General features: G+C 33.5%; 3 protein-coding genes and 1 long non-coding RNA gene across 4 annotated transcripts; 3 read left to right on the top strand and 1 right to left on the bottom strand.

Annotated features, from left to right (window-relative positions):
* Positions 1-23672: 23672 nt before the first annotated feature.
* Positions 23673-25412, bottom strand: LOC144561467 (uncharacterized). Its single transcript, XR_013513842.1, has 4 exons — positions 25034-25412; positions 24282-24435; positions 23964-24140; positions 23673-23877 (listed from the first exon to the last, which is right to left on the bottom strand). It is a non-coding gene; the product is annotated as an uncharacterized LOC144561467 (long non-coding RNA).
* A 35-nt stretch (positions 25413-25447) lies between these two features.
* On the top strand, positions 25448-33228 carry LOC144562449 (uncharacterized). Its single transcript, XM_078311678.1, has 9 exons — positions 25448-25580; positions 26412-26473; positions 27578-30449; positions 30576-30961; positions 31321-31566; positions 32062-32129; positions 32293-32379; positions 32567-32649; positions 32829-33228. Exons 5-9 carry the CDS (start codon positions 31417-31419, stop codon positions 33008-33010), a joined length of 570 nt encoding a protein of 189 aa, XP_078167804.1. The 5' UTR covers positions 25448-25580; positions 26412-26473; positions 27578-30449; positions 30576-30961; positions 31321-31416; the 3' UTR covers positions 33011-33228.
* A 13857-nt stretch (positions 33229-47085) lies between these two features.
* Positions 47086-51306, top strand: LOC144562447 (uncharacterized). The gene is made up of 11 exons (XM_078311676.1): positions 47086-47403; positions 47614-47790; positions 48029-48127; positions 48357-48461; positions 48548-48634; positions 48769-48903; positions 49008-49043; positions 49464-49523; positions 49600-49656; positions 50782-50809; positions 50916-51306. The coding sequence occupies exons 1-11, from the start codon at positions 47230-47232 to the stop codon at positions 50918-50920; spliced, it is 963 nt and encodes a 320-aa protein (XP_078167802.1). The 5' UTR covers positions 47086-47229; the 3' UTR covers positions 50921-51306.
* A 14557-nt stretch (positions 51307-65863) lies between these two features.
* LOC144562448 (uncharacterized) lies at positions 65864-68754 on the top strand. Its single transcript, XM_078311677.1, has 9 exons — positions 65864-65987; positions 66212-66388; positions 66627-66725; positions 66954-67058; positions 67145-67231; positions 67365-67499; positions 68070-68129; positions 68206-68290; positions 68417-68754. Exons 1-9 carry the CDS (start codon positions 65928-65930, stop codon positions 68473-68475), a joined length of 867 nt encoding a protein of 288 aa, XP_078167803.1. The 5' UTR covers positions 65864-65927; the 3' UTR covers positions 68476-68754.
* The last annotated feature ends 3335 nt before the right edge of the window (positions 68755-72089 follow it).

The raw sequence follows: 72089 nt of genomic DNA, 5'->3' as shown, positions 1-72089 counted from the left end.
ATCCCGGCTTTCTTGCTTACTGAAACGGAGGGTGAAGATGATGAGCCCAGTTCTAATGGCTTCCCGCCCCCCGACAGTGATGTTGACAGCTCTGATCGCGACGGCTCTATCTGCTCCGACTTGGCCGCATGTCACCTTCTCGCAGATGAGTCGGACGAGGCGAGTTACAATGGAGACTCTGAAGATGACGACTTCACTGAATAGCCCAGCCCGCTTATATATTTTTGCTTACAACATTGCCACCATAAGTAGTCATAGCAAGTCGTTTTGACCACCATCTTTTGTCGTTTCATGAATGTGTTAACATTTATCTTGCATTTGTCTGCACGAAGTGTACGCGGAACATATTTTAAATCCAATGCTGCCCGATTTAATTATTATAACTTGTTATCTTTTGTTGAACTCGTCATGACGCTCACACTCCGGCGTTCTAATGTACTCAAACCCTTTCACATCGTCACAACATCATACGGCAACGTGGGGCCCACCAGTGCCAGTAATTTTTTGCTATAAATACACCCACAAACATCATACAGAGGGCCGACCAGAAACAATACAAACATGCCTCCCAGATATTTCAAGCGTATCGCTTACAAAGGCAAAAAACCCCGTCTCGTCAAAGGTGAACCCAGTAACCCACCCGTACCAGAACAAGTAAACCCCATGCGCACGTTCACCCCGGAGGAATGCCACCACCTCGCCCGGCGATTCTCCACCTCGGAAATCTACTGGTTAATGCACAATAACGAGACCAAAGTTGGCGACTTCGTTGACCGGGTCTTAGCGGAAGAAGCTGCCAGACCTCCCACACCTAGAAAAACCTTCGATGACCACCATTTCAACGATCTTCTCCGAGATGACTATCAACCGCCGACCGACGATGAGACGGACGACGAAACCGTCTCTATTCGCCACTGCATCACATGCAACAATTTCGGCCACAAGGATGATATGGTCAGGTGCCGCAAGTGCGGGTATTGGTACCACACTTGGTGTGCCGATGAGCCCGAACGAGACGGTCGCAAAGATCCATACTTCAGTTTCTGGCTCTGCCCACAATGCAAACCTGACCCTAAAATAGACCCCGGCTATAAGTTCACTTACAGGTCCAAGGCCGCCATCGAACAGGATGACCATTACGAAGACACAGACTCCGAGATGGAACCTGACTACAAGATCCCGGCTTAACAAGATGTGCCCTCCCCGCCTAAGCGTCCCACACCGACACCAGAAATATTTCGTCGCAATCCCTTCTAGTTTCCCACTTTAGTTTTCCTTATTTTGCATTAATGTTTCAATGACTGTTTTCCGATAAGTTTTATTATTTTCACCTATGAATTGGTATTGTTTCGCATTATTTACATTTCCAGTCAACTCGCTATTGATCCCGCACATATCCACGCAATTTCACCAGACGACATTTGATCGACTTACTGACCAAGTACCTATATTCTCGATAAATTAATATAAAATAACCAAACGACGTAAACGACATGTATTGCAGAATTTTATGTTGTTCGTTTCGCCAAAAAAAAAAAAAAAAAAAATGGATGAATGAATGCACAAAGGGGCTCGACGTAACGACCGATACCCATAGTGCTAGCAAACAACTATATATAACAAGCCACACAGGGTGGAATGAGACCCTCTCATTCTCCTCTATCAAATATCTAATCTTAAAAACATGAACAACGATCCAACTCCATCACAAGCGAGACACATGAAAATAGCCAGCGACATGCATCGCCCACAAGAGAAGGTCGACTTTTGCCCGAAGTGCCAAAAATTCGGCAAGCGACACCAGATGTTCACATGCATAGAGTGTATAGAAGCATTTCACCCACCCTGCATCTCAGACTATCCGCCAAAAACACACGAAGACTGGAGGTTTAAGTATTTTACATGTCCAGCGTGCGCTATCGAGAAATACAGACGAGAAACATACCTAAAGAAGCGCCCGCAACTGTGGTATTCTGACTCCGACTAAAGGACACACACAACGGTCTCGCAAGAAAATGAACAACAGCCTCGCTTAATTATAATATCGCATGTAACATCGTAAAATCTATTATAAATCATGTCATGAGATGTATTGGAAACTTATTATAAATTATGCTATCTTATGATCCACTTTTCCTGATGAATTGCAAAGTACTTAGTGTCCCACAGGTATACAACGCCGATACAGATGACATTTTCAAGCCAAAATGCTTCTCACTCGGATGCTCCTTGCTCGAATGCATCTCGGCTTAGGGGGCTAATGATAGGCCCATGTAAACAAGGCCTTAGAAGAATGGATTTGGGTCATGAATAACCCGGTCTCGGATCCCGGAATGGGCCAAGCCGGGACTAAGAATAAGATCCTCATCCCCAGTCAAGCCTGCTCGGCATAACCAAGGCCCGAGGCCTATCCAGGGCGATCCCGAACAAAGCGAGACGAGCCCAAAGTTGACCCGGTCGGAAGGCCTCCTCGGCGGGATCAACCTATGGGCGTCCGCAGGGACGCCACGAAAGACAATATGCGGACTCTGACAATTCTGACAGCACGGAATGATTGTCAGAGAATAATCTATATAAGCCCCAAATCCCGGGGTATTAAGGGCTGGACCTTTGGACAATTAAAGGTACCAACAGGTTAGAGTACGAGTACCTCCATAATTACCTTAAGTTCCCATTGCGAGACTCGAACCAGGCTCTTCGGAGTTGGGACGAGTCGAGCCACCGAAGCCACCAAAACCTTACGGTCTTGTTCTCCGGGACTTGATCCGTATCATACATACTTCCAAAATGACGAAAGGAAGTCATAACATCTGATGTCAGTTCGCTGTGGACGCTAACTTTGTGACCCTTTCGTGTAAGCTGCCTGTGGATGCAATTGTATTTCGAATTTCGAAAATAGCACCTCGGCACCTTACTATGGTAATGGCAGATCTACGTGGAGTGAATGAATTCAACTGAACCTGTTTATTTTTAAAATTTATGTGCTTTATACGTAACTTTTTATATAATTTGAAGTAAAATATAATGTGTATTGTAAGAGAGGAGGGCTTAAATGCTCTATTGCATTATGCTCTAATTGTATCCTCAACATTTTTATTTTCAATTTTAAAGTTCGAACAAATGATCTGAAATGCTCAACATGATTTTCACATTAAAATATAATTGGAGACAAAATTTCATATTTTTTTTATTTTTTTTACTGTTTTTAAAAATAAGTACAAATCATTGTTTTTAAATGGTTCACAATTTTCCGAGAAACAAAGATTTTGTATCTATCTTAAAAACTAGTAAATTTTTTTCAAAAAATATAAAATTTTCTCTCTAAGAACATTTTAATGTGGATATCACGTTGAGCAATTTAGATCTTTTGTTTAAACTTTGAAATTGAAGATAAAGATGTTGGGATACAATTGAAGCATAAAGCAATGGGGGTATTTGAGCCCTCATTGTAAAATTAATTTTCATATTTAGTATAATTTTTTTATCTAATTGGCTTTCAATGTGTATTGGATCATCATAGTTTGAAAATCTTGCTCCTTTCTTATACCGTTATACGGTTACATCTCACATTTTGTCTCTTTTATTTTAGCATAAGATATAAAGATGAGGGTTTTCAATATTTTTATTTGTGTCTTCGTCATATTTTTAAAATTATTGAATAATAAAATGTTTAAAACTCACATGTAAAATTAAGCAGATATGATTTATATTATTATTTAAAATAAGTAAATATAGAAGTTTATTATTTTATTTAATTTTTATATAAATTAATAAGCTGAATATTACTTCTAGAAATTATCCATATAAGTGAATATTTGAAAATTACTAATATCAATCAAAACAAAATAAAAATATTATATTCTGGGTGGATTTAAAGGGGACTCAGAGCCTCAGAGGTGGCTAAGCCCACTGTAACTCAAAAAAGTTGTAAATTTCATGTATATTGTTTTGCTATTTTTAATAAAATTCTATAGTTTGTCTCCTCAGTATTATATTTGTTTAATTAAAGCAATAAATATGTCTTATTCTAAAATAATCTTGCTAAATATTATATTTTATTAAATTCAACCCCGTTGTAGTAAATTTTTGGTTCCGTCCTTGCTCATATCCAAAATCTAGTTTTATTTTGCCATTTGAAAATTAAAATTTAAGTTATTAAAGTTACAAAAATAGATATATTGGAACCCTCTTCAATATAAAATTCATATTTTTAACTCTTCTGGTAACTTGCATCAAAATTTAAATATACCATCCATTATGCATCAATAATATCTTAACTAATTATGTTAATTTCTTCTGGAAAGCTCACAGAGATATCTGGAACTTTCAACGTTTGAATTTTCTCCAATTCAAAATGTAAAATGTCCAAAATATTATCTAAAGTAAGAGCTTCATTTATCCTCATCGATTTTTGCTCCAATAAACTTCATTTTCATCATTTCTGCACGAGATCCGAGAAACTATGGCAATACCCCATTATTGCTCAAATAGCCTAAATAAAGATGTGATGTGCTCACCACAACTCCAAAAGACAATCGGATTGACTTTGAACTACAAATTTAAACCGTTGAAATCCATGTGCTGATGTACTTCGCGAGTGATGCATGTAAATGCAAAAAAAATTAAAGTTTTGAATTTATTTAGCATATGGTCAAGTAGTCAAAACAATGAATATTTTATAAGTTATTTTTTAAATTGTTTTATGTATTCATTTTTTATTATTTTTTTGACCACTTGACCATGTACTAAATGAATTCGAAAATTTAAAATTTTTGTATGTACATACATCACTCATGAATTACATGGATTTCAACGATTTGGATTCATAGTTCGAAGTCAATCTGATAGTCTTTTCAAGGTGTGTTCACCAACCCCTCTTGGTGAGCACATCACACTCTAATTTTGCTCATTTGATCTATTTTTCAAATAAAATTCCAATATATTTATATATTCATTCTACACTCATCAAATATAATCTTATATAAAGTAAAATAAATTGAGAATCAGTTTTTGATCTAGTGACTAAGGCACATGACTCTCATCCAGACACTCATCAAATCTAATCTTATTTTTGATATTAAGTTTTTGGTTTGAAGGAAGTTAATAGGCTAAACTCCCACCTTTCACTTAAAAAAAAAATTAATCAGTCAGAAGAGGGAATGAGGGAAACATTGAATTACAATCACCAACTTTGAATAGTCAAGAATAATTCTTCAAAGAGGGGCATGAGTTGAAAACTCACAAAGTAGAAAAATCTTCTATAATATAAACAGAAGTTTGAAAAAAGATAATAGGCTAGACCTTCAGCTTTCACATAAAAAAAAAAATCAGTCAAAGAGGGAAATATTGAATTACAATCACCAAGTTTGAATAGTCAAGAATAATTCTTCCAGATCCTCTTGTAAATTAAGCAGTGGTTGTGCAGCATTTGAGATCCTGTTCAGAAATAATTTGCACCACAAAAAAACACATGATGTAAATCTTATATTACTCAACCGTGAGACCTTATCCTTAATCAATAACAAGTTTGTGATCAAAAGTTTTTTTTTTTCTCAACCTCTATTTGAACATTTTTCTCAAAACCAAAAATATTCAAGATTGCTAATTAATGTTGGGCTTGGAGTAATGATGCGCAATTAGTTAGAGCATCTACATCCCTGAAACTATTAGAGTTTCTAATCTGACGTGGCAGTTTCTAATCCAGTTTTAGAGATGTGGAAGAGTTTCTTATTTAGAAACTATGCAGGAAAGTTTCTTATTAAGAAACTGTTTATAAACTCTATGTTGGCCAAATGATTGGCTCAAATTGTTTCTCATTTTTTAATTTGTTGCTGACGTGGCTTAATAGAAACTCTAAAATTAGTTTCATGGATGTGAGAGTTAGAAACTTTAAAGACCATAATTTCTAAAAAATAGTTAACAGTTATTTAGAAATCTTTTTGAATTTTAGGGATGTAGATGCTCTTAGTTTATATCTCGATCTTTTAGTTTGACAAAATATCATTATCAAATTATTTATTGTGAAATATGACTCAGATATTATGTTAGTTTATTTCTTTGTATGAGTTTGACAATGAAAGAGAAAAGGGAGGTAGCACAATTGGCTAGAAAAAAGTTCTAGAGTTGTTGTATTTTAAAGGTCGAGAGTTCGATTTCCCCTCACAACTTCGCAGCTTCTGCGAAAATTTTCAAAAAAGAAAAAAAAAGAAAAAAAAAAAGAGTTTGACAATGAAAGTTTCATTATCATGTTATTTATTGTGAAATAAGACTAGACTTATACTTAAGATAAGGGGAAATTTGTTAGTTGCCACTTCAAAACTTTCAAATTTAAAAAATGCTATCCCAAACTTTCAATTTGTAGAAATGCCACTCTAAACTTCATTAATTTCTAATTTTTCCACTCCAAATAATTAATGACGAAAATACCCTTCTCCTGCCATGGCAATACGATAAACTTATAAATAATAATCGAATTGCAGACTATCAGGTGCAGAATTTCTCCTGCCATGGCAGGAATGACTATTATTTGATTCAATTGCAGCTTTGCACACGTAATTATAGCGCAGAGGGTCAATATTATTTGTCCTTTGATGTTTGTGCAGAACGTATTTGAACGGTTAAGATTTTTCGAAAGCGCGCAAAAGTTGAGGTGTCTCAAAGGATTTGAATTCGGTGTTTGCGGTGTGCCACAGTGAATCAAGCGCATCGGCCTCCGGCTACGGGGTTTATAAACACAGGAGAAGAAGAGGAGAAGGGTATTTTCGTCATTAACTATTTAGAGTGGTAAAATTAAAAATTAATAAAGTTTAGAGTGACATTTTTACAATTTCAAAGTTTGGAATGACATTTTTCAAATTTGAAAGTTTTGGAGTGACAAATAACCAATTTTCCCTTGAGATAAAGATGAGAATTAAGTCTTCCACCTTTAAATATTTACTAGTAATCGTGCCCATGCACAGTAACGGGAGCAAATTATGTAGTAGAAAACATTAAGCTCCTTAATAAAGAGGAGAGATAATTTAAATCAAATTTGTAGAGAAAAATAGTTAAATAGGTAAGAATTTTGGCACCAACAGAACCCAACTGGGTTCGAATCCCGCCTTCAGCAGAAAAAAAAAGAAAAAGGGTGCGCGGTGCACAGGCTTGGGTCTCAGGTGCCGTGCGTGGTTCAGAGGCGCGGTCCACGGGTGCGGCGCGCGGTCTACGGGCACTGGGATCATATGCGGCGCGATCAATGCATACTTAAGTGTTGAAGCTCATAATTTGGAAAATTCATCTATGTGCGATCTGAAAATTCAACGGCTGAGCATCATTCCGAAAAAAAAAGTAAATCAAGACCATTGCAGGATCTAGACATTAAGCTCTTTAATAAGGAGGAGAGATAAAGAACTTTTTTGTTTAACTACAACCTCTCACATAGATAGCACTGTCTTTAACCGCTGGACAATACAGATTCTTATGACTAAGAGAAAATTATCAAAATTCAGCATAACTTACCTTATTAATTCCTGTGATAAATAATCTTAATAAAAAATTAGCTATTAACTAGAAATGCATGAATAACCTAAGATGTCTGGATTTACCATTTTGACTTAACTTTGACATTTTTTTTTAAAGAAGCGGGTATAGATCAGTCGATTTTTATTACTAAATAAAAACCATATTACATTATTTGTGGATTTGGTATCAAAACTAGTACGAACAACAACATAGAAAAAAAGCATACGAACAAACAACACTGATAGGCATCAAGTGGATATCAGCAAGCATAAAAATAAGATATGAAAATTAAGCTAAGATAATGAAAAAGCTCTCGCACTAAGAAATAATCCAGCAATAAGCAAAAGACCCTACACTAAGAAAAACACAAAAAACTACATTCTTGAAGCTTCTTGTGCCACCATCCCCAAGTTTCATCATCCCGAATATGATCTATCCCAAGCATAGGGATTATATCCCTTCTAGTCTTCATATATAGGAACAGTAAACAAATCTCCTGATAGACATCTTAGTAGTCGCTACCAAGTTTTCAAAAACAAAAATCTCCTGATAGGCCCTTAACATAAGAAGGTAACATACACATTAGTTCTTCTAGAACATTATACTTAAATTTGACATATGTAATCATATATCACTTATATTAGTTGAGTTGCTTAATTCTTAAAATAAATTTTTTGAATTCGTCATCCTCCAATTTAATACATGACAAAACTTAAGATTGTACTCCACAACGATATTTTTTAAATAAAATAAAGCAAATGTGTGCTTGCATCTAACTTCAGATTACTTGTTTTAGAATAAAAAAAAATGAAGAGGGTGGGGGGAAATCTTGATTTGAAATGCAACGGAGGGGGTACTCTCACCCGTTTTCTTCCATTTTCTTTCCGTCTATTTGCACTCCACAACAGCTTGTGAAATTAATACAGTCTAATACGCTGAGGTATGTGATTGTAATGGTTCGAAGAAGATAGAATTTTTTTGACTTTTTGTATAATAAGAAATCATTTTATCCAACACCTAAAGAAAATTAATTATCAAATTAAAAAATATTTACTGGATTATAGCTCTACAAAATGTAACCATATTTTATTAGCTAAAAGGTAATAAAAAAAAAGGCAACTAGCAAAACTTGGAAGGCTAAGGAAATTAATTTGAAGGACTTCTGCTACAGCTCAAGGCTTAACGTTGCTGTTGGGTTGTTTTATTTTTGAAACCACAATAATTTATTGAAAAAGTTTTATTAATAAAATATTTTTATGAACATAATTGACGCATCTTCCACCCAACTTAAACTCCTAACGTCGCTATTGGTTTGAAGGAATTATTGGACCCTTGTATGTTATAATAATTTATCATATCCAGACCAAGAAAAACTCATCCAAAACATTAGAATGATCAAGATAAAAAGAGCCTAGAATAAGTAATGTAAACTTTTAAAAGAACGAAGCTAAAATGGCTTTGTTGAAATAAGAAACATGAATAATAATTCAAATAGTATTCAAATAACAAGCAATCATGACGATTTTTTTTTTAAAAAAAAAAAATCGAATTCAATTGATGGACAAAATATGGCAAATGACTTATAGACTTTCTTTATCTCATAAATAAGAAATTGAAGATATCTCATATGATATTAAAAAAATAAGGTCAACGCATGTAACATATACTTTTCTGCACGCATAAGATATATGAATACATAACAAAATAAGTTGGGAGAAATGGGGTTATGGTGAATAATTTTCATTGGTAATTTTCTATTAATTGTTCTTTAATGAAATTTATAAATTGTGTATATATATTGCGCCAGCCAAGTCTCAATGAATGCTAATTGGCCTATTGTATTGTAGCAACCGAATTCTCCTTGAATTTGATAAAAAATAATTGTTAAATTTATTCAGGGTCGGTGCACTTTCTCTTAAAAGAGATCCTTGAAACAGGCGACAAGATATATAAAGCATCTAGAGCTTGATTAAAGTATTCAAAGAAAAGCATCAAAGCTGGAGGCCTACAATTAGTAGTGACATTTTCCCATTATAAAAAGAGAAAAGCATCAGAGCTGGAGGCCTACAATTAGTAGTGACATTTTTCCAACGAATTGGAGACTGTGAATTGATGGCGTTGTTTTAAATGGCTAATAACTAATAAGATATGGTTTGCATGTGCAGTTGTGCACTATGGCACATCTGGAAGCAGAGAAACGAGAGACATTTCAGAAATTATGTAATGCCTCCGGATAGGCTAATTGACCGAATTTTAAAAGAGGAGAGGCTGTGGAAGTTGTGCTGATGAATAGGTTAGGGGATCAGTTCTTGATGTAAGTCGCAACTGGTTTGATGAGTCTCATTACTCAGTTATGAGTATGTGACATATACTGGTTGTTTTTGTAAATATTTTCATATCAATAAAACTGACAGCCTCTGCTTGTTTCTCAAAAAAAAAAAAAAAAAAAAAAAAAAAAAAAAAAAAAAAACTAATAAGATATTATGTGAATGGTGCGATCAAAGTTGTAAAGTTCAACTTATCAAAACAAATAAATCCATAAGTTTAGTATAATATTTGGAGACTTAATTTTTTTTTTTTTCAAGAAAACACGCCATTGCAATATAAAACCAAGACAATGACTCTTTGTATTCGGAGACTCAATGACGAATGTGACAATTTAATTTGCGGAGAAATTTGGTGAATGTAAGCCAATTTTTTTTTTCTCTTTTTAGAATATAAAAATTAAATTATAAGAAAACATATGGATTTTTTTTTTTTCTATTTCATGGAAGGGATTAGACCATCAACACGGCCCCTGTATGGTATCTATACTGACCAAATTAATAGTTCGGTCTACCTAGTTTGTGTAAAATGTTGAAAATCAGGCCACAAAAACTCAAAAACTATTGAGGTCGAATTATTAATTCAGTCCCTTAGACGCTCTGAATCTTAAACTTAATGGTCGTTGTTGTGGAAATTAAAAGGAAGGAATCAGTTCCAATTCATTCATTTTTTTTCAATAATTTGTTTTTTGAACTTCTAGAAAGAAAAGGTTTTGAAGGGAGAAAATGGAAGTAGTAAATGATTAGGAAACATCGACACGACACAAAGTTAAAAGCAGTTGAGTCAGCTCTAGATATTATGCATTTATATATGTAATCTTGATAAGGATTATACTTGTGATAGTTTAATAAACAATAAATAGACAGATACGGATTGGTCTCAACAATCATTATGCTATTCATGATCTGATGTTGCTCAAATTTGCAAAGGGTTCTAGGTAGGGGTGAAAACGGTATGGATAATATTTGAACCGTATTAAAAAACTTAGATGTGGATATTTGATATATGAGTATCTATATGGATAAAGATACTGATATAGTTTTACATTTCAATTATCTGTATCCAAATAGTAGATATAAATTATATATTTTAATATATATTAAGAAAAAATTATGTTATTCATCATTATAATTAGATAAATATTATGAATTTTAATATTTTTAATATTATTTAATATTATTTTAATAAATATTCGATATGATCCGTATCTGTATCTATATTTATCTTCATTATAATTAGATAAATATTATGAATTTTAATATTTTTTAATATTATTTAATATTATTTTAATAAATATTCAATATGATCCGTATTTATCTGATACGTCTGATATCTGGAAAAAAAAAAGAAAAAAGAGATATGAATATATCACTATCCGCTGATCTGTAGGTAGCCACTCCGTTTTCACCCCTAGTTCTAGAACTGATGCTCGAGTTTGATTGGTTGTTTAAAGCTATATAATTATTTTCGTTACTATATGATGGATAGATATTCTAGAATAAAAATCCCTCAATGCAATAGTTCTAAAAAAATACATATGAAAAGATTACTTATGAATATCAATATATAATTAATTATGGATATTAATATATAATTAAGAGCATGACTTTTAATTTTTTTAGTTTGAAAAAGTTATACATCGGAAAAACATCGCTGGGGTAAAAAAATTAAAAAAACGCCTAACAGTGCATCAAGTCTAATTCTTAATTAATCCTGTAAATTATTTTAGCATTTATAGTAACTAATAATTATCTTTCACATTTCAAGAAGAAAACAATGTAAGTGTTTCTTAATTTAAACTATTTTTAACTAGAATAATTATTTCAATCTCATCATACCATTATCCGCATTGTACCCGCAGTAATAATAGAAGAAGGTTATACTATGATCCTCATTTCTCAGTGTCCTCTTTCGTCTTTGTGTCAACCTTCATAAGTATAAATACTTGAAACATAAGATATTAATACTTGCATGCGTAACTTGATATGATCATCCATTTTTCCAGTCCCCCTAATTGTTCATTCATCAACCTTCCTATAATGAAGTAGTAGGGACTCCGTACCCCGCATCAACCTTCCCTAATTGTCCCCGCGTCAACCTTCCTCCAACAAAAATAGTTGACCTTATAAGCATAAATACTTTAGTGCATATGTAAATACTTGGAATACTTGATATTAATACTTTCAAATGTAATCAAGCGACATGTAAAAAAATATTTTCAAGTATAGGTTTAAATACTTGCACGACAAGATATAAGTACTTGTATGACGACAAGTCCAAAAATACAACATCTTGGATTTAATTTGAAAGAGAAAATTATGTAGAAAATGTTCATGGTTTTAGATTCGCAAAATTTTTCACAAATCGTCAGAAATATAGACGATATTGAACAGAAAAAAAAAATATCTAAAAACATGTATGCCCCCATGTAGTTTGAGTGATTTTTTACAAATTTCTATAGTGCAGGTAATAAAAGAAATGATCATATACAACTTTATATTTATTAATTACTCCAGAAGATAACTAATACGAAATAACTCTCACTCACATCCTTACCTGATAAGTTAACAAATTTTTCTTCTTACCCTATCCTAATACAGTCTTATTCTTATCTATATAGTTTCATTGAATACGATACTGATCAAATAAAAGGGTATCAGTGATACCTGTCACACCTTTGCCTGCATAAACCCAACATGAGAATTTATTTTGCATCTTATGTTGCGTTGAATAATCATAATTGAGATCAATGCAAATATGCACGTCTCAATTTTAGGATGGATACTAATGAGTAATGATAAACGCGCAATAATATCTAATTAGGTGGACTGTACTCTTTTTCAAATGAATGATTCATTCAAGGGGAAAAAGCATGATAGAGCAATCAATCAGTCAGATGGTACGTTTGGATGCACTCTAGAATAGCTAAAATAGTATTGATTTGGTGCTATTTGGAATAGTGAAAATGTTATTTGAATTGAATATTTAGAATAGTGATGGAGGGATTGAACATTTGAGATAGCACCAATTGCTATTTCGACTGTTTGTAGAAATAGCGAGAATAGCGAGAACAACGCTATTCTCACTATTCCGAATAGCAATTTAGTATGTTTGGATGGATCGGAACAGCACTATTCTCGTTATTCTAAGTACATCCAAACGTACCAGCGGTGCTGAAATACGGAGTACGTATGTTTTTACAGCACAGAAAACCAACCAACAGTCCAACACCAATTGTTCCGTTGCTTTTCCGCTGCGGCCAACATAAAAATTAGAAATTATTCAATGTCTGGTACGAGCCATGTGGAAAAGCAGGACAGCAGGATTGCCATCCTCGTCAGAGTGCAATCTGGATATTTGTTTAAAAAAAAATAAGAAACATCAGAAAAGGTAGCAACAGATACCCGTATTAGTATAGTACGTAGCCGCACATGCATGTGACCTGGCTATGTATAATATGGGTTGCATACTTGCATTTATGTATCAGTATCACGATCACCTCAGTTAGTCAGTTGTTGTGTTCATTTCAACACCACAACAAACGAGTGGTCTTCAAACGGCCAATTGTTCTCTCAACTCTGAAAACGGGAATTGTCAATTGTGATGTTCACACACAAAAATTATACCGAAGGAAGGTATTAACATTTTTTTTTTTTTGAAAAATAGTGTTAGCTAGTACCACCATCTTGATTTCATTACGAAATCAAAATAGCACTTGTCTAGGTATTCAAAACGGAGACCTTAAAATAAGTACTTGTTGAGAATCATAAAAGCTAAACAATTACATCTTATCTAGAGATCAATATTTACATCTCATCTAGAGGTCAAACACTTACACCCCGGAAAAGAAGAAACAAACCACATCTTAACTTAAGGGCCGTTCTATGTCAAAGATACTCAAAACATAATCTTTAGTGCGGAATACAATACTTGATTTCATACCGTTTGTCATGGAATATCCAAAACCTTTGGTAGAGCAACAATTGTCTCCGTGAGCGCGAGACTAGACTCTAGAAGACAAGAATTTCCTCTCGCCATTTTGGTTGAATCGTGGATTAGATCTTCCAAAGCAACAAGATATAGTCCTTGAGAAATTCTCTCCAAATTTTCTAATGGATTTATCTTCTTAGTTCTTTGATGGTGGAAAAATGGAGAGGACACTCAAATTTTGTATATAATAACTTTTCTTCAGAAATCTTAGTTGTGTTAGTTATTTTGTGCCTTGGGGACCCAACCTTATGTAGGGTTACACATCTGGCACTGCGCGTGTAGTCTCATCAAAATCCGTGGGGCCACACAAAAGTCCAGACGCGTCCAATAATTGCTTTTCCTTCAGCTCAGATTTCCAAGCCTAAAAATCCTGAGTGCATCCGCACTCCTCTCGGATTTTTTTCTATGTTATTCTGAAGTTCGCAGAAATCGCCTAAGTATTGAGTGCGTTCACACAAGGGTTGAGTGCGTCCGCACTGTTGTCGGATTTTTTTTTCTGTGTAGTTCTAAAGTTGTCTGAAATCATCTAAGTACTGAGTGCGTCCGCACTCTGGGTCAGTGCATCCGCACTCTGGGTCCGTGCGTCCGCACTCTATGTCAGTGCATCTGCACTATGTGTCAGTGCGTCCGCACTAATCTCTGCAAAGCAGTTTTCGGAGTTTGCAAATCTCATAATCAATCTATCAATGATTTGATATTTGCCTAAATTGTTTTACACATTTATGGACCACATCCTATTGAATACATAGATTGTCTAATATCTTAATTCTATATTAGATCACTTTAATTGTGACAACCATATATGACAATATACAATTCATAATTATATTACATATATGCCCAACGTTGGATTATGGTCCAACAACACTGTCATGTTATCTGTTCACATACTACAATATAGCTATAACAAAATACAAGTAAACAACCAATCCTGCCAAAATAACAAGGATAAACAGATCCATCTCAAAGTAAAGCAACATAATAGTAAAGTCTAAATCACTCCATATGACTCCAAACAATGGAGTCAGCATCTTCCTCGTTAGCTTGCACGTCTCTAAACATTCCATCCACTCTTGTGGGTGCTTGAGTGGTAACATCTTCTGGAAGGTCTCCCTCTATAGTGGACATGGCAAGGAGTAGATCCACAACCTCCTCTATTGTCAACTGATCCAGAAGATCCTTGACGTACATTAGAGGGCAATATTAGAGAAAGTTAAAAAAAAATTATCATTTCTAGATTGGCATCAAAAGGAGGTCTTAGATATTATTTTGGTACCCAAGGCTATGGCAGAGGCTGAAGGAAGGTTTTAACATACTCATATATATTTGAGGAGGGTTAAATTGTCTCATATCTTTCATACTTTTTTGTACTTCACATCCATTATTTTTGTTTTCAAAGTCTTAATCGTCGATCCGAACCGATAAATATAATCTTCATGTTCAAATGTACCTAGAGACCAACTTTTATATTTTTTGAAAATTTTTTTTACTATTTTTTTTAAATAGGTTCAAAACTATTATCTCTGGACCATAATCACTATTTTCTTGACCACAATTATTATTTGTAGACCATAATCACTATTTTTTAATATGGGTACATAATCATTTAGATAGGGGTACACATTTTAACATGGCAGTTTAAGTTATGCGCATGCTGTTTTTGACTCTATTATGACGCAATGCTTGAATTAAAAACTACCTCAAAATGTGAACACCTTTAGATAGATTATGTATCAAATTTCGTTGAATATAATAATTGTTTGTTGACTATCAATTGCCATTATATCAAACTATTAATTGTCAAATTGTTAAAATAGATTACTGAGAATCTGAGATTTTTAAGTTGCACTAAATTTAATAAATCACATTCTGAGTAAGAAATTATGAATATTATAATTTTGATTCTTTTTTTCATTTAAATTTTTTTTATGTCAGTTATCATATTATCCGATAGATATTTTAATAAATCATATGATCGTAGCCTTTGATAATTAGTTCAATTTAATCATTGGGTGAATTTTTTTGAGCCCGGCTATGCCAAGCAGCCAACCCCGGCCCAAATTTGAGGTGCTACTTCCATTTGCAAATGGATCCTAATTAAGTTATCCATTTACAAAAAATAGATAATAAAGACACCAAGCAAGATTCAGCAATGTCATTAAAGGGGAAATTCTCATGACAAACATCATTTATTAACATTACAAAACCAGTAAAAATATCCCATCAAGTCACAGCTATCAATACTAAGGCTGCGGAGGACAACAAAACAGCCTTCTAATTAACATCCATGAAACAGTGTATTTTCTCTATACAAATTTATCAATGCAAGAGGCAGGGGCGGACCTAGAATTTTCGTCAGGGAGGGACAAAAAAATATCGAATCGGGTTTAAATAGCTTATTGGATTTAAACCCATTAACTAATTGGATACTCGATAAAAAAAAAACAATGTTTTGACTTATATTTTCCAATACCCCGACTTATACTTTCTAATCTTATAACTTATAATTAATATTACCAATCATAATTAAAGAAATTTATTTTAATTTTAACACTAAATTTAACTCGAATTACAAATCAAACATTCAGAGGGAGGCAAAAAAATTTCTAGTGAGAGGCAAAGTCGATTGAGTACCAATAAATCACCACTAAAACTCGAAATCCAGAGGGGGACGGCTGCCCCCCCTGTGCTACACTAGATCTGCCCATAGCAAGAGGTGAGAGTGTTCTCCGGTGCAGCTCCAATCACTGCATCTTTCTTCTCACTATTTTTGAATATCCTCATTGGTGGGGATGCTTCGAATACCGTATTGGGTTGCAATGAAGGTTCTCATCAGTGTTGAGCTTACCTTCATAGTCCTTCGAGAGTTTGCCACACCACGAAGCCCAGAATTCGACCAAAATTGGTAGGTCAGAGTCAAGAACAAGCAGTGGCGAGACTAGCACTGTACAGGGGTAGGCACTTGCCTACCCCTAAATTTTTTTTTTTGTTCATATTCTTTTGTTGGGTTTGTATACTCTTGAAAGATAATCTTATTGCCTACTCTTGGTCCGTAAATTCTATTATTTCCATATATAATATATTCAGCTCAGAGAGAGTATCAATCATAAAAAAAACATCCGCCTTTCTATTAGAATTTTGTTTACTTTTTCCTATAATTGTTTTACTTTTTCCTAAGATTGTTATTGTCTACTCTCTACTATTAAACTAGCTGACAAATAAGAATCTGTAATAAGATATAAATACAAATAAGAATCTGTAATTTAGAATATGTACCAATTTGTCATTTGTAATTTAGAAAGTGTTTTGAACCCGAACCCATTTAAAATAAAATGAATCTGATTTCTGCCTACCTCTAACTCAAATCTTGGTTTCGCCACTGAGGACAAGGAATTGCCATGTTGCTGTGGTTACATCAGGAACTGCACACAAAAGGAAGGATTTAATTTGCTTATCAGAACTTGTCAGAAAATATTTGCATGTCAAACTAAATCCAAGTAATATTAGAAAGTGGCATTTTACTTGTAATTGTTGCAAGAAACTGGCACATAGTGAAGATACTGGCAGGGTACATTGAGGTATATACATTCGACTTTTCTTAAAAATCATTTTTTTTTTTTTTTTACTTTTTGAGCCTTTTGATTTTCTCATGGTGATGCTCAAAGCCACTGCAATCTTTTACATGCGTTCTACTTTTTTCCTTTAACAAATTCTCAAAGAGCCGTTGGCTTTCGATGGTAATACCATCATACCATACAACTTGAATTCTATCAGGCTAATGCCAGTGAACTTCACACAAGCCTCTTTGTACTATCACAAAAAAAGGTTGGATATACAGAAGTGTATAAATTAGAAACAATGCACCTAAACCTAAACCTACATATGCAAAAACGATGATATTACAGTAAAGGATGCTCCGTGTACCCAGATCTCCATGCTATAGAATTACCATTTCTATATACTATATACTAATTCAATTCAACATGCCACCCGCTTATCGAACACTATATATGGAACCATACATTTGTTGCACAGATCTGTGAACTGAGATTTTCTAGAAGGAATGGTAGGGATGTTTCCTGAAAACCATTCACCCATACTGGTGGATCGCCACTTGGAACAATTGGATAAAGTTTGAGATGCTCAGCACATGGAGACAATGATCGCAGTAGGTGAGAATAGGGAAAGAAATATCAAGGCCTGGTTGCACTATGTGAAATACAGCAAAACAGCTAGAAAGCAGCAAGAAAACAACATAGGAAGATACAAAGACAATAAAAACATCTTTATCAAGTTTTGGAAAATTCAAAAAATATTTTTCTGATATTTCGGTGGAGGCACTGATGGCTGGTTCTACTAAATGTTTGGCTTTGCCACGGCAGTTGAGTTCTAGTGAAAATGAAGGCTTAGAGGATGTGAATGGCTATAAATGTTACATTGATGGCTCATGGATACAACAGTGGCAAGGTGGCATTGGTTTTGTGCTAATGCATGGTTCAAACCTATTGGCGTACTACTCTGCACACATGATAGCTTGTTGCGCTTTTCAAACTGAAGCTGTGGCTCTTCTGGAGGCTATCAAGTACGTTCAAGGGAGAGGACTGAGTTAGTGAACTTTCTATTCAGACAACAAGGCATTGGTAGAATTGGTCACTTCTCTCCAACCACCAACAGAGGCTGATTGGAGGGTGTATAAGGAGTGCTATGAGAGCTGGAAGTTGATCAAGCAAAACTCTTCTCTGAAGTGTTCTCATATACTAAGAAGTCAAAATGACGTGGCTGATTGCTTAGCAAAGAAGGGAAGGGAGCATGGGTGGAAAGATATGGGATACACCTTCCCTATGTTTTGATCAACCAGGACTGGTTCAATGATAGAACTGGAGCTAGAGAATGCAGTTTTATAACTCATGGTTTTGGTATTTTTTTCTTTAGGAAGCATTAAGCCTGATATTCTGTAATGCATGTGGTCTTTTGTACCTGCCTACGGGCTTTAAATCAAAAAAAAAAAGTTTTGTTACAGTTCAGATCAACCATACTTAAAAGCTGGGTCATGCCATCCGGGCTGGGCGACTTAGTGGGCCCCAGAGAGAATGCCGCACTCGCACCTGGTTCTTATTCCAATATTTTTACCGCAATCAAATCAAGTGATTAAATTTGTGAATTTTTAAGTTAATTTAATACATTCATTTTTTAATATTTTCTTCGCTTGATTTGATACTTAAATAACTCGAAAATATAATTTTTTTGCATGTACACACATCACTAATAAAGTAATTAAATCGGTTTGAATTAGTCGTTTGAAGTCTATTCAATCAATTTTGAAGTTAGTGTCATATGACACTGATGTTATACTAGATAGATTTATTAATGTTTGTTTAAATTATAGCAAAATAATTTTGAAAATTGAAAAAAATATTAGACTCATTTATTATTGTTTCTTATAGTTTGGTTGTGTAATATATTTTCATGTAATTCTAATACGAGGAGGGATCTAATTACATTTTTTTTTGGTACACCGGATTACACCCTACATTTTCAAAGTTCAAACAGTCGATTCAAACCATTCAACATGATGGATATATTAAAATGTGCTTGCTGATGAAATTTTACATATTTTGGAATTTTTTTTACTATTTATTAAGATGAGTATAAAAATTCAATAGTCTGAAATAACGATTTTGTAAAATACTTAATAAATAGTAAAAAAAAAATCAAATAAATGTAAAATTTGATCTGCAGGCACATTTTAATATATCCATCATATTGAACGGTTTGGATCGACTATGAAAACTTAAAAAAATTTAAAGTGTAATTATGTGTCACCAAGAATGGGTGTAAGTGGATCCCTCTTCTAATATTATTGATGTTTCAATCAAATATGTACGGTTACATTAATCATTGCAAATTTTATGTCAATTGATGAATGGTAGTTTAATTTGCATTAATTTTCATCATTATTTTATATTTATATGATGTATATAAAACATATAATATAAAAATATTTTCTTATAACAGATTTTCATGTACGGTCAATATGAACCGTACAATATGATTTTCATATAAATATATACTTGCAAATCAATTTTTATATTTTTTAAATTTGTTTATTATTTTCTTAGATAAGTAGAAAATCACTTAATCTGAACCATTCACATCAAGTGATTTTCTATCTATCAAAAAAGAATAGTAAATAAATTCTAAAATATATATAATTTCATTTGCAAGTACATATTCATATTGAAATCATGTTAAATAGTTTGTAATGAAAATGAAAATATTGATCTGTAGTACGAATCAATCCGCGCTATGAATAGGACAAAGTCTCACTCTTTTTAATATTTTAATTTCTAAATCTATAAACTAAAGAAAGAAAAATGAAAAATAAAGTTGTGCTTCTAGTTATTTGAGGTTGAATGAAATGATCGACACAAGATATTGATGTAACGTTAAAAAATGAATGCACTAAAATTAATTTATTAACCTTCTAATTTTGACTGCTTGACTTTATACTAAATTAATTCGAATGTTTAAAAATTTCATATGTTGATGCATCACACGTAAGGTAGCCGGATTTCAATAGTTCGAATTCATCATTTGAAATCGATTTTATGAGTTTTAGAGTTAAGCTCACCAAAACTTTGGTGAGCTTAAGAGCACCCTAGTTCTACTCTATATATATATCCATTCTTATATTATGCACGTAGTTGTCTTGATCCTCAAACGGCTGAGATTGAAAGATGAATTTTCAAATTGAATATCAACTATTCAATCACATAATCTGTCTTCTTTTGATTATATACATCTATTTTATGTGTAGAAGTTTAAATTTAGTTAAAAACATGCTCAACACACAAACTACTACATAGTTTATCACATTAAAATTGAATAAATCCTTAGCAATTCGTTTCCTTATTTTTCCTTACAGCTATCTTCTATTCTTCCAATTAAATTATTTTCTTGTTTCTCCATTTCCTCCATTTCATTTCCCTACCATCTATAAAAATTAATTAATCTGCGTATGCCACATTTTGTTAACTCTCAATGAAGGTTTTTACAATAATCATTTGTCATTAATATGTGTAGACTAACTTATATAGAAAGTTTTTTAAATGCCGAAAAATTAACTCACATAATGAACAAATAATATTTTAAAATACAATCCAATGTCTTTTATGAAATAATGATTAATACCACAATTTATCTAGACAATAATCATTATAATGAATATAAAAAAAATTAATAATAAGAATATCACAAGGTATTCTTTATGTGAAGTTATCCAGAGAAGAGTTTCAATATAACAAATTTAATGTACAATTTGTGTTAAAAAATTTCTAATATAAACAAAAGATGAATTTTGCTACAAAATGTCGTAACATTATGAGAATTTTTATTTTTAGAAATTATTATTAAATAATATAAGAATATAGATTCCGTACGTTAATTTTTTTATGGTTTAGCAGGCACTGAGTGGGTAACTCGGATTTAAATTTTGAAATTGAGTTAGTAATTTGGGTTCAAAGTTTAAGTCAGAATCACTAATTCGACTTCAAAGTTTTAATTCAAATCACTAACTCAGAGCCTTCTAGACCTTTTAAAATATGATGTACTCAATCAATTTTATTATATTATTTAATAATAATTTTTAAAATTCAAAATTCTCCCAAAATTTTTGTGCTATAAAATGTTCAAAGTTTACTTTGTCATTTATATTTGAAAATTTATAACTCAAATTGCACATGCATCTCTTCTATATAAATTACTTTTTTTTCATAAAAAATATCTTATGGTAATTTGTTTTAAATTTATTTTACTTGTGGTATCATAATATAAGAATGGAGATTTCATAAAGAAAAACTCGATTTTTATTTTTTTAAATTTTTGTTGACCACATGAGTCAATTTTTCTATGCTTAGAAATATTAATGACAGACCAAGCATTTAATTATTGTGAAAACCATCATTGAGAGGTCCAAAACGTGGCAGACCAGGATTTGGTTAGTTTTCATATATGGCAGGAAAATTCAGCCCACCGGTGGACAGAGGATTTGATTCCTTCATTTCTCCTCTATAGTTTCGACAATGAAAATGAAAACGATCATATTTTTCTGTATTTTGTTTAGGGCTATTATATTTCTGTGAATAGATAAATATCAGATCTTGTGCTGACAAAAACAATATATCTTTCTGATCTGAAGAGAAAATGAATAATATCTAGAACTTTCGTGTACAAAAATGATTTGTAGAGAAATTTCTATTGTTAAAATAATTTTCATGAAGAATATATATGTAGAGAAAATTATTATTTGAATCATTTAATTATATATTTTTTAAATCTGTTTCTTCACATATCATCTCCTCTAAATCGTTTAATGACCTGTCTCGCTTGTGGAGAAAATTAGATATTAAATTGCAATGATATTTCAAAAAAAAAAATCATGTTATATTTGATCTTTTTTTTTCCATTTGTTGTTGTTTATTTTATTGTTATTTATTATTTGGATTTCCATTTTTTTTTCAATTTGTCTTTTATTTTCATTTAATTTTTTATTTTGTGTGAATGCATGTCAAATAAAAAGTCTCTTCATATTCTATTCAATCTTATAATATGTCTCCGTTGCAACGCACGGGCATTATACTAGTATATATATATATAGAGAGAGAGATGGGCTATGGTGCATTGCAATGCATGAACCCCCTTATGCATTGCACTATAATCACGGATTTAAAGTCCAAACGACCGATCCGAACCGTTAGATGTTTAATCCATATTGAAATGTGCTTGGAGACCAAAATTTACATTTTTTGGAATTTTTTTACTATTTATTAAATATTTTTGAAAATTGCTGTTTTGCTGTGAACAGTAAAAAACAGTAAAATTTTCTGGACCATCAGATCAGCGACTTTCAAAATTGCTTAATAAATAGTAAAAAAATTCCAAAAAATGTAAAATTTGGTCCCCAAGCACATATTAATATGAAGAACAAGATGAACGGTTCGGATTGGTCGTTTGGACTTTAAATCCATGATTTATAGTGCAATGCATAAGAGGGTTCATGCATTGCAATGCACCATAGCCCATCTCTCTCTCTCTCTCTCTCTCTATATATATATATATATATATAGAGTTAGGCTGGGGTGCTATGGATAGCATAGTGGCCTCTATGCTACGGCTCAATATTCGAGTTTTCAAAATCCAAACGGTCGATCCGAACCGTTCATCTTATTCTCCATATTAATATCTGATTGGAGACCAAATTTTACATTTTTCTGAATTTTTTTACTATTTATTAAGTATTTTACAAAATTGTTGATCCAACGGTGGCTGCACAAAACAGTAAAACCGTTGGATTAGCGATTTTCAAAGTGGCTTAATAAATAGTAAAAAAATTCAGAAAAATGTAAAATTTGGTCTCCAAGCACATATTAATATGGAGAATAAGATGAACGGTTCGGATCGACCGTTTGGATTTTGAAAACTCGAATATTGAGCCGTAGCATAGAGGCCACTATGCTATCCATAGCACTCCAGCCTAACTCTATATATATATATATATGTTTGTTTGTTATTCATCGATCTATGCTTATGTGTTGCTATTTATTTAATTAGTGTCATGTGGTACAATGGTGCCTAGTAGTTGTACTGAGATGCAGTGCCCACTAATAGGACAAATAGAGCAGAGGAATTGTGTAAAACTGATACTGTTGGAAACAATATTTATGAATTGTGTGAATGTTTTGAGCTTTTATGATGATTTATCAGAATGTACCACCATAAAAAATTCATATTTATATGATGGGCAACATATCTACAAGCTAAATTTAATTTGAACAAAAATTAAATTACACACGTTGAACTTAAATAACAAGCAAGCAAATATAATTGTAAGCAACAAGCAAATGTAGCAGTGACAACAAGCATATACAACTGTAAGCAAGCAAATACACATGGTAAATAGTTACAAAAGTAATCCAAACATAAGATGAAACTAATAAGTAGATAAATATTAATTAAAAACTAGCCCTCTCGTTGTTTCTTTCCCTTAGCAAGATCTTCTAAGCGCTGCAGTTAAACACAAGTGGTTACAGTAAAAACATTACTGTTCAATTTTATGTCTATAAAAAATAATAAAGTGAAATAGAAAATACCTTAGGACATGATGTAATATTATGATCTCCTTTGTGTGGCAATAACTGCATTTTCTTCATTATTTAGCGAATGTCTCAACAATAGGTTTCAAACATGCTGGTCTTTTCTCTCTCATTGCATTGTGACATGGGAGGATCAAGATACATCAGACCATCCTTATCTATCTTCTTTCTCTCCTGACCAACATATTTTATATGCAAGGGAACAACAACGAAAATTCAGTATTGTCCTAACTGCTATCAGTGCTGATATCAAAATATCAGAAGTGCATGAGATCAAATTAATGAAGAGTAATAGCAAGATCAAATGAAATATACAATTTAATGGCCGCCTTGGTTGCAAATAGTTATCGTGTCATTGCCCCCGACTTGCGTAGCTATGGTGACACCGATGCACCAATCGACTCTGCTGCTTATACTATTTTCATATTATTGGTGATCTCATCGGGCTCTTTAAGAGGAACACATGCATCTAAAAATAATAAATAATCAATAGTGTCACAATCAAAACTAAACTCATTAGGGTTGCAACTCTAAACTTCTCAATGTTACTAGCACTATATGTGATACGACTTGTGACCCACTCCAGGGGGCTCAGTAGCAAGAAATTATAAATATTGCCAAATTTTTAGGAGGTGGCAAAGGGTGTTGATCTAGTCAGTTCAATAAAGATTTGTGTCATTTTTGTTAGGATGAGGGTAAAATAGTAGAATGAGATCATTTTTTATTTCAATTATTTGAGGTTATGGGGTTATTTTGGGTGTTAGATTGCTAAGGTTTTTTAGGTTTTAGGCTTTCGTTAATTTTAGATTTATTTATGTCTTGGTCAGGTGGCTATTGAAGTATTAATTTTGGTTTGGATCAGGTTCAGGTTATGGTTAGTAGTGTTTCAGTCTACTTCAGACTCCAATAGTGTAATTTCAGACAGTTTTTAATTAAAACTACATAATTCAAATCAAAATACTAAGCTAAATTAGTAAATTATGTTTTTATTTTTCTGAAATTATAAATTTCAATTCGTTGACCTAGGAGAGGGGGAGACAAAGAGAGAGAGAGAGAGAGGGGCTAACCAGTAGGGATGCTGTGCCGCTGTCAGGTTCGTCGTCTTCGTGCGCGAGTCTCAGGGAGGCGGGAGCATGCACGGAGAGATGGAGGGAAAACAGAGAGAGAGATTTGTCGACGAGAGTCAGTGCGAGATAGAGAGAGCGCCGTCGAGAGTAAGCGGGAGGCGAGAGACAGCGCAAGGGAGAGGAGGGTTTCGGTGCGGCGACTGAAATCACGAGGGAGAGAGAGACTTCTTCGCATTCGCTGGAGAGGAAAATAATAGACGGAATTTCAAAACGTTTAACATGGAGCTCCGTTAATTTTTGATCCAGCGCACTTTTATTGTCCGAATATCGATGCAGATCCAAAGGTTCAGATTTTGAATTACACTTAGGACCGTAATACGCGTCGTACCATAGACTCACTCGCGATGAGATCTATCACGCGCTGCTCTCTCTCTCTCTCACTCACTCAGCTTCTCTCTCAGACTCTCACCGGCGCTGCTTCTCCGTCGTGCCACCTATCCTCCGTCGCGCCGATTCCTCTTTTGGACCCTGCTCCTCTCCATTCCTGGTAAGCGCCTTCTTCCTCCCTCTCCCTCGTTCTCTCGTGCTCCTAGAGAGATTAAATTCGTCTTTATTCGATAAATTAAACAAGTTTTTCTTTGAGATCCAAAGTTGGTTTTATTGCTGGATTGAACTGAGTGGAATTAGGTAGTTCTTATTTGTTGATTTAGAGTACCTTTTGTCTTCTGTAGTGTAGTTAGGGTTTCAATGTGGTCTTGACATTTAACATTTGTGTGTTTTTCTGCAAATAAATAATAAACAAATGAAAGTCACAAATGAAATTATTCTGTGCATATTTTGAACTAATTAACCTTTGAGCTGTGATTGAGTTGCTATGATAAATTGCAATCCTTACCAGCGACTTTGATTTCGGCTTCATATTCAAGCAATGGAACTTTTTTTTATTAGAAATCTTGAACTTTGACTATGTTTTCTGATTTAGAGTTATGTAGAACTTATTTTATATGTTAATAGGAAATAGGTGACATATGGTTTCATTTGTCAACAAAATAAACATATAAATAACTGTCTATGCAAATGACTGTTCAAAGTGCCCAATTTGATAGCTCCAAACAGCAAAATGAGTCGATAAAACCCACAATAAATTCAAACTGTAATTGTTATTGGTCACACCTGGACCAGTTTGATAGAATATGGTGAACAATGCTTGACTGGTACGGACGGACTGGTACACCCCTGATTTATTAGAAATTACTCTACTTCTGGCTCTGTCTAGATCTGAAGGACAATAGAGTCTTTCATTTCTTCTTTAATATTATAATAGATTTTATTATCCACTTTATCCTATATACTTAATCCGTATACTTTCTTTTTTCAGGTGAGGATTCCATATCACCTTGTGGAGGCTAAGCTCTGCTCTCTTATTGGAAGCCGTGACAGGTTACCTTCTGGGAAGCAGATAATTGCCTTTACTTTGACATAATTAAGATTGATGTTTTCGTGCTTTCTGTCATTAAATACTATTATCTATATATAAGGTATACTTCTTAAAGAGTTAATGACAGAATCTAGCACTAGAAAAATGTGTGCTCCTATGATTCTATTTTTATTCAGTCCTAAAAAGCCAATAGAAAAATAAATGGATGCAAAAAGTAGATGTTCAATTCAGACGTCACTTGTTAGCTTCACATCCTTATCATTAATATGTAGGAATGAGAACATTCAATACTTGTAGAAATTGAAGCAGCTAGTACTGTTTATTGAGAAGAAACTAGAAAAAAGTATTTACCATAAAGGGGATCTAGTACTGTTTATTTTTCCATAATTGATCAATTGGTTGTAACAGTTGTCCTTGCCTTAATTTCTATTGAAAGTATATATTAACCCTAAAGGGAAAAGAACAAAAAAATTGCATACCCCTAGAATATATGTTGAAGTTGGGAAAAGCATGGTTGCTAAAGAGCTTGAGTTGGTGATTTCTACATTTGCATGGAACCACTGGTACTGTCAATATATATGTGCATAGAGGGTCTTTATCTGTAACTAGAGGGGTAATGGGTTCCATTTAGTTCTTTCTTCAATAGGATGTCTAATTCTCATTTTTTTGTGATCAATGTTTGGTGATCAAATAAGTAGTCCAAATAATTGATTGAAGATGCTTTAAATGTATTATCTTATATAGCTTTAACTATTTAATTTTGGCAATATGGTTTTATTTACATTTTGATTTTATGAGTCTGTAATTTCTTTCTCAGTTCAATCGATTTTTCCTACCTCACGATACAATTAGGATCTGATACTATTTAGCATCATCAACACTTTAAATTGGTAAGAAACTAAACTATGTGATATAGATTACACACTTTTTAGCATCATCAACACTTTAAATTGGTAAGAAACTAAACTATGTGATATAGATTACACATATCTCAACTCAGTGAAAGTCTTCTGGTGAGTTAGAAATGTTTCTTTTATTTACCCTACCATTTGACATGCAAAGATCTCATAAAGTTTAGTAATGTTATATTTTATTTAATTTTTTAGGTTTAACCAAACAACTATTGAAGCCGATGCCATTAGAGTTCAAGCTGACCTCACTTGAAATTATAAATTCTTCAATGTCAAAAAAGGGTTCTTCAAGCTCTCAACAAAAGATCAGTAAAATTTTATTATTGCTTAATATTTAATATCTCTATTTATAACTTTGATCAAGTTTCGCATTCTTTCTTCTCTTTCCATGATTTATTTAAGATCAATTCGATATGGTTTCTTTTCTAATTGATATATTACTTAACAATACTTCCACTTCAATATTATTTGTACATTTTGAGTGATATTTTTTTTCTGCACTTCTATCGCAAGATAATACTAATTGATATATTTTTTTATTTATTTCTTCAATTCTTAGTATGATTGTGTAAACTTATATAGATCATACAAATAAGGAAAATATAATCTCAAGTGAGATTTAACTATATATTTTAACTTTGTTTTTTTTTGTATAATTTGTTGAAATTTAACATTGCGACTGTTGTGGAAGTTGTAGGATCTGTGTTGTCTTGTGACAATACAGATTCTATCAACTTTGTGCGGTTCAAATATTCGAAAGTCGAGCTAATAAATTCGAAGCTTTTTGATGATGCGTCTCAAATCCATTCGCACATATAAGCTTTGTTACTTGACATAAATAAAGAAAATGTATTTCCTCGATCACCAAAATGTGTTGGGATGTGAATATATATTCAAGAAGTTGATGAGAAATTTTGTAAAAATTTCAATGAGAATAAATATTTCACAAATGATAAGGACGTAAAATACAATATTGTGACAATTGAAGCAATTAATGAAACTTTGGAGACTTATAGTCCACAACTTCCGTCAATTGCTTATTGAGGGCATGTATATGCCTTCAGTGAAGTGTATTCAACTTGTGTTGCAAATTAAAAAAAAAATTATATTACTTTTAGAAACTTCATAAAATAACAAAATATTTCCAAATGTAGCAGTTCAAATTCAATGCCAATATAAAGTTTAGTCGTTGCATTTTACATTCTATTTTACTGTCTTAATTTCATTATCCTAGAATGCAGTGTAAATTTGGAATTTATAAATTATTATTTTCTTTAAATAATTTTGATATTACTTTGCGGAGTATTATTAATACACAGGTTTCTTCGTGGCATACAAACTTATCAAAGTAATTCTCCGCACAAACCACTCTTTTTTTCTACAAAGATGCAAAATCGTTGTGAAATTAGCAAATTTCATCGAGAAAAATGGTAAGAGTAAAATTTTATTGGTGGTACTTTATTTTGTAGACATAATTTTCTAATTTTCAGATAGTTTAGAGCATGTCGAACACCGACTGCAGGATTGGGTGGATTTTGCATATTTTTTAACATGTATACGGAGTGCATTGAAAGCTTATATCATTGAAAGCTTACACAATTCTCACATACACTCCGTATACGTGTTAGAAAATCTGCAAAATTCACCCAATAGTGCAGTTGGTGTTTGGCATACTCTAACCATCTGAAAGTTAGAAGATTATGTCAACAATATAGATGCCTACGAAATAAAGTATCATCGATAAAATTTTACTCTTACCATTTTTTTCGATGAAATTTGCTAATTTCACGACGATTTTGCCATCTTTGTAGGAAAAATGAGTGCTTTATGCGGAGAAATTACCATGATAAGTTTGTATGCAATGAAGAAACCTATGTAAAATAATAATACTCTTGCAAAGTAGTATCAAAATGATTTAAAAAAAAAAATTTGTAAGATATAAATTTACACTGCATTCTAGGATAATGATATTAAAATAGTAAAGTGGAATGCAAAATGTAACGACTAAACTTTGTAGTGGCATTGAATTGGAACTGCTATATTCGGAAGTATTTTGTCATTTTATAGAGTTTCTAAAAGTAATATAATATTTTTTTTGACTTATAATACAAGCTGAATACACTTCGGTGAAGACATATACATACCCTCAATAAGCAAATTGACTATAAGTCCCTCCAAATTTTCATTAATTGCTTCAATCGTCACAATATTGTATTTTGCGTCCTCATCATTTGTGAAGTCTTTATTCTCAATGAAATTTTTATAAAATTTCTCATGAGCTTCTTGAATATATTTACATTCCAACACATTTTAGTGGTCGAGAGAATGCATTTTCTCTATTTATGTCAAGTAACAAAGTTTGTATGTGCGAATGAATTTTAGATACATTATCAGAAATCTTCGGATTAATTAGCTCGACTTTCGAATATTTGGACCACACAAAGTTGGTAGAATTTGTATTGTCGTAAAACAACACAGATTCTCCAACTTTCACAACAATCACAATACTAAATTTCTACAAATTATAAAAAATAATCAAAATTAAAATATATAGTTAAATCTCACTTGAGATTGTATTTTTCTTATTTGTATTATCTACATAAGTTTACACAATTATACTAATAATTGAAAAAATAAACAAAAATTACATCAATTAGCACTATCTTGCAGTAGAAATGCAGAAAAAAAATTAGAACTCAAAATGTACAAATAAAATTGATGCGGAAATATTGTTAAGTAGCATATCAATTAGAAAAGAATTCATATCGAATTGATTTTACATAAATCATGAAAAGAGGAAGAATTCTAAACTTGATCAAAGTTGTAAATAGAGGTATTAAATATTAAGCAATAGTAAAATTTCACTGACATTTTGTTGGAAACTTGAAGAACTTTTTTGACATTGAAGAATTTATAATTTTCAAGTGAGATACAATAGATATAAAGTGAGGGTCATAAATTGAAGAACCCTTTCTTGGATTTTTCCGAGTCAGGGAAGGTCATAAATTGTTTATCAATCATCAAATACCCCGGATAAACCGAGCTGGGTTTGGACTTCTCTTCTCAAGTGAGGGTCAATCAGAGCCTTCATGCCTTATTCTATTTAGCTGGGCAGGGTTTAAGTCAAACTCCCACCTCATTACTTTGAGCTGGTAAATAAAATCATGACTGTAAAGTGTAAACCTAATCCTAGGTTAGGTAGGCTCAAAAGGAAGACAAGATTTGAAGAAATGGCGGATTTGACGACAACTTGATGCACCTAATGGGATACTCCACTGCTCTGGTGCCCCACACTGCTCTGGTCTCCCACTATTAACAACTATTTTTTATTATTATAAAACCTGTTGCTTTTGCATATATAACAACTATTTTCTTTAAATTAATTTAATGCCACGATGAATGATTTCTATTTGGCTCAACAACTGCAGCTAGCTGAGGAGGCCTTCTTTAACTAACTGCCAAGTTTGCTTCTTGATTATGGTTTCTCATTGTCAGATGATTTTGGCGCACCTTCACCTGCCAGGAACCTTTATAACAAAGTTCCCTGTACATAAGCAGTGTAGTCCACTTTAATTAAGTGTATGTATGCTTTCTAGCTTCTTGCTTGCCACTTCTTCCTCAATTCTTTGTTAGTTTTGTTAATCATTTGGCCAAAATTGAAAATTGAATTGGTATGGTAGTGGTACCAACATTTTTTTTTCTCAATGGCACCTGACATAATCGGGAATATGAGGAAGGATTACTGCTTGCTATCCTGCTGGTTCCTTATCGTACCAGAAAGAAACCTGTCAGGCAATGCAAGTGCTGCCCATGACTGTATTTGTATCAGTACCAGTAATCCGTGCTGTAATCTGTAAGGTACAGGTGCTTGGTACAGCAATATTAATTCCTTCTTACAGTGTTTGTTGCCTCTTTGTGTTTTGTTTTCTTCTGCTCAGGCAGGCATACCAGAAAAAGGAAAGAAAGAGAGGCTGCTAAGCTTGTCAGGAAACAAATTAGTGACAATACAAGCTTCTAGAAGCAGATGATGATTGATGAGGATGCCGATGAAGCAACAAAATTTGAATTCAAGCTCAAACGAACTCATCAAAGAATTAGGAGAAGGTATCAATCATATCATCATTGTCGAGTACGAAGCGGTTCAGATCAGCAAGAAGAGCGAGGCTAGGCTGAAGAAGCCGGAGGTGATGATGAGGTATGATGAACGTTTCCATTTGTCTCATTGTTCTGGGTTTGGAAATTGGCTCCTTGACCTTTTAGCTTTCACAATGTACTGTATGAACTGCATTTTAATTGTTCCACCCCTGACCCCTCCACTAGTCCACTCTTTTAAGTTTTTAAAATCATGTTTATTTAGCTTTCTTTCATTTCTATCACATTGGCTGCTTTCTGTGAAAGAAACACCAAAATTTAGGTTTATGGGTAATCTATCTTTTCTGTATAGTATAATTTTGAAGAAAACTTATATGATCCAAGTGTTTAAACAACGAAGAAAATAAGTTTATTGGGCACATTCAAAAGCCTAGGATCTTGGTCGCCAGCTACATTTTTTACTTCAACATATTTCATTTGCTTATTGCTTTTACAATTTTCTGCTTATCTTTTCCTATTTCCAACTTCTCATAATTAATTAAGCTTAATTTGTTGCTGACAATTAAACTCAATTTTATGTTATGTAGGAATTGGAAATTGCAGGAAACAACAAGCTGTCGGAAGGAACACCAATGAAAATGATGAAGAATTGGAGGTGAATATATACTTTTTTTTTTTTCCCTATAGATTACAAGCCCAGATTTAGGGAAGAAAATGGTAACACTTGTGTTTCAAAAGGAATATTATGTGGAAGAATAAGGGTTTTGCATTCCTTTACTTCAGGAAAATTAGTTGATTTTTTAGTTCTTAAATTGTAGTCTGAAGAAGCTCTTAGGAGGGATCAAGAAGAAAGGGCACAGTTGGAAAAGAATATGCGAGATAAAGATGCTGCTAGCACGCGAAAGGTAATTTGTTAGGGCTTTTCTTTTCTGCTATTTCACTTTAAGCATCTACTACCTCCGTAAGGCATACCAATTGTTTCCAGCTGTTACCAGTTATGATACCACTAAATAAATGTTTATCGTTAAGATTCTTTTATAGGCTGAATAAAGCCATGACAATATTTTTATTGTTGTACTTTCTTAAAAGCAGATTTGTCCTATGTTTCATGAGGAAATTAAAGCAAGTCTCAAATTTGTCTCTAAAGATAGGAAGAAAGCTGCTGAGGACTATGAGTAAGATAACATCATGTTATCTGAATTCAAAAAAAAAAAACATCATGTTATCTTTGAGCTTTTGTCTATATTAACATTTCTGGGATCATAATACTGCCATACATATCCTGCAATTTAATCTCTAATTAATTTTTCCTATTGAAGTTACATATTTGAAGATCAGATCAATTTTGTTAAAGTGTCAGTTATGGATGGCATTGATGAGGAGCCAAATGAAATGAGGCTGAGGAGACCAAAACTATATCCAAAGGACTCCAAAGTAGGCATGAGTTTGCTGTGCACGATGACCTGGTGGGTGATGCAGCAAGGTGGAGGTAGGAGTGGAGGCGGGTGGTGGTGCGGAGAAATCGGTAGGATATGAATGCGCGACTCAAAAGGTGGAGGCCTAGCCTACCAACTTTTAAATTGTCCATAAAGGACCTCCATCCGGGTCTAGTTCTTCATGGCTAAAATAGTAACTTAAAATTTTTCCACTGCTACCCTCAATTATAGGCGTCATTTAAACTTTCTAAGAGTTAAAATAGTCATTACCCTTTTTTGAAAAAATTCTAGCAATTAAAGCGTTTGTGTATACAGTGTATACATTGTTACACTTAGGGGCACCTCTAATTGCTCAAAAACTGAAATTAAATTGCAATTGAAAGTAAAGAGATGAGTTTAGAGAAATTTGACACGCGGGGTGATAACGGAGTTCGGCAAAACAAAGGCCTACGTCTCCGGGGCTTCGCAACCTTGTGAGGTGCGCCTTCCTATTACCCAATACGAAAGGATTACAACTTGTGAACCGTTGAGCCCTTACACACCAAGCGGGAAGTCAAACGGCCAACTCAAAGAGGTGAGAACAAGGTCTCGATTTTCTAGGAACACAAGAGAAACACTCAATAGCTTACTCTAACCTAATCTATAGCTAGATTGGTGAAGTAGGTTGAGGTTGCTTGAGGGATTTTGAAGTTATAGGCTCTCACAACAATGGTGGATTCTAAGCTCTCAGAAAATCACTTTTGAAATAATTAGGGTCGGCTAAGGTGCTTTTGAAAGTGATCCCCTCAATCTATTTATAGTAGCAGCTCAAAAATGAGCTGTTTGATATAAAACGTTACCAACGTTTTATAAAACGTTACCAACGTTTTATTCAAATGCGATTTAGGGTTTTAATTCTCTGACAGCTTAGTAAAACGTTGCTCAACGTTTTATAAAACGTTACAACGTTTTATAAACGTTATAACGTTTTCTAAACGTTCCAACGTTTCTAGTTTATACTGAACACCTGTTCTTCAGTTGTTCTGAGCCTGTTAAACGTTACAACGTTTCATAACCGTTATAACGTTTGTAAAACGTTCTAACGTTATAACTTGGTTTTCTTTTGATATTTTTGAAGTTTCTGATCATTATAAAACGTTACCAACGTTTTGTAAACGTTCATAACGTTTTATCCCACTTTGATCAACCTCACACATACTTTATCAATCTTTTGAATTTACATTTTATATTCTTGATAAAAGTCTTCGTGATTTCTTCAGTCCAAGCATATTTCATCGCAGTTCTTTCTCTTCTTGGACCTATATGTTCTTAAAATAGAAGAAATCGTAAAATTCAATAATTGTATGTTTTTGCAAATTAGTCAAATAGACGTAAAAGATTATTGTACGAACAACAATCTCCACCTTTTGGCGATTTGCAAAAACATACAATGTGAGTAAGTGCATAAATCGAAAATTTTCAGAAATTAGTTAATCCAGTTTTGATTTTGCATTTCAATCCATTTGTACCAATTTCTCCCCCTTTTGGAAATCGACGAAAGGGTTGAAAATTAGCACTAATTTAAAGTGCTCCCCCTCAAATTATGCACTCCCCCTCAATTTAGTAATATAGCAACAATAATTTACAAACAAAAATAAAGTTGAGGGCATAACTTTTACATGCAAAACAATTCAATTTCAATTCACCATATCAAGTTGTATATATCCATGTGCATAGCTCATGCATATACAACATTTCAACTCATGCAATCCAAGTAATTCAATAAAACTTGTCAAGGCGCCAAGATATCCAATTTTTGCAATTTTGCAATGTAGCCCCTTACAAGTTAGCAATTCATACACCATTTTTAAGATATCAATATCTCATACATATCTACACCAAATTTCAAATACCACAATTCAATCAAATCATGCAATTCAATCAATTTAAACTAGTTGAAATTCACCAATTTAACAATTCAAAACATTTCAAAACAACAATTGAACTAACATAACAAAACAACAATTCAACTAACATAACCTAAATCAAAGCAATTCAAACAATTCAAATTAAACATGCAATCAACAAACAATTCATGCAAATAACACACAATTTAAGTTATCAAAAAAATACGATCTATTCGTCATTCATGGGGTCGTTTGGTTCTTCGGCCATTTCTTCTTGACTTTCAACTGGGAGGTCTTCTTCTTCATCATCCAGGTCTTCTTCTTCAACCAGACGCTCACGTGCTCGTGCCGGGCTTCCAGAGGGACCATATTGCTTGATAAAGCAATTGGAGAGGCTTGATTGTGCTTCATCAAGCGTATTGAGAGCTCGAGCATGTGCTTGCAGTTGTTGCCTTATCTTCATTTGCCCCTTTTCAAGCTTGTCGAACCTCCTATTCATGGCTTGATTATTCTGTTGAATCTCAAGACGTTGGTTGTGCATTTGTTGACAAAGCCACATCATTTGTGCTTCTTGACCTTCTGGAGGGACAAACGCACCAGCTTGTGGCACAAATTGTGGTTGAGGTGGAGGTTGAGCCGGTGCAACTTGTTCTTCCGGATCCCAGTATTGATTGGGTAGTGCCTCTTGATGGTTTATCCATTGGTTGATGGCTCTTGCATCGGGTTCATAGCGCCTCAGACCCGATTCTGAATGACCATAGACCCACCCGATTCTTGTCAGGTGGTCAACCAAATTTGTCGGGAAGGATACTTCTGCATCTTCAGGTAGTTGGATACCGTTGAGACGGATGATTTTGTGAATGAGGTGGGCATAAGGCAGAGAGTGGACCGAGGTTGTAAATGCACCATTAATGTGACGAAGAAAGAAGTAGGGTATATTAATCCTCTTTTCATCCATTTGAATGAGATGACGAAGAAAGTACATGGGTCCCCACTCAAGATTGGTTTTGATTGTGGCTTTGGGCATAAGGATGTTGTTGATGAAGAGAAAGAGCAATCGATGTAGAGATGGAAGGTGAGAAGCATAGATTTTAGCCCCGGATATGTAGTTGCGGTCAAACCATTTCTTATAGTCAAGTGAAGTTCCATCGGCATAAAGAGGCCAACTTCTCAAGGGGTAGGTTTCCTCCCCGTCATTCTCAACCCCAAGCCATTGTGCCACAGTATCCAGAGATAGGACAATTTCTTTCCCGCCTACCCAAGAGATGATCCTGAAGGGTTCATCACTAGTTTGGATGTTTGCATAGAACGTGCGGGTAAGAAGGTCATTGTAGGGTTCATAACAAGTGACAATAGGTTCCCATCCCCAATGATTCACATAAGCAATTATCTTGTCATCCTCGGGTTGGGAGAAGGTAACCGCGGCTTTGTTAAACCAGTAGCAATCGGTTATTTTCCTATTCATAAAAGAGCCCACATAATTCTCATAGGCCACAATATCCCGGAATAGGTATCTATTTGACCGGTGAATGTTCCAATTTGGTTCCAAATTTCCCCCACTTCCTTGACCAACCTCCGAGTCCACACGTCTTTTCTTACTACCCTTAGGCACTGCATCTTTCTTTGGAGCTATTAGATTAGGGTTAAAGAGAAAGTTTACCGATTGAGAGGTGAAGTGCTAAACCGAGAAGAGGAGAGCCCTAGAAGTGCAGTGGTGAAGCCGGATCGTCAATCCAACGGTCGGATCGCCGGATTTGCTCCTAGGGTTTTGGCTAGGGTTTTGGAGAGAGAGAGATTGAGAGAGGGAAAGGAGATTTGGAGAAGAGAATTGAGTAGTGAGAAGAGAGGAGAAGAGAAATCAAGAAGAATTTCTTGATTTGGTGAAGTAGATGGCTAGAATGGGTAGAGAGAGAGAGAGAGAGTCGGAGTAGAGGAAGAAGGAGAGGTTTGAAGGAAGAAAGAAAGAATAGAGAGGAAGGGACGGGTTTGGAGGCTTTAAAACCATTTTTCGCTATAAAACGTTACCAACGTTTATAAAACGTTACCAACGTTTATAAAACGTTACCAACGTTTGTTTAAAATACGTTGTTTTTACCTAAAACGTTATAACGTTTGTGTAACGTTTGTCCAACGTTTTTGTGAAGCTTTCGGACTTTTTGAAGTCTCATAAAACGTTACCAACGTTTGGAAAACGTTACAACGTTTTCACTTGTAATTTTTGCACTTTTGGTCCTTTGTCAGACAAACGTTGCAACGTTTGTATAAACGTTGTGACGTTTTGAAAGCGTTGGAACGTTTGTGCAACGTTTGTCCAACGTTTTTGTGAAGCTTTCGGACTTTTTGAAGTCTAATAAAACGTTACCAACGTTTTCAAAACGTTTACAACGTTTATATTGTAATTTGTCAATATTTTGGCTAAGTATTGGAAGTGAAAACGTTTATAACGTTTATAAAACGTTATGTAACGTTTTTATAATGCTTTCGGACTTTTTGAAGTTTCACAAAACGTTAGGAACGTTTTCAGAAACGTTATAACGTTTTGTTTCTTTAAAACACTCCTTAAATGACCTATTTTGATTGCAAATAATAATTTTGAAATAAGTTATGAATATGACTATTCTCTAAGTTCAAGCATGCCTAATTTAAATCTCAATTCATTGTGTTGTTGTGTATTTAGGGGTTTTGTGAATATATCGGCAATTTGTTCTTTGGTGTCGATATGTATGAGTTCAATTTCACCTTTTTCTATATGATCCCTAATAAAATGATGCCTTATCTCTATGTGCTTGGTTCTAGAATGAAGGACCGGATTTTTGGATATCATAATGGCACTAGTATTGTCACACATAATTGGTACGTTGCGGAAGCGAATTTCATAATCATTTAGGGATTGAATCATCCAAAGAATTTGTGTGCAACAACTACCGGCCGCTACATACTCGGCTTCCGTTGTGGAAAGGGCAACCGAGGTTTGTTTGCGACTTGACCAAGATACAAGTGAACCACCAAGAAATTGGCATGTACCACTTGTGCTTTTTCTATCCATACGGTCTCCGGCAAAATCGGCATCGGCATATCCTATCAAGTCTAAATCCGATTGTTTGCCATACCATAATCCCAAATTTAAACTACCCTTGACATATTTAAGAATTCTTTTAACGGCTTTCAAGTGCAATTCTTTGGGATTTGCTTGATACCTAGCACATAGACATACCGCAAACATTATATCGGGTCTACTAGCAGTTAAATAGAGTAGGCTACCTATCATAGCTCGGTATTGAGTGATGTCCACCGATGTGCCATTTGGATCCGAGTCAAGATTTGCATTCGTAGCCATTGGAGTTTTGCTTGTATTGCTTTCGGTCATCCCAAATTTCTTGATCAATTCCTTCGCATACTTGGTTTGGCTCACAAATGTGCCATCCATGAGTTGCTTGATTTGAAGCCCCAAGAAGAAGTTCAATTCACCCATCATGCTCATCTCAAATTCACTACTCATAAGAGAAGAAAATTCCTCGGCAAGTGCCGCATTAGGTGAACCAAAAATTATGTCATCTACATAGATTTGCACCACCAAAAGTGATCCATCTCTTTTCTTAGTGAAAAGAGTTGTATCATTATTGCCTCTAATGAATTCATTGTCAATTAGAAAGGAACTTAATCTACCATACCATGCCCTAGGGGCTTGTTTGAGTCCATAGAGAGCTTTGGTGAGTCTATATACATGATTAGGAAATGTTGGATCAACAAAGCCTTGAGGTTGATTAACATACACCTCCTCATCTATGAATCCATTCAAAAATGCACTTTTAACATCCATTTGAAATAGTTTGAAATTTTTGTTTGAGGCATATGCTAAAAGCATTCTAATGGATTCAAGACGAGCTACAGGTGCAAAGGTTTCTTCAAAGTCAATACCCTCTTGTTGTTTGTACCCTTGAGCTACCAACCTAGCTTTGTTGCGAATTACATTTCCATCTTCATCCTTTTTATTTCTAAAGACCCATTTGGTTCCAATAATCATTATATCATTTGGCTTAGGTACAAGTTCCCAAACTTTGTTCCTTTCAAATTGAGCAAGTTCATCTTGCATGGCACAAATCCAATTTGGGTCTATATTTGCATCTTTAAAATTTTTAGGTTCTATATGAGATACAAATGCACAATGACCAATCATTTGATTGAATTCGGATCTTGTTTTAACTCTTTCCCTAGGATCACCAATTACATTAGAAAGAGGATGAGAAGATACTTCCCTTAGGTCTTGAGGAATTTGATACTCAATTCGTGAAGATTGCATCTCTTCGGTTTGCATTCCTTCAACTATTGGATCCATCTCGACAATGTTGGTTGCATCCATTTCGGGTTGATCCTCAATTGTATCGGTTCTTGTCTCAATTTCATCTTGGTCAAGAATTGGCACTTCAACACCTACAATCTCAATACCTTTCTCGACCTTTTGATTAGCATTTTCATCAAATTTAACATGCACGGATTCAATTACAATTCTTTGAGATGGAATGTAAATTCTATAGGCTTTACTTGAATTTGAATATCCTACAAACATTCCCTCAATAGATTTAGAATCAAATTTAGTTACTTTAGGAGATTCATCAAGAACAAAGCATTTTGAACCAAATACTCTAAAATGAGATATCTTAGGCTTGTACCCTTTCCATAGCTCATAAGGTGTTTTATTCAATATGGTCCTTATGCTTACGCGATTTACCACGTAGCATGCCGTATTTACCGCTTCGGCCCACAAGTGTTTGGGTAAGGAGTATTCATTTAGCATGGTTCGGGCAAGCTCAACTAAGGTTCGGTTCTTCCTCTCAACTACCCCATTTTGTTGAGGTGTGCGAGGAGCCGAATACTCATGTTTGTATCCCCTTTTAGAGCAAAGTTGATCAAATTTTGCATTTTCAAATTCCCCCCCATGGTCGCTTCTAATCCTAATGATTTTTGACCCCTTTTCATTTTCAACACGTTTGCAAAATTCAATGAAGTTGCTAATTGCATCATCCTTGTGTTGTAGGAATAAAACCCAAGTAAAGCGACTATAGTCATCTACAATTACATATGCATATTTCTTTTTGGCCAAACTTGGTACACTAATTGGTCCGAATAAATCCATATGTAACAATTGCAAAGGTTGATCGGTTGAAACCATGTCTTTGGATTTAAAACTACTCTTGGTTTGTTTACCTTGAACACATGCATCACATAATCCTTCAAGTTCTAATTTATGTGTTGGTAAACCACGCACAAGGTCTAGTTTGATCAATTTCTTAATGGTATCTATTGAAACATGACCTAACCTACGATGCCATAACCATGATCCACTAGATACGGCACTTAGACAAGTTTCACCGGAATCAAAATGAGTAAAATACAAGTAATACACATTTTACTTTCGTTTACCCGAATAGATTAGAGCATCATCCGAAGATCTAACTAAGTGACAAGCATTAGCATCAAATTTGGCATAGTATCCCGAATCACATAACTTACTTACACTAAGTAAGTTATAGTCTAATCCATCAACTAGATATACATTGGATATGGTCAAGTGTTGGTTACCAATTGAGCCTATACCAATAATAGAGCTCTTCCTTTGATTGTTTCCAAAGGTAACCGTACCTCCATCATATGGTTCTAAGAATTTAAAGTTTGATTTGTCACCGGTCATATGGTGTGAGCATCCACTATCAATGATCCAAGCACTTTCCTTTTGAGATGAAATCAAACACACCTACAAAGTATATATTAGTTATTATTGAGTTAGTAACTAACATATACCTTGCTTTTAATCTCCCCCTTTGTATTTGGCAATTTTAAAACTTTTAGGGGAGATTAAGTGTGAACCTAAGATAGAATAGATTTAGGAACCCAAACAACATTATGTTTGTTGTTTACATTCCTAAATCCACATTCTAAGGAAGTGTGGCCAAATTTACAACAATAGTTGCATATTGTAGTCGATTGCTTAAGTGTAGTAGAACCTTGTTTGAGAATGGATTAGTACTTCACTTCACATACACTACTCTTATTACTATCATGTGACCTATTTGCAACTTTGAATGCAACACTTTTGATTTTGTTAGAATTAAATCTATTGTGATGTTGGGGAACATCTCTAGCTACACCATTTCTTTGAGTTTGGTTTTGTAAAGCATTTTTATTTTTAAGTTCATAAAACCATCCATCGTGTCCTTTGAAATAAGTTTTGTTTGACCCCTTTGGATTAAACATGTTCTTATCACTATTTTGAAAAGTATTTTTGTTCTTGAAATTTCTTTTATTATACTTATATCTAAATGCATAATTAGGTGACTTTTTATCTTGATTAGCATTTGAGGCATGAGAGGACTTCAATTTGGATGACTCCTTGTTCAAGGGAGTCAAACCATTTTTGGTAAAGAATTGATAATTTGAATATTGTTCACAATTAAACTTTAGCTTTTCATTTGGAATACTTGAAGTTTGAGAATGTTCCCCTTTTTCTTTAGGGCTTAGCATGTGATTAGATTTAAGTGAGGATTTACCCTTCTCAAATCCAAGACCAACTCTATCATTTTTATAATAGGATTGATCATTTATCAATTTGCTCACATAGTAGGGATCTAGACTAGTGACTTTTGATAATTCACTAGGAGATTTCAATGCCCGAATTTCGGTTTCCAAAGTTTGAACTTTAACTTTTAAAATGCCTATTTCACCTAAGTGAGATACTTTTAATTTTTTATTTTCAAGTTCTAGCATGTCATTTTTTGCAATTAATTTTTGGATAATACCTTCCTTCTCAACCAAGGTTCTATTTGACTCATCAAGGAGTGATTTCAACCTAGATTCATTATCATAGTGCATTAGAATTTCATTATTGAAAGTGCTTGCATCATTGGTATCTAACCGATTCATATTCAAGTCATTATTGGTCTCATTTGTGATGATACAATTTTCAATATCAATTTCACCACTATATTCTTCACCACCTTCATTTACAAATTCAAGTTCGGTCTCATAACCATCAAGACTAAGAGTTGAATGTACCTCACTAGCAAAGTTTGTTGAGGTGTTGACTCCTTCATCTCCCTTCTTGGCATTCCTTGATTTAACAAGCTCCATGAGAAAGTTGATGGTTGTTTCATCGGTGATGTTCTTGCTAGCTATAATTGAGTCTATGTCAATCTTTGAGGAATCTTCATCTACACTTGCCATCAATGCAAGGTTGATCTCATCTTCATTATCCGATTCCGTGTCGAATTGTTCCGTCTCACTATCCGAGAACAAGGCTTGCAAAGCTTTGGCCTTCTTCTTCTTATACCCGTCATACTTTTGTCTTGGTTTTCTATCTTGTTGTGTTTCGCCATCCGTGTTCTTCAATTGTGGAAATAGCTTGAAACATGTTTGAATGGAATGCCCTTCTCTATGGCATGCGAAACACATTACCCTTTTGTTCTTCTCTTCTCGTTCCTTGTTGTATTTTCTTTCAAAATCAAGCATTCCTTGAAACATCTTGGATAAGAGAAGAGCATCCTTGGATGTTTCATGATCAATTTTGTTGATAAATTGATCATTTGAGAGACGGGTGTTTGAGGAGCTTGGAAAGTTTCGGTTTTGTGCCGGAAAAGCTACGGTTTTGGACTTTGAGCTTTGCTTCAAATCACCGGATTGTCGAAGTTTTTCTTCAAAACTCCTAAAATGAGCATAAAGGTCATCCGGTGTGAATGTGTCGTGCGTGCCTTGGATTGCCTCTAGAGCACTCACCAACCCGGACCATTTATCCCTCATGAGCATCACCCTTAATAGCTTACCTACAAGTTTATTGTTAGAAAGTGGTTCTCCCAATTCGGTAAACTCATTTTGGATATGCATAAGTCTATTATACATATCCTCAATGCTTTCACCATCTTCAACCTTAAAGGTTTCAAATTTTGCTTCTAAACCGGTTATTTTGGTTCGTTTGATTTGGGTATTCCCTTCATACCGGTTTACAAGAGCATCCCACATTTCTTTCGCACTTGATGCACTACCAAAGAGTGAGGCTACCGATTCACTAACCAAATTGAATATGGCATTGGTTGCTAGATCATTGTCTTTCTTGGTTTGTTTGGAAACGATGGTCTCAATTTTGGCATCGGTTGAACCCTCGGTAGCTACACTTGTGTATGTTGGTGTATACCCTTGTTCAACCACATACCATACCTCAAGGATATTCAAGTAATTGATCATGGTTTTCTTCCAATGCATGAAATTTTTGGTAGTAGTACCAAAAATTAGGGGTTCTTTCACGGATCTATAAGGTGACATTTGTCAAGTTGATCTAATCTCCAATTAAGTGTGTCTTAATTCGAGTAACTTGCTCTGATACCACTTTGTTACACTTAGGGGCACCTCTAATTGCTCAAAAACTGAAATTAAATTGCAATTGAAAGTAAAGAGATGAGTTTAGAGAAATTTGACACGCGGGGTGATAACGGAGTTCGGCAAAACAAAGGCCTACGTCTCCGGGGCTTCGCAACCTTGTGAGGTGCGCCTTCCTATTACCCAATACGAAAGGATTACAACTTGTGAACCGTTGAGCCCTTACACACCAAGCGGGAAGTCAAACGGCCAACTCAAAGAGGTGAGAACAAGGTCTCGATTTTCTAGGAACACAAGAGAAACACTCAATAGCTTACTCTAACCTAATCTATAGCTAGATTGGTGAAGTAGGTTGAGGTTGCTTGAGGGATTTTGAAGTTATAGGCTCTCACAACAATGGTGGATTCTAAGCTCTCAGAAAATCACTTTTGAAATAATTAGGGTCGGTTAAGGTGCTTTTGAAAGTGATCCCCTCAATCTATTTATAGTAGCAGCTCAAAAATGAGCTGTTTGATATAAAACGTTACCAACGTTTTATAAAACGTTACCAACGTTTTATTCAAATGCGATTTAGGGTTTTAATTCTCTGACAGCTTAGTAAAACGTTGCTCAACGTTTTATAAAACGTTACAACGTTTTATAAACGTTATAACGTTTTCTAAACGTTCCAACGTTTTATAAACGTTATAACGTTTTCTAAACGTTCCAACGTTTCTAGTTTATACTGAACACCTGTTCTTCAGTTGTTCTGAGCCTGTTAAACGTTACAACGTTTCATAACCGTTATAACGTTTGTAAAACGTTACAACGTTTTATAAAACGTTCTAACGTTATAACTTGGTTTTCTTTTGATATTTTTGAAGCTTCTGATCATTATAAAACGTTACCAACGTTTTGTAAACGTTCATAACGTTTTATCCCACTTTGATCAACCTCACACATACTTTATCAATATTTTGAATTTACATTTTATATTCTTGATAAAAGTCTTCGTGATTTCTTCAGTCCAAGCATATTTCATCGCAGTTCTTTCTCTTCTTGGACCTATATGTTCTTAAAATAGAAGAAATCGTAAAATTCAATAATTGTATGTTTTTGCAAATTAGTCAAATAGACGTAAAAGATTATTGTACGAACAACATACATAACATGTATATATTTTTTCTTTTGAGCTCTTTAGCTAGAGGTTTTGTACTGGTAGCCAGGATTCTGTCTTTTTTGGAGGTACCACTTATATCTTAATATTTACGTGACAGCCCCTGAATCAGGTATATCGAAACCATTTTCAAAACCTGGGCACATCTTCTATGACAGTTCAATTATTTTATTAAATAAAACAAGATTAGAAAATGATGTTTTGAATAACATAAAAAAAGAAAAAAAGAAAAGAAAGGCTTTGTTGTAAAATAAACTGCTTGCTCTGATGCATCTGTAAAACAAGAGCAATTGACAACTAATTAATTTGTATAAGATAAAGTCTTGCGTATATAAAGCTTCTTGAGTATACTTTTTTGAAATTTTGTGTACTTCGTGTGTAGGAGCTTTAATTTGTTGTATATAGAAACTTTAGTTTATTTTGCTTTATTAACATTTAATGTAGAATGAATGTCAAAGTTCATTTTCTTGTATGTTGTGTATGTGGTACGAACAACTAAATTGCATTTAGAGAAAGATGCGTTTAATTTTCCTTTTCATTTATAAGGTTTATATATAGAGCACCACAAAAAAAAAAATCTGAATGTAACTTAATTTTATAACGGAATAATATGCAAATTCTGTAAACTGAATAAAAATAATAAGATAATTAAATATCTCTTTGACCATACATGTAGGCCTGCTAATGGGCCGGATCCAACCCAAAACCCAGCTCGGCTCAATTAACATTCATTAAAGGTCCGGCCCGAACTCGGCTCAAATATGAAGAAAATAGCCCGGCTCGACTCGGTCCATTTTCAGCTCGGCCCGAAACTCGGCTGAAATACAAAACTCGGATTTGGATCAAAAGCTGAAGTCACTGAACAGACCTTTGACTTTCGCTGAAATGCTGAAATACTTGGTTTACGAACATGCCACCTATATCAAATTATTACTAAACAATGATTCGAATTTTTTTATGGGATCAGAATTTCATTACATTTCATATAATTTTCTATATCATTTATAAATAATTTATATAAATAAAAAATAATGCTCCACGAGGTCAATAAAATTTGCCATAAATTGCTTTGTACTCGGATTGCATAAATTGCTTTTTTTAGCCCGAATGATTTGGTCCAAAACAAACATATCAAATTGATTTGTCACATCCTAAAACAAACATATCATCATTTGTTTTTAAAAGTTTCAAACATAAACCCAAGATCTTACGAACAGGTCCAATTCGAACTCGGATCAAATACTATAGAATTAAAAGCATCACATTCTCTAACCTAAGATGATCCAAAACAACAAATGACAACAAAATATTTGAAATCTTAAGCCAAAACAGAACATCAAATAGAATCAGACATTTAACTTTCTAAAGAACACGAACTTTTGCAAGTCAGTCCACAAAGCATAAAAAACTAAATCTGCTCGAACCGTCATCTTTTTCAATTGCCAGGTGATTTTCTTTTTCCAAATCAGCACTCCAAAAATATCATATCACTCGCTGATCCTGTTCCATTTTATAAAAGAGCAGGCTTTAACTTAAATTAATTTTTTTCTAACTAAATTAATATAATATATATAGTTGTATACCACAACATAAGGAATGCAATCTGAAAAAATATAAATAAAGTATTTACCTCAATTAAGAATGCGGCATGAATGGAAGGAATTGGTCCAAGTTGGAGCTCTTATCAATAGAGGCAAACCAATCCTTTGAGCAAATGAGTGCCTCAATTGTCTCTGGTGTCATAGAACTCCGCAAGTGATCTGTCAACCGACCCGCTGCACTAAAAGCTGACTCAGATGCAACAGTTGACACTTGAACCGCCAAGAAATCCCTTGCCATCTTTGCCAAAGTCGGATACAATTCTGAATTTTTTCTCCACCAGTGCAAAATATCAAATTCTTCATCTGACTCTACCACCACGGCATCTTCCAGATAATTATCCAACTCGGATTTCTTTTGTCGCGATCGACGATTTTGAGAACGAAATTCCTGAAAACTGATCTCAAGCTTCTTTTATTTCTCGTTTTGACGTTCCACTTGCGGTGACACACTAATTGTCGCTTGGCCAGTTTTGCTCTCATATTCCTGGTACCATTTTTTAAGCGACTTCTCCGCACATTCAACTTTTGCTTTGTACGCATCAGTGCCTTCTCCATATGCAATACCAAAACAAAATTCCACCCATTCAAACTTTTTCCGAGGATAAAAAACAGTAGCTAATGTTAGTATCCCATTCGGCTCTTCTCAATATTTCTTGAATTTCTTTTGCATCTCCGTTGATAAGCTTTGCAAAATGGAATTGTCATGCTCTTCCAACAAAGTGCTACGAATAGTCCACACCTCCTTTAAAAACTCATGTGAAGAAGGTTGCCTAAAGGTTGAAAACTTCTTTGTTGCATCCCGAAAAACTCGCAAAAACTTTTCCATCTCTACCGCCACATTCCAATCCTCCGAACTAGGAACAATCATTGCACTACCATCTCCATATCGTAGCAAGGCATCCTTGTACTTCAAAGCTTCAACGACCATATCATAGGTCGAATTCCATCGAGTTATGCAGTCCAAAGTCAACCCTCTTTTAGATGGTAACTGCATCGCATTTAAGATCTCATGGTACATGTATATAGATGTCATAGGAAGACTAAAGGAGGGGCAAAATAAGAAAATTAAGAATATTGTTAAACTTGAACGGGGAAATAAGAAATTTTAGAAACATTGCTGGGTATAACGACAATTTGGCTCTAGCGTTCAGGGCGCGAATGGAAAATACAGAATATATCACTGATCAGGAATCAGGAATCAGGACCTAAGGTTTGGGAATTGAAAAGAACGAAAACGGGGAGAGAGCGGTGCGTCGATCGATTAATCGATCGGTGCGAGTAGTATAGTAATTGTAGTACTCTATTGGGCGGAATGATGGCGACGAGCATCTCTCTTCCAACTAAGAGAGAACATGAGGGTGGGGGTGGGGAGGAGGAGGCGTGGAAGAAAACGAAGACGGAGGAGGCCTGTTCAGACGATGAATCCATGTCAGATTATCGTGCTGAGAAGGAGGACAAAGTCAGGGAATACCAGATTTTATTTTGGGTAAATACAGGCGCTCTATTGCCTTCTCTCCCCAATTACTTATTATTTAGGGAATTGGGGCAGCAATTTCCTTTGGGTAATTAATTGGAGAAATCCAATCCAATCCAACTATTTATTTATTTTATGTATTAGAGGAGTTGAACTATTTATTCATTTTATGTATTAGAGGAGGAGTTGAACTTCAGACGGAGACTTAATAAAAGAAGATAGCAATTAAAAGGGGATCGTGATCGTGCAGCAAGGATTTCCTCTGAGAAGGATTTTCTCGAGTTGTTATCTAATTTTGAGATGCAAAAGTTTTGGCAAATGGATTGGCATAAGGAGTGGCACATTCTCCCAAATTCAGGTGGTTTGTCAGACTACCAGCGCTTGGCTATCTACCACTCTGTAAGTACACAAATTTTCAAATTTCTTCTAGTTCTAACTACATATCATGTGTGTTTGCTACCTGGTTAAAAATACTAACGAGTTTCACCGAGTAACATACTATGATACCGAAACAGGAATTTCGACGGTACCAATGGAATTTTGTCTGTCCAGAAACCAATTTTTCCTCTGTTTGTTCCTCTTTGTATTCTGCTTAATTATTGATTGTGCTCATCGACTTCCCTCTTCATCAATGCAGGATGATGATTCATACTATGAATATGTTCATCATTGTTTTTTCTATGACGTTGACTATAAATATCAGCAGTTCACAGAAGAGCTAAATGAAACAATTCAGGTGAACTCTCATGCTTTTGCACATTTTGCTATTATTATGCGGCTTATGCCTTCTGACCATCATCGTTGTCACCATTACCATTATTGTCGTTAATGATGGTGGAGACTACTTAAGAAAAAGCAGAAGGGGTTATTATTAACAATTTAAAAGTAAAATGTAAAATTTTGGATGTGGACTTGCATCTATTATGTTGTTAATTTCTCGTAAATTTGTTTATTTCCTTGGTTAGTGGGACACTACTATGGCTGATGCACACGTAATAGCTGAAGGAATTTGGAAAAAACACCTGAAAGAAGTTGCTATTGATCTGAAACTTCTACATGAGAGTTATTGTGTAGGTTCCTTTTTCTTTATAGTTCTTCTTCAATCTTGCCGAAATTGTTTCATAGTTGTGCAAATAATGATTTGCTTTTGTCACAGACGGCTATTTTCCTGGGCAAGGTCAGACAAGAGGCAAAAGAGCTGATTCCATTATTTGTCGATCTCTATAAACGTGAGGTGGACGGGGTTTGTATTTTCCAGCCCTGTACTGAGGATTGTATTTATTTATTTACTTGCTTATTTTCGTATGCATGTATGATTTTTTGGTGCAAAAGACCTTTTAAGTTACTCCACTTGTTGTAAAACTTTCACATATATAGGAGGATTTTGTGCCAGCATTGAAGGCAATCAGTCAAGATAATGGGTTGAAGTGTTACCCCCTTTGCAAAGTCGTCATCGAAAAAACCCTCAAGGAAGAGGAGGGGAACTGGCGCTGGGGGTCCTTAAGGTTCAAGGTATATCAGTTCCTTTATATTTACCTGTTTTGCAAATTAATATCAAGGAGTTAGTTGACCTACTTAGCCTGACTATATATATTTTTCTATCCCGTGATCTCTAGTATGATGACATGAAGAAGAAATACATCGATATTCCTGTAAGTTGCTGCTGCACTAATACTACGATTGTCCTCCTTTTCAACAGTATTAATCCAATGCAATTAATGTAGTGACTTGTTAGCTTGGTATATCTAATAATTGTGGAACCCAGCTAACTTGCATTAAGAATTTAACCATCTAATCTAATAGGGGTAATAAAGTTTCAAACGTGATATAAGTGAAGTGTTTTCATGCGGTCATAGTTGAGTGTCAATCCAGATGTGGATGCATAGATAGGTAGATAATTGTCAACATGCATGGACCTACTAAAACAAATGCATGCTCAGCTGCCACACATCTGTTTATTGGGTTTTTTCTCGATCTAATAATTTAATAAGCTAAATATAAATATTTCTTCTTTATTTTATTTATTTTTCTTTTGGTTTTTGTCTTTTGTCGTGACAACACATCATGTGTAGAGAGGGGAAGCATCTCTAGATGATAACAGTCTGAAGGATCTCATCACCCGTTATTTTGAGGTAGAACAGTTTAAAATTTATTTCTTATTTCACATTTGACCAGTCTGTCTGATTTATAACAATCATTTGTTGTCAGGATCGTCCGATGCCTGGCAGAGATAACTATTTTGACTACGTCAAGCACAAGATTAGGAATTTTTTTCATAAACCATAATTAAAAAAAGGATTCTTAGGGAACCAATATGATTACCAGTTTTTTTTCAAAAACGATAAGAACCGTGGGAACGTCACGGTCTGGCATTTTTTTTTTTTAAAAAAACAGATTTTTTTTTCAGACCGTGGGGTTCCCACGGTCTCAATTTTTTTTTTTTTTTTTTTTTTTTATAAAACAGAATTTTTTTTAATTTTTTGTATTAAAATATTAGAAATGTTGAATATGTTTATTTGAAAATAGATGAAATACAATATAATTTGATTTATTAGAAATGCTGCAATAAATAACCCGGATCAATATTTTTCAGGTCGGATTTTTCGCGGCTGTAAAAAAAATTAATATATTTATTTATGTGTTATTAGAAAAAAAATAAAAATGCTTAGATTCTGAGTTATTGATCCCGGTTCAAAAGTCATTTCTAGGTAATTCAGAAAATATTGTGATCCCTCTAGGACATTTAATTTATAAAAAGTTATATCTATTTTTGAAAATAATAATAACTTTTAAGTTATTTAATAATTGTTATTCAAAAAGAATTCTCAAAATAGATATAACTTTTTATAAATTAAATGTCCTAGAGGGATCACAATATTTTCTGGATTACTTAGAAGTGGCTTTTGAACCGGGATCAATAACTCAGAATCTAAGCATTTTTATTTTTTTCTAATAACACATAAATAAATATATTAATTTTTCTTACAGTCGCGAAAAATCCGACCTGAAAAATATTGATCCGGGTTATTTATTGCAGTATTTCTAATAAATCAAATTATATTGTATTTCATCTATTTTCAAAGAAACATATTCAACATTTCTAATATTTTAATACAAAAAATTAAAAAAAATTCTGTTTTATAAAAAAAAAAAAAAAATTGAGACCGTGGGAACCTCATGGTCTGAAAATAAAATCTTTTTTTTTTAAAAAAAAAAAAAAAAAAAATTTTGGCAAGACCGTGAGAAGCACACGGTCTGGAAAAAAAAAAAAATGCCAGACCGTGACGTTCCCACGTTTCTTATGGTTTTTGAAAAAAAACTGGTAATCATATTGGTTCCCTAAGAATCCTTTTTTTAATTATGGTTTATGAAAAAAATTCCAAGATTAGGGTCGCTCGTGAGTTGGAAATTTTAGATGGTAGGTATATAGGTGTTGATATTAATAGTTTAAATAATATATACAAATATTTTCTTCTTTCATTGGTATCTTTCTAATCCCCTCTCTCTCTCACTCTGGTTTGCAGTATAGTTGGTGGTAGCCTGCCATGGCTGGTCAACTTGAGCAAACATGTTAACGTCGACACTTAACAAATGTCATGCTTCTTGAAAAAAGCATTATGGATTTCTAACTTCTAAGTCATGGTTATATGTTGTGTTACTGACACTTTTTTTTCTTTAAGCTATGGACACTAGATTAGTTTACCCGGCCTTATATATAGTTGGGGAGGCTGCATTTAGATTACAACACAATCTGAAATTTTCATATTGATGGACAATTCCACTCCTCAATATTATCATGTAGCTGCTATTTACTTTCCTTCTTTGTTAGCATTTAATATAATGCCATGGTTAATTAATATAATGCTCAATTTGATGGACAATTTCACTCAATATTATGTCATGGTTCATTATTGATTTCTTTTTTTATATGTATATTTATGAACCTGAATTAGTTTTTGGCTCTTCTTGGAGCATTGATTTTTTCTTTCTTTTACATTATCCAGATATTTCCTGATGATGTGTCATTGAATGAAATATTTGACATGCACCCGTATGTTCTTTCTAACAAGTGAAATTTGTGCAAGTACCGATCGAACTGGTTATGCATGTGTCTTAGCAAATTATTTGAGCATCTATCTAGCTTTATGGAAAGGAAAATTAATTAAACAGGTGTTATGATTAAAGTAAAATGTTAATTAATTTGTGTAAAAGCAAGTATAGAGGACCAGTTCACATCTAATGAAATTGAGATCTAGCTGCTATTAAACTCTACAGTTGTGTGCCTGGGTAGGTTATGTGCTTCTACTTTGTTATAAAGGAAATGCATGCCTTGGTGAATTTGTAAGGACGGATGCTGGATGCATACTGAATTGGAGCATAATAAATCTATTCACTCGAGGCTTCAAACGATGTATTGTACAATATATAAGATACATTAGTGGATTGAAATTTGGTGTGTATGTTAGCCAATTTCTTTCACTTTAGGAAAGCTCCTCTATAGAACTGGCAACAGGAAGGATCAATAGTAAAGGGGAAGGCACGTATGACCATATTAATGCAGCAAAAGCAAAAGGCATGCAGCATAGTGGCTAGTTGCACCGCTTCCTTCCTGCTGCTTCATACCGCTTGATCAGTGGTAACACACACAGCTCTTGTTCGTTGAGAAAGACGTAGTTGATCAGGTCCAGAGCATAAAAGGAATACACATTCGTACCGATCAATTGCTAGGAGCTAGGGGTGTCAATGGATACGATACAGGTAGGGTGGAATTATTTTCATCCCCATACTCACTAAGAATTGACCTTATTCGTACTCTACTCATGTCCGTTAAGAATTTTCCTTACCCTACCCTACCTATATCCGTTAAGATTAGCGGATAACGAAACAAATGTAAACGAATAATGAATAATACAAATACATTAGTTTTATTATTTTTACAAATAAACCATCAAAACTTATCATGTCATACATATGCAATTATAATTACTAATATAAAATTAAAATATAAATATGCAATTAATTATAAGTAATAGTTTTTTATTAAGCAAAAAAAATCACAAATATCTCTTCTAATAAATTCAATTATTTAACTAAATAATGAATTAACATTCAAATAAAAAAGTAAAATGTTTAGCATAATATTATTCTTATGATATAATTTATTTTATATAATTACCCGTTACACAACGGGTACGAAATAACATTTATTCGTACCCATATCCGTTTATCTAACGAAAAAAAAAACCTTACCCATACTCATACTCAATAAATTTGAAAAAAAAATCTTATCTATATCCGTCTTATTGAATACAATACAAGTAGAGTACACAGGTGTCATTGACATCTCTACTAGGAGCAGAAGCCAACATTAAATGCTGTACCTTTTCACATACTGGCACTACCTTTTTTGTCACTTTTCCAATCCGGCACTAATTAAAACGAGGGAAATCGAAGCAATACGTACGTCACTTTTTCCTATTACGAGAAATATGAAATCACTTCGTTTAGCCATAGGAACATAGCTTTACAATTAACATATAGAAATAATTACTAAATTGAACTCAGTAAAAAGAGTCCTGAATGGAAGGAAGCCATCGCTACATAGCCCAAGCCGCGTGTTACGAATTTAGACGAGAAATCGGGATATCTAAAATCGAATGCTTTCCATGCGGATGTAAACGATTTCCTTCCTATTCCCCTTTCTCTGCATGCATGCCACCAGAGGCAGAGTCAGACATTCCAACCCGACATTTTTATTTTTATCCCATTAAAAATTCATTTTAATAATAATAATCAAAGTTTAGCAACAATTTTAAAAATACCTCACCCGTGGAAATTTTTCACGGGCTAGAATTTTAATTCCCATTTTTTTTTTTTTTTAAAAAAAGAAAATTTGTTTTTATTTTTTATTTTTTGTATTGAAATATTAGAAATGTTGGATATATTTCTTTGAAAATAGATGGAATACAATATCATTTTATTTATTAGAAAGACTGTAACAAATAACCCGGATCAATATTTTTCAGGTCGGATTTTTCGCGGCTGTAAGAAAAATTAATATATTTCTGTATGTGTTATTGAAAAAAAAATAAAAATGCTTAGATTCTGAGTTATTGATCCCGGTTTAAAAGTCACTTCTATGTAATCTAGAAAATATTGTGATCCTTCTAGGACATTTAATTTATGGAAAGTTGTATCTATTTTTGAAAAAAAATAAAAACTTTAAGTTATTTAATAATTATTATTCAAAAAGAATTCTCAAAATAGATACAACTTTTTATAAATTAAATGTCCTAGAAGAATCACAATATTTTCTAGATTACATAGAAGTGACTTTTGAACCGGGATCAATAACTCAGAATCTAAGCATTTTTATTTTTTTCCAATAACACATACAGAAATATATTAATTTTTCTTACAGCCGCGAAAAATCCGACCTGAAAAATATTAATCCGGGTTATTTGTTACAGCCTTTCTAATAAATCAAATTATATTGTATTCCATCTATTTTCAAAGAAATATGTCCAACATTTCTAATATTTCAATACAAAAAATAAAAAATAAAAACAAATTTTGGTTTTATAAAAAAGAAAAAAAATGGGAATTAAAATTTTAGCCCGTGGAAAATTTCCACGGGTGAGGTATTTTTAAAATTGTTGCTCAACTTTGGTTATTATTATTAAAATAATTTTTTAATGGGGTAAAAATAAAAATGTCGGCATTCGAACTATAAGGATCAATCATATATAATTTTTCTACGTAATTGTATATAAATCATATATAAATATAAAAAAATTAAAAAAAAATGGAGATCAATTGACCCCATTCATTCTTCGTAGCTCTGCCATTAATGCCACCTCATGTCGCCCGGGAAGTGGAAATAGAATTAGCTGAGAAATGAGGGGACGGGTTTAATTCGGATGTGGGTTTGATGGGATGATTCGGATTGTGGATTGAACGGCAGGATAGGACGTTCTCTTCTCGGATTTTACTTTTTCATGCAATGATTCAGGGATGCTAATTATTATTTAAATTTTTTATCTATTTTTTATCTAGTATAAAATTTATTTATTTTTATTTTAAAATCTATAAGAGTTTACAATTTAAATGTACTGAATTATTTTTTTTCAAAAAAAAAAAAAAACAAATTTCGTATTACACTACTACATAAATGGCGACCATACACAGTTAAAAATCATAATGAAACACGTTTCTGCAACCGTGTCCACGCACATTATGTATGAAAGTGTCAATAGATTGTAAACGGGTGCGGAATAGTGTCTCTATAAACTTTACATACACGGTTACTACAGAAGAATCGTGTTAGATCTAAAAAAACAGAGGATTCAAATGCCTTCATTTTTTGTGCCTCCATCATGCCTCCATTTTTAAAAACTATAATAATTCAAAATTTAAAACTTAAAAGTCAAAATAAAACCGCTGGATATGATATACATCATTTTATCTATGCACATGTAAAAAATTATGACATTTCAATTTTATTTTGATTGTCATCAGGAGCTTGGAAAAAACTAATTTTTAGATTATAGATTTTAAATCTCACCAAAATAGTTTTCGAATTTTTAAATTGCATGAAGAATGGCTTAAGAATGTCTTCAATTTTATGCGTTGATAAATTAATTTATTTTTAATTGGAATTTGATGTTGTGAAAGATCATGGAAAAAAGAAAAAAAAAACCAACCAAATTTGAGATCTAGTAGAATGCACAAATACTTTTATATCTGGGTATGGCGAGGAATTAGGGTTTGGATCACGGGCAGGGTACGGGCGGGCCGGGCATACCCGGGGACGGGCACGGGTACGGCGGGTATACGGGTACCACGGGCCGGGCATCACGGTTTTTTTTTTCAAAAACCCTGTCTTGCCCGTCTTATACCCGTGCCCGTTGTACCCGCGGGGGGCCGGGCGGTCCGGTTTTTTTTTCTTTTTTTTTACGGTGTTGTACGAATATTATTACGTGTTTATAATTCGACTTTTAAAATCTGAATAGTTCAATATCAAATAGTGTATATAAATAAATAAAATTTGTAACTTATATATAAAAATTATTTGTGCGAAAAGTTTGTATATTTATTCGGCTAAGTACAAATCTATTTATTTATTTCTTTACACGTGTTTATAATTTATTTATATCTCGAAATTTTTAGTTTACATTTTAAATTGATAATATATTTTCTAAACGTTCATTTTAAATTGATAATATATTTTTTAAACGTTCATTTATTTTTAATAGGTTAAATAAAATATAAATAAAAAATATATTAAAACAATATAAACGAGGGGGAAATTTGAAAATTTTTAAAATTTTGAATATAAACAGGTACGGGTACACGGGTATAGGGTACAAGGGTACAAGGGCACGGGCACGGGTACACGGGTTCACGGGCACGAGCTCACGGGTATGGGTAAACGGGTACTACGGTCCGGGTATTTTACCGAAAAACCGGGTCTGGCCCGTTTAATGCCCTTACCCGTGTACCCGTTTACCCGTCCTATACCCGAGCTTGGGCATGGGTACCCCGGGCATAGGGCACGGGCGGACCGGGCACAGGTTGCCCGCCTCGGGTTTTGTTAATACACTAGTATGAATGATTTCTAGACGTTGATTTTTGAACCTATCGATTCACATAAAAAAATTGAAATGTAATATTTTTTTATAAGCTCATAGAGAAAATAACATAGATCATATCCAATGGTTTTATTTTGACTTTAAAGTTTTAAATTTTGAGTTATTAAAGTTTTTTAAAATGAAAGTATGGTGAAGACAAAAAATAAAGGCATTTGAACTCTCCACGGAAAAAAAAAAAAAAAAAAAAAAACGCTAAAACAGGAGATTTACACACAGTCAGAATAACTGTATATGATAGCAAGTGTTATATACACATTCCACTAAAGAAACTGCGTTTGATTTAAGGAAATCATACACGGTTGCTTCATATAAACTATGTTACTCTCTTACATGGTTTGTTTTCAAGAACCGTATATGAATTGTATTTCTCTTTTATACAATTGATAATGGGCTAGCTCCATATCTACTAGTTATTAAATATACAATATTACACATTCATATATATCCATAATTCAAAAAATATTTAACATTTACAGCATACATAGAACAATATTAATATTCAATATTCAACATTCAACATACAAAGCATACATAAAATAATATTTAATATTCAATATTTAACATACATAAACATCCATAATTCAACAAATATTCAATATACATATACACATACATGTCCCCAAATATATATTTAACAAATATTATACTACTTAGCAGTGTATGAATGATCATGTGGCAGTGTCTAAAAGATTATGTGGCGTGTTCTCAAATAGGCTGTTGAGTTTGATCTATCTTTCGTATTTAGCTTACCTTGATGTTTAAACTCTTTCGCAAACCGCAACTTATTTTAAAGAGAGTTTGTGTAAGAGATTAAACAGCAAAAAAAGCTAAGTATGAAAAGGTAGATCAAACCCATCAGTGAGATTTTAGAGACATGTACGAGTCAAAACAGAACCCCTTTTTTTTCTTTTCCCTTTTTATTGCAACCATGCTCACTCCTTTTCCTTTTCCTATTTTTCTTATGGGTCAACGGGGTTCTGAATCGTACAACCTCCTTCTGAGTGACCAACTCATCGATCCTTCCTAGAACCTTATTCAAGTTTCGACTCATCTTGAATCGAAAAACTGGATTTTCAGAGAAAAAGCCACTTAGATTCCAGATCTTGTGGCTGTGTCTCACGGCATCGTGGCGTCGGTACTCGTCAAGAATGTCGTCAGCATCATTGGCAGCTGATTTCAGCTTGGCCAACCAGGATCTCACCGACAGTTTAGTATTGATCCCATGCTCCTCGGCGTCGGCAAGTACGTCCTTCACCTCAAGCAGCTTGTCTTCGAGCCTCTTGCGCAGGTCACCAATGCCCCACATCTCCTTGATTCTTTGCGCCAGTAAGTATTCTAATTCCTTCACCACAATTGAAACCAGAGATGATAGCAACAGGTCTGTCATCGCTAAATTGGAAGCGTCTTTAGTGACAAGAGTTAATTTTAAGGGCACTTTCTTGTCTCTCAGAGCAGAATTGTTTAGGCGAGAAGAAAGATGAGAATTAATTGAGTTTATGTAAGGGAAATGGAGTGGAGAGAATGCAAAGTATGAGATTCTTTCCTTTGTTTGTTACGTGAATTGTAGTATAACTTATTTTTAAGAGTTAATTTTTTATGAAAGGGAATTGGAGTGGAGAGAATGCAAAGTATAACTTCTTCAATTTTCTATTTACCTTTACACTTTTTGTTATATTTAATATATCCCTTAACTATTCTTATTCTTTTTTATTTACCTATATAATTAATTACTCACATTTAAATTTATTAAGATCTATATTTTTCCATTATACACTTGCCTTTACTTATGGAGTTTTGTATGCTTTTATTCACAACTTGAATAAACCTGTTGTGTATGAATAAACTTGTAGAAGCTTCAATAAACTTTTGCAAACGATTTTTTTTCAGACTCAAAGTTATTTTTTTTAAAGTAAATAAATTAACCCTATTTTTAAAAGCTCGATCTGATATGTCCAACAGGAAATTAGATCTTCGGTAACATTTGTTGACACATATTGTATGTTGCTATCCACTTAGATTTTTTTTTTGAGATATAATTAATTCATTAGACCAGAAATTCAATGTTGAATATGTTTTTTATTTGGAATTTCTAACTAAGCAGAAGTGGTCCAGTTGGCTTACATTGTTTTCAATTCTTATAATTAGTTTGATTTGGTTATAGTTGATTTGGCTCAAAATTACTAGCTGTGCATAATAACTATGAGTTGGTTTCATTAATTTCATCACCTTAGTTATAAATATATTTTGTTTTTGACTATATTATATTATGGGTAAGGCTACGGTGCTATGGATTGCATAGAGGACTACGGTGTTATGGCTCAATATTCGAGTTTTTAAAATCGTAACGGTCGATCTGAACCATTCATCTTGTTCTCCATATTAATATGTATTTGGAGACTAAATTTTACATTTTTTTTAGAGAAAAGGTTTCTGTCCACTGAGTTTTGTCCACCATCTGTCCACAACCTTATCCAACTTCCATTCTAACTGTCGGTCCCCCACTTTCTTCTAACGAGCTCTCTTTCTCTCTTCTTTCTCTCTTTCTGATCTCTCTTTCTCTCTTCTTTCTCTCTTTCTCATCTCTCTTTCTCTCTCCTTTCTCTCTTTCTCATCTCTCTTTCTCTCTTCTTTCTCTCTTTCTGATCTCTCTTTCTCTCTTCTCTCTTTCTCTCTTCTTTCAATTGAATATCTCTTTCTCTCTTTCTGATCTCTCTTTCCGATCTCTCATTCCCCTTATTCGATCCAGATCTACACGACACCGCCTATGACAAGATGAAGAAGGCGCTGGTGTTGAAGTCCATTAGCGACAAAGGAAGGGATGGGAATAAGACTTCCATCAATAAAGCGGCTACCAGTATCATTGGGAGCACATAGATATCCACATACTCAAGGTTACACTTATTCTTATAATTTTCTGTAGATTTATGATATTTTGACAAATTTCTTTCTGAAATATTACGATTTTGTGATTTTCCAGTTTAGATTTGCGATTTTGATATTTTAAAAATGTGAAGTACATTTTTGGTAGGATTTGTTATTTAAGTTACAGCATTGAATGATGAATTTTACAGTATTGGTGCATATTGAAAGTTTCTGGATGTTTGAAAATTTGAATGACATTTTTTATAAGATTTGTTATTTAAGTTACAGCATTGAATGATGAATTTTACAGTATTGGTGCATATTGAAAGTTTCTGGATGTTTGAAAATTTGAATGACATTTTTTATAAGATTTGTTATTTAAGTTACAGCATTGAATGATAAATTTTACAAGATTGGTGCAAGTGAAATGACACTTTTTCTTTATGTTTTAAAAATTGTTATTATATTATTTTAAGCAATGTCCTAACAGCAAGGTCCTAACACTGATCCTTTTCAAGCAAGGTCCTAACAGCGCCAAACGGGTGGCAGCGACGGAGTACGAGCATACGACAGGTGGGGGCAGAGACTGGATTTGCTCTTGCTACTGGTACTAATACTTACAAGAGGGAAGTTAGGGCTGAAACTGGAGGGTTGCTTTTCGGGGCAAGAAAGGAGGTAGAATTGATCTACACGGCTTTGATTTTGCCGTTAAAGATCAAATCGCGGTCTGAATCCGAATCCGGATTTGATCTACACGTCCTTTGATAGATTTATATATGTCTCAAGGTAATTAAATGCAGTTCTTTTCTCTTTTGATCAAACTGATTTTGAATTTTGATTTTCCTAATTAATGCATAGGTGACAAACGAAGAGGAACAGCAGCCTCAATCATTGATTTTCCTTCATCAATTTGTTGTTTGTTTTACCTTTGCTCTTCACGAATTTTTGAGTTCAATGGGATTGGAGATCTATTTTTAATCGTGTCTGGTAAATTTACTACAAATTTCGAAAGATTTTCAAGTTTGATTACATTGCACAATCGTCTCTGGTAATTTTCAAGTAGTAGCAGCTCAATTGTCTATGGTAATTTTACATGATACATGGAGTAATTTGATACATGAAGTAATTTTACTTTACTGGATATATGAAGTAATTTTACAGGATACGTGAAGTAAATTTACAGGATACATGAAGTAATTTGATATATTAAGTAATTTTACTAGATATATGAAGTAATTTTGCAGGATACATTAAGTAATTTGATATATGAAGTAATTTTACTGGATATATAAGTAATTTTACAGGATATATGAATCAATTTTACTTTACTGGATACATGAAGTAATTTTACAGTATACAGGAAGTAATTTGATATATGAAGTAATTTTACTGGATATATGAAGTAATTTTACTTTACTTGATACATCATTGATTTTGATTTGAATGTTTTTGATAGTTTGTTTTGTAGTTGGTTGAAATGGTTCTGAGTGTCATGCAATTTGAGACGCCTGTCAAGGATAAATGGTTCTTCATTAATCCTTATTTGTCTGTAAGTATCTTTTTATTTTTGCTGTTGAAATACTTGAGTACTCTTTAATGCGTTTTATTTTGTATGATACAGGTTTGTATGCATGATTACACTGCATATGCTTTTCAGTTAGGTAAATAACTTGTAAGATTATTTTGTAATTCTTATTTGTTATAAATCGAATTTGTTTCATTGTTTATTTTATTATTATGCAGAATGACATCTCAAAAGAACGTGTTGTTCTTGTGATGAGGCTTCTTATTCATCCGAACAATGAACACATGAGGTTTTTAATGTAAAAGTTATTTGTCCATAGTTTTTTTTGTTGCTATTATGCTATTTTGAATGTTGCGGTGAATATTTTTATCTTGTGTTGAACAGATGTTGTTTGTGGTGAACAGATTTTGTGTGATGATGGATGTATGTATAGATTTAGCAATTTTATAGTATACATGGTATTATTTTATGGTTTATATTTTGCAATTTTACAATATACATGATTGTTTGCAGGTTGTAGTTTAAACTGAAATGTAGCATTTTTTACATTTTTTACATTTTACAGTATAGACAATTCAATTGAAAATTTACAGTGTTATTTGAAAATTTTACAGTATACAAGATTCAATTTTACAATATATATTTTACAGTATACAAGATTCAATTGAAAATTCTACTGTATACAAGATTCAATTTTACAGTATACAAGATTTAATTTTACAATATACAAGATTCAATTGTAAATTTTACTATGTAGAAGATTCAATTTTACAGTATACAAGATTCAATTTTACAGTATACGAGATTCAACCCAGTGCAGACGCTAATAACTCTAACTGTTAATAACCGCTAATAACTAACTCTAACTGCCAATAACTTCCTATAACTACAATTTTCGAAAGTACAGTTTGAAAGTACATTTATTTTGTCATATTGTGCAAGTTGGAATCTTTTTCTAACTATCATGGGACCACTTCAAATAGTTGTTGGATGTTTTGAGATTAACTGATATTTTTTATGTGATATATTGTATAATTATACAGCATGTAGAAGTAATTTTACAGTATTCGCGCAAGTCAAAGCTGTGGACAAATGGTGGACAAAAGGCTGTGGACAATTAGACGCTTTCTTTTTTTTAAATTTTTTACTATCTCTTTAGATAAGTACGTAGAAAATCAGTTGATTTAAAAAATTCTGCATCATTCAGATATTTAATTCTCTATCTATCTAAAAAATAGTAAAAAAATTTTCAAAAAATGTAAAATTTGGTCTTCAAACACATTAATATGGAAAACAAGATGAACAGTTCAGATCAACCGTTAGAATTTTAAAAACTTGAATATTGAGCCATAGCACCATAGCTCTCTATGCAACCCATAGCACCGTAGCCTTACCTTATATTATAGGATCACGCCCAGTCTAGTGAAGGTTGCAAAATTCAAAATAATCATATATATACCTACACCGGATGGTTTGAAAGTTTTGATCCTACTAAAAATAAATTATCCCTTTTTAGTATATTCGTTTTACAGTGGCAAAATTCCAAATTCACGCACTCCATGTCTCCATTCTCATTTCAAATACGGAGAGAGAATCCCTATCAGCTGCTCTGCTCTGCGAACCAGATCCAGTAACCTGTATCGTGCTACAGTGAAAAGGCACGAGCTTTACACTATCTTCTTGGCTTTGGTGCTTGAAAAGAGAAACCAGAGAAAAGAGAAAAGACAAGTTGAAAAGATTACAATCTTTTACTAAACCCCCTCTCATTTTCTTCTCTTCAATCAAGAAAAGAGATGCCATTCTTTTCTTCATGGTGAAGCCACCTTTTGGGAAGTTGGGAAGAAAGAGCGAGATAATAAAAGAGGTACCAAAGAAAAAGCTGGAGACTAAAAGCTGATTCCTTTCAGAGAGAGAGAGAGACCTGCTTTTTTTTTTTTTTTTGATTGGAAGCCCTTAGGCATGATATATTAAATAAACAAGGTCAATTACAAAGAAACTTTCCCAGGAAGGGCCAATAATATCTAAAAGATTCAATTGAAATCTTCTAAAAATTAAATCTAACATCCTACTACTGAATTGAAAAAAACAACACGACTTAGAAACTATCTAAATTAAACCTAAAGCAGCTCCTTGAATTAAAATCCCAACTAAATAGGGTGCTTGCTGCAAATTTCCCTTTCGTCTTCGTCTGACAGCTCCCCCTATGGAATTCATCTGTTACCAGTCAGTTGACTCCATGCCGCGCGATTTGAAAACAAATCTCCCGTCCAATTTTGCAACACTTATGAAGCCTACTGACACAGCAACTCCAGAGGCTATATCTCAATGCTTTCATCCAGTATCAAATGCGAAGAAAAGAGGATTGATCTCTTGCTCCATTGTTGGGATACCAAGAGAGAGACCTGCTAGTGGTGAACTGAGCAGTTACCTTTTCATAGCGCCTTCGTCTCTAAAAAGTTGCCATCTTTTACTTTTTGATAGGGGTTTCTTCTTTTGTTTCAAATTTGGGGGTTTTGGTGAAAAGAGTTGTGCTTTTTGAAGCAAAAATCGTTTGTGGGTTTTGAGAGAAAAGGTTAAAAATGGCGGGAGGATCTGCACCGCGACCAAGCAAGACGAGTTGCAACCACATCCGGTGAAGGATCAGTTGCCTAATGTCTCCTATTGCATCACTAGCCTCCTCCTTGGCGTACGTTTGGTATACTCTGTTTTTGTCTATTATGCTCTGTTCTTGCTCCTGTTCAATTATTAACTTACCTTCCAAACTAGCAATCAGTTGGGTCACTTTTGTGAAGTTTTCTTATATTTTGTCATGTATGTTTTTAGTGATGATTATTGTACAGTTCAAAAAACCATGTAGTACTATGCAAACACAAAATATATTATTTCCCCCCTTGTTTTAAGGAAATTTGGTATTACACTTCCGTACTTTTTGCCAAGCTATGATATGTCACCATCTAATGGACCCATTACAGTTCAAATCTTTTGCAATTATACATTTAGATAAGGATTTTTTATATTGATTCCATGCAATCATTAATTTTTATCATTTTAGCTGATTATGTTAATTTGTTTAAATTTTTTCTGTTCGTGTAGCCAAGGCAATTCTTCTCGGTTTCCAGCATTTTCTTGTAATGCTCGGCACCACCGTAATAATCCCCACAGCTCTTGTACCTCAAATGGGAGGAGACAATGTAATTCTCCAATTTCATCCTTTATATATACATATATTCTCCTCCGTGGTGTCAATTTATTAGCAAAATGTTTACTTGCCTATTGAATTTAGGATGACAAATCGAAATTTGTTCAGACGATTCTGTTCGTATCCAGCATAAACACTCTGTGCCAAACCTTCTTCGGGACCCGCTTACCGGTCGTCATTGGTAGTTGATATCAATCATTGGTATTTAACTAAAATATAATTAATTATTAAACCGTATCCTTATCCGTTGTAACTTTTCGGATACAAATACGGATGCGAATACAAATAGTTAATTATTAAACAATATTCTTATCCGTTATAACTTTTCGAATATGGATACAAATGCCGATAGTCTCGGATACAAATACAAATCAGATAATTTAAGTAATTTTCCGAATTCAGATCTGAACGAAATCGGATAATATCTTATTCATTTATACCCCTATATAAAGGAATCAAACTTTTATCCCGCTCTGGACCCTAAAATCTTCAGGACTGACCCTGCCAGCAAGGTGGAGGTAGGAGTGGAGGTTGGTGGTGGTGTGGAGAATTCGGGAGGATATGAATGCGCGACTTGAAAGGTGGAGGTCTAGCTTACCAACTTTTAAATTGTCCATAAAGGACCTCCATCCGGATCTAATTCTTCATTAGGGGTGTCAATGGTACTTTTTTAGCCGTTTACCCGACCCGTATCGTATTCGATAAGGCGGGTATAGGTAAGGTTTTTTTTTTGTTAGCTTATTGGGTATGGGTATGGGTAAGAATTTTTTTTCGTTAAATAAATGGGTAAGAGTATGGGTAATGATTATTTCGTACCCGTTACCCTATAGGGTAATTATAAAATTCAAATATATATTCAATTCAATTTTCAACCCACTTAAATGTATATTTAATTCAATTTCTATCCCACTTAAATGTATATTCGTGTTTCTGAATTTTTATTCTTTATAAAAAAATAATTTAGTTGGAATTGATTGCACATTTATTTTATTTTTTTATTAGAAATGCAATTATATATGTTAAAATGAATGAGTTTTTGATGTTTAATTTATAAAATATAATAAAACTAATTATTATACTAGTATTATCCGTTATTCACCCGCTACCGTTTCGTTACCCGATAATATTAACGGGTAAGGGTAGGGTAGGGTAGGGTAAGATCAATTTTTAATGGGTATGGGTAGGGTATGAGTAAGGTCAATTTTAATGAGTATGGGTATGAAAATGTCTCCACCCGATCCGTACCGTACCCATTGACACCCCTATTCTTCATGGCTAAAATAGTAATTTGGCGTCATTTAAACTTCCTAAGAGTTAAAATAGTCATTACCCTTTTTTGAAAAAAAATTCAGCAATTAAAGCGTTTATGTGTATACACTATACAGTGTATACATAACATATATATTTTCTTTTGAGCTCTTTAGCTAGAGGTTTCGTATAGGTAGCCAGGATTCTGTCTTTTTTGGAGGTACCACTTATCTTAATATTTACGTGACAGCCCCTGAATCAGGTATATCGAAACCATTTTCAAAACCTGGGCACATCTTCTATGACAGTTCAATTATTTTATTAAATAAAACAAGATTAGAAAATGATGTTTTGAATAACATAAAAAAAGAAAAAAAGAAAAGAAAGGCTTTGTTGTAAAATAAACTGCTTGCTCTGATGCATCTGTAAAACAAGAGCAATTGACAACTAATTAATTTGTATAAGATAAAGTCTTGCGTATATAAAGCTTCTTGAGTATACTTTTTTGAAATTTTGTGTACTTTGTGTGTAGGAGCTTTAATTTGTTGTATATAGAAACTTTAGTTTATTTTGCTTTATTAACATTTAATGTAGAATGAATGTCAAAGTTCATTTTCTTGTATGTTGTGTATGTGGTACGAACAACTAAATTGCATTTAGAGAAAGATGCGTTTAATTTTCCTTTTCATTTATAAGGTTTATATATAGAGCACCACACAAAAAAAAAATCTGAATGTAACTTAATTTTATAACGGAATAATATGCAAATTCTGTAAACTGAATAAAAATAATAAGATAATTAAATATCTCTTTGACCATACATGGTATATGTATATAGATGTCATAGGAAGACTAAGGGTGTGCTCCAGACGAGTGGAACCGAGGGGAGGGGAAGGGAGAAACACGGGCGGAGGGAAGATTTCACTGGGCCCGTGGGTTCACCCTGCTCCAGAAGAGGTGAAATGGAAAGGAAGCGGAGGAGGGTGGGGGTGGGGAGGAGGAGGCGTCGAAGAAAACGAAGACGGAGGAGGCCTGTTCAGACGATGAATCCATGTCAGATTATCGTGCTGAGAAGGAGGACAAAGTCAGGGAATACCAGATTTTATTTTGGGTAAATACAGGCGCTCTATTGCCTTCTCTCCCCAATTACTTGTTATTTAGGGAATTGGGGCAGCAGTTTCCTTTGGGTAATTAATTGGAGAAATCCAATCCAATCCAACTATTTATTTATTTTATGTATTAGAGGAGGAGTTGAACTTCAGACGGAGACTTAATAAAAGAAGATAGCAAAGTATATACAAGTATTAAACAAACAAAAGTTGATAAATGTTGCAGCAATTAAAAGGGGATCGTGATCGTGCAGCAAGGATTTCCTCTGAGAAGGATGTACTCGAGTTGTTATCTAATTTTGAGATGCAAAAGTTTTGGCAAATGGATTGGCATAAGGAGTGGCACATTCTCCCAAATTCAGGTGGTTTGTCAGACTACCAGCACTTGGCTATCTACTACTCTGTAAGTACACAAATTTTCAAATTTCTTCTAGTTCTAACTACATATCATGTGTGTTTGCTACCTGGTTAAAAATACTAATGAGTTTCACCGAGTAACATACTATGATACCGTAACAGGAATTTCGACGGTACCAATGGAATTTTGTCTGTCCAGAAACCAATTTTTCCTCTGTTTGTTCCTCTTTGTATTCTGCTTAATTATTGATTGTGCTCATCTACTTCCCTATTCATCAATGCAGGATGATGACTCATACTATGAATATGTTCATCATTGTTTTTCCTACGACGTTGACTATAAATATCAGCAGTTCACAGAAGAGCTAAATGAAACAATTCAGGTGAACTCTCATGCTTTTGCACATTTTGCTAATGTTATGCGGCTTATGCCTTTTGACCATCATCATTGTCACCATTACCATTATATTGTTAATGATGACGGAGACTACTTAAGAAAAAGCAGAAGGGGTTATTATTAACAATTTAAAAGTAAAATGTAAAATTTTGGATGTGGACTTGCATCTATTATGTTGTTAATTTCTCGTAAATTTGTTTATTTCCTTGGTTAGTGGGACACTACTATGGCAGATGCACACGTAATAGCTGAAGGAATTTGGAAAAAACACCTGAAAGAAGTTGCTATTGATCGGAAACTTCTACATGAGAGTTATTGTGTAGGTTCCTTTTTCTTTATTGTTCTTCTTCAATCTTGCTGAAATTGTTTCATAGTTGTGCAAATAATGATTTGCTTTTGTCACAGACAGCTATTTTCCTGGGCAAGGTCAGACAAGAGGCAAAAGAGCTGATTCCATTATTTGTCGATCTCTATAAACGTGAGGTGGATGGGGTTTGTATTTTCCAGCCCTTTACTGAGGATTGTATTTATTTATTTACTTGCTTATTTTTGTATGCATGCATGATTTTTTGGTGCAAAAGACATTTTAAGTTACTCCACTCATGTAAAACTTTCACATATATAGGAGGATTTTGTGCCAGCAATGAAGGCAATCAGTCAAGATAATGGGTTGAAGTGTTACCCCCTTTGCAGAGTCGTCATCGAAAAAACCCGCGAGGAAGAGGAGGGGAACTGGCGCTGGGGGTGCTTAAGGTTCAAGGTATATAAGTTCCTTTATATTTATCTGTTTTGCAAATTTCTTATTCTATAATATCAAGGAGTTAGTTGACCTACTTAGCCTGACTATATATATTTTTCTGTCCCGTGATCTATAGTATGATGACATGAAGAAGAAATACATCGATATTCTGATAAGTTGCTGCTGCACTAATACTGCGATTGTCCTCCTTTTCAACAGTACTAATCCAATGCAATTAATGTGGTGACTTGTCAGCTTGGTATATCTAATAATTGTGAAACCCAGATTACTTGCATTAAGAATTTAACCATCTAATCTAATAGAGGTAATAAAGTTCCAAATGTGATATAAGTGAAGTGTTTTCATGCGGTCATAGTTGAGTGTCAATCCAGATGTGGATGCATAGATAGGTAGATAACTGTCAACCTGCATGGACCTACTAAAACAAATGCATGCTCAGCTGCCACACATCTGTTTATTGGGGTTTTTCTTGATCTAATAATTTAATAAGCTAAATATAAATATTTCTTCTTTATTTTATTTTTTTTCTTCTGGTTTTTGTCTTTTGTCGTGACAACACATCATGTGTAGAGAGGGGAAGCATCTCTAGATGATAACAGTCCGAAGGATCTCATCACCCGTTATTTTGAGGTAGAACAGTTTTATATTTATTTCGTATTTCACATTTGAGCAGTCTGTCTGATTTATAACAATCATTTGTTGTCAGGATCGTCCGACGCCTGGCGGAGATAGCTATATTGACTACGTCAAGCACAAGATTAGGGTTGCTCGTGAGTTGGAAATTTTAGAAGGTAGGTATATAGGTGTTGATATTAATGGTTGAAATAATATTATATGCAAAGGTTTTCTTCTTTCATTGGTATCTTTCTAATCCTCTCTCTCTCTCTCTCTCTCTCTCTCTCTGGATTGCAGTATAGTTGGTGGTAGCCTGCCATGGCAGGTCAACCTGAGCAAACATGTCAACATTGACACTTAACAAATATCATGCTTCTTGAAAAAAAACATTATGGATTTCTAACTTCTAAGTCAAGGTTATATGTTGTGTTGCTGACACTTATATAGTTGGGGAGGCTGCATTTAGATTACAACACAATCTGAAATTTTCATATTGATGGACAATTTCACTCCTCAATATTATTATGTAGCTGCTATTTACTTTCCTTCTTTGTTAGCATTTAATATAATGCCATGGTCGTTAATATAATGCTCAATTTGATGGACAATTTCACTCAATATAATGTCATGGTTCATTACTGATTTCTTTCTTTATTTGTATATTCATGAACCTGAATTAGTTTTTGGGTCTTCTTGGAGCATTGATTCTTTGTTTCTTTTACATTATCCAGATATTTCCTGATGATGTGAATGAAATATTTGACATGCACCCGTATGTTTTTTCTAACAAGTGAAATTTGTGCAAGTACCGAACTGGTTATGCATGTTACCATTTACCAAACTGTCTTAGCAAATTATGTGAGCATCTATCTAGCTTTATGGAAAAGAAAATTAATTAAACAGGTGTTATGATTAAAGTAAAATGTTAATTAATTTGTGTAAAAGCAAGTACCGTGGAAAATTGGTGTGGTGACAGGAAGAGATACAAAATCCGGATGAGATCACGATCCGGTCAACAAATTTGATGCGAAAATACAATTATAAAATGTTTAAAACAATTACAGTAAAAGGAAAACGCTGCTTGACCGTATAAACAAAAGAGTAACAATTAATGCAAAAGTTTATTATACCGATTTTGATTCGATGAGATTCTATTTGATGTGAATTGTGATGAGAGATAACATTCACTAGCTGGCTCACGATCGCCACTCACTCAGGGTAGCGACTCCAAAATGCTTAGTCTAATTAACTAGGACCCAACAACGAATGATCAGAGACTTTAGGGTCAATGTATACATTGGTATGTACTAAAATGAAATTGATGGGGGCAACTAGTTTTCTTAGCTTTCGAATTACAGAAAGTTAAAATTAGATATTAAAAGATATCGAGATCAGTTAACATAAATTTTCTGCACCGATTTCCGAAAAAGGTGTGCTTTAATTGTGAACCGATTCACGATTACAGACAATTAACACCTTGTTTGGATGGAGAGTAGAGGGTGGGAGGGAATGGAAAGGAACAAAAAGTTTCCGTTAAATTGTGTTTGATTGATAAAATTATGTTAGAGGTGAAGAGTACATGAGGTGAAAGGTTTATTCTTGTATTATTATAATTAATAATATAATCAGTTTTCCCTCAAATTGGGGTGTAACGGATGGAAATAAATTTTATTACAAATATTTTTAAAAGTTTCCATTGAATCGTGTTTGATTGATAAAATTATGTTAGAGGTGAATGGTACATGAGGTGAAAGGTTTATTCTTGTATTATTATAATTAATAATAGAATCAGTTTTCCCTCAAATTGGGGTGTAACGGATGGAAATAAATTTCGTTACAAATATTTAAAAAAGAATGACACAAATGCCTAACCCTATATCTTATATATATAATTCTCATACAAATTTTTTTTTTCTCAAACCTACAACAATCACTGAATTTCTCATTAACCTTGTAAATTTTAATCCACCAAACAATAAATAAGATGGAAAGAAAAGTTAAATTTAGTTTCTCTCATTAATCATCTAAACACGAAGAGGTTAAATATGTTAATCTTCCTTTCTATTCAATTTTATTCCCTTCTATTCTTTACCTCCTATTCCTTTCTCTACTCTCCATCCAAATATGGTGTAAGATTTAAGTCATGATATATCACGGGATTTGTATCCAAAAAGATCGCAAGTTTTTATGATCCTGATTGCGTGAGTGAAAGGACAAACTGGCTGATCAAATGCACAAGTGATACTTTTTTTTAAAAAAAAAAACTTTCGCAGAAGCTGCGAAGTTGTGAGGGGAAATCGAACTCTCAACTTTTCGGTACAACAACTCTATGACTTTTTTCTAGTCAATTGAACTATCTCTCCTTTCTCTCGCACAAGTGATACTTAATTAGTGAATTTTTCACAATAGAAGAAAAATCTTTTCTTTATTCTATTGTGAAAAGTTGAATAGAACTTCAATCAATTTAAATTTAGATTTATATATTCCCTGTATATTTTTATTGATGTTTTTATAATAGAGTCAATAAATATTACCATAAAATTAAAATGATAAAATTTTGCATTTATTATTCTTATTCTACTAAATATTATCTTAAGGAAGATACGGGAGTAGCACTAAAGATTATCTTATTAAAATGATAAAAACTCTGTACTGTAACCAGCTGTTGCTATAATATCAAGCCTACGGGAGTTTCCATCAAAAAAATTACACCGAAGGAAGGTTTTAACATACTTATATATATCTAACGAGGATGATTAAAATGTCTTGTATCTTTCATATTTCTTTGTACTTCACATTCTTTATTTTAGTCATCAAAGTTCAAACAATCGATGAACCGATAAACAGGATCCTCATAATAAAATGTACTTAGAAATCAAATTTTATATCTTTTGAAAAAAATTCACCATTCATTTAAAAATGTACAAAATCACTGTTTTTGAACCATAATCACTATTTTCTTGACCACAATCACTGTTTCTGAACTATAATCACTATTTTTTTCAAATAGGTACATAATCATTTAGAATGATACATTCTGATACGAACAAATTCAGAGATACTAACTTAACTAGTATAATATTAATAATAAAAACATAATCTCCAATCTAAATAGAGTTTTAAATAATACTATCATTTAACAAACAAGAGACATCTCCATTATTATATATGCACGTAGTTGTCCTGATCCGCCAACGGCTGAGATTGAAATATGAACTTTCAAATTGAATATCAACCCTTCAATCACATAATATATCTTCTTTTGATTAAATACATTTATTTTATATGTAGAAATCTAAATTTAGTTTAAAACAAACTCGTCATAAAAACTGCTACATGATCTATCACTATTAAAATTGAATGAATCCCTAACTATTTGTTTCCTTATTTCTCGTTACAACTAGCTTCAATTGGCTGCAGATTTTATAACATCTACAATTTTAGTTCCCACAGATATGAGGTGAGACAAAAATATATTTTGGACCAAATTATCCTTCGGTGGAGAAAGAAACAGTAAAATAGGAAATAATATAATTGGATTCCAAATCTTTAAAAGACTAACAAATTTTCTATTCGGATTTTTTTAATAGAATTGGATTTCAAATAAAACATAACTAGATCCGAATAAAAAATTTGTTTGCTAAAACAATTCAGATCTTTGACTTAGAATTGAATTCCAAAAACATTATAAGTTATTTGGACCTGCTGAAGTTAATTAGAAAAAAAGTTATATTTTAAATAAACAAAATAACAATAATCACCACGTGTAATTCAAATAAATAAAATTAAGAATCATAACTATAATAAATAAATAAAAATACTACCTGTTTGATAGTATAAAAAAATTCATACAACTATAACATAATCAATTCATCAAGATTCATATAAATTCAAACTATAAAATTAACAACTTAACAAACAAAACATAAAAAAGGTAAAAAAAAATAAAATATATTGAAAAGCTTGCGATCTAAA

Source organism: Carex rostrata, chromosome 11 (genome assembly GCF_964058835.1).
Source record: "Carex rostrata chromosome 11, lpCarRost1.2, whole genome shotgun sequence".
Classification (NCBI taxonomy): domain Eukaryota; kingdom Viridiplantae; phylum Streptophyta; class Magnoliopsida; order Poales; family Cyperaceae; genus Carex; species Carex rostrata.
The sequence above is the reverse complement of the archived record's forward strand: the minus strand, read 5'-3'. Positions and strand labels throughout refer to the sequence as shown.

Excerpts from the sequence above, each read along its gene's own strand:
- LOC144562449 (XM_078311678.1), top strand. The coding sequence starts at position 31,417 with ATGAGGATGCCGATGAAGCAACAAAATTTGAATTCAAGCTCAAACGAA. Across the intron at positions 31,567-32,061 it reads CTAGGCTGAAGAAGCCGGAG|GAATTGGAAATTGCAGGAAA; the intron begins GTGATGATGAGG and ends TATGTTATGTAG. Across the intron at positions 32,650-32,828 it reads AAAGCTGCTGAGGACTATGA|TGTCAGTTATGGATGGCATT; the intron begins GTAAGATAACAT and ends ATTTTGTTAAAG.
- LOC144562447 (XM_078311676.1), top strand. The coding sequence starts at position 47,230 with ATGATGGCGACGAGCATCTCTCTTCCAACTAAGAGAGAACATGAGGGT. Across the intron at positions 47,791-48,028 it reads GCTTGGCTATCTACCACTCT|GATGATGATTCATACTATGA; the intron begins GTAAGTACACAA and ends TCATCAATGCAG. Across the intron at positions 48,462-48,547 it reads TTCTACATGAGAGTTATTGT|ACGGCTATTTTCCTGGGCAA; the intron begins GTAGGTTCCTTT and ends CTTTTGTCACAG.
- LOC144562448 (XM_078311677.1), top strand. The coding sequence starts at position 65,928 with ATGTCAGATTATCGTGCTGAGAAGGAGGACAAAGTCAGGGAATACCAG. Across the intron at positions 66,726-66,953 it reads AGCTAAATGAAACAATTCAG|TGGGACACTACTATGGCAGA; the intron begins GTGAACTCTCAT and ends TTCCTTGGTTAG. Across the intron at positions 67,232-67,364 it reads ATAAACGTGAGGTGGATGGG|GAGGATTTTGTGCCAGCAAT; the intron begins GTTTGTATTTTC and ends TCACATATATAG.